The 63492-nt window shown below is 41.4% G+C and overlaps 2 protein-coding genes across 4 annotated transcripts; both read left to right on the forward strand.

The window, feature by feature from the left end:
- The first annotated feature begins 15411 nt into the window (after positions 1 to 15411).
- MMD (monocyte to macrophage differentiation associated) lies at positions 15412 to 41908 on the forward strand. Of its 3 annotated transcripts, none has more exons than XM_012780787.2 (7): positions 15412 to 15704; positions 22941 to 23022; positions 25338 to 25498; positions 28818 to 28892; positions 30682 to 30783; positions 32619 to 32688; positions 40032 to 41908. In XM_012780787.2, the coding sequence occupies exons 1-7, from the start codon at positions 15679 to 15681 to the stop codon at positions 40230 to 40232; spliced, it is 717 nt and encodes a 238-aa protein (XP_012636241.1). In that variant the 5' UTR covers positions 15412 to 15678; the 3' UTR covers positions 40233 to 41908. The 3 variants fall into 3 exon arrangements, with proteins under 3 accessions (XP_012636241.1, XP_012636933.1, XP_075850563.1); XM_012781479.2 differs by lacking the exon at positions 40032 to 41908 and adding an exon at positions 38524 to 40020; XM_075994448.1 differs by lacking the exon at positions 40032 to 41908 and adding an exon at positions 37425 to 38517.
- An 8875-nt stretch (positions 41909 to 50783) lies between these two features.
- LOC142861868 (uncharacterized) lies at positions 50784 to 54988 on the forward strand. The gene is made up of 3 exons (XM_075993946.1): positions 50784 to 51780; positions 51917 to 52133; positions 54742 to 54988. The coding sequence occupies exons 1-3, from the start codon at positions 51529 to 51531 to the stop codon at positions 54885 to 54887; spliced, it is 615 nt and encodes a 204-aa protein (XP_075850061.1). The 5' UTR covers positions 50784 to 51528; the 3' UTR covers positions 54888 to 54988.
- The last annotated feature ends 8504 nt before the right edge of the window (positions 54989 to 63492 follow it).

Here is a 63492-nt window from a genome sequence, read left to right on the forward strand (position 1 = left end):
GAATCTTGCCATGGTGGAAGGTCCTATTAATTTAGCTGTAATCAAATAAGGCCACATTCAAGAAACTTCAATTAGATATTCTTAAAAATGTATATTATTTTGTCAAAATCTAACTACTTATGTACTTAATAATTTCCAAAAATGAAAACTAGTTGTTAATTTTTTTTTTTTTTTTTTTTGGAGACAGAGTCTCAGTCTGTCATCCTGGGTAGAGGGCAGTGGTGTCATCATAGCTCACTGCAGCCTCAAACTCCTGGGCTCAAGAGACCATGCTGTCTCAGCCTCCCCAGTAGCTGGGACTACAGGTGCACACCACAATACTCAGCTAATTTTTCTATTTTTTAGTAGAGATGGGGTCTCCCTCTTGCTCACGTTGGTTTCAAACTCCTGAGCTCAAGCAATCCTACCAACTTGGCCTTCCAGATTGCTAGGATTATAGGCTTGAGCCACTGCACCCAGCCTATTTGTTAATTTTTATAAGTTAACTGACCTTTGTATGACTTTGTTGTGTCTGATTTTTGCTGGAAAGCATTTGAATATTTGGTTGCAGCAAGGTGGTCTGCAGTTTCAGTTGATCCTCTAGATGGGTATCAGTCATCTGTGACCTTAAGGGTTAGGTAGGAGAATGATTTGGGTTAGGTAGGAGAATGTAGATTCACAGCAATAAGTGGTTGAAAAGCAATAAGCATTTTTCAGGCATGTTGCCAAAGGTGTAGGTATTCTACTACATTTTTCCATATTTCAATTGGATCTTTCTTAGCCTCAAGCCATGACTTTAAAATATTATCTACTGAGAGCTCAATCAATTCCATCTGTAGTTCTTTAGATGCCTTGGTGATATCAACTAGGTGAGGCTGAAATGCTAATTTGAGTGTAATGTCACGATTCTCAAAGTCAGTGACACTTACATTGTATTCTTCAATTAAGAGGTCTATGACAGCTGTGTCTTCTTCAAATGATTTGCATATATCATCCTGCTCATCAATGTCCTTTGCTTACTGGGGAAAATGTTCATCTGAAATTTCATTTTGAAGAAGTCTTTTGAAAAAAAGCTATTAATATTAAGCATTTTTTCAAAATGCTTGGACTTGGGGCCACATATCATATATACACTTAGTTTTGCCTTGCAAATAAATATTCAAGTTATTTTTATTTGGCATGCTATCACACTGAAATGCTCCATTCCTACAGAAATCTTCTTTCAATAATTCACATTGCTGATTCTATTCTTCATAAAATTTAACTATCTGTTCTGGCAGAGATAAAATTTTGGCTAACACCTGTCCCTGTGATAGCCAAATGCACTTTAGAATGATACGGCAAATCCACACTGAATACCTCATCCTTCAACTTTAGCATGTTAGGAAACTGACAATGCGGTGTTGCATTTGCATGAACATAGTTAACAATAATTATAACTTGTTGAAAAGTGTCACTTAAAATAGCTTTAGCACGGAGATTTTGCTGATGCAAGATACAATGAAAAGAAATGAGAGCATCTGGATCTGTTAATACTTTTTTTATCTGTGCAATAAACCCTTCATGTTTTCCTGTCCTGGAAGGTGCACCTTCTGTACATACACTCACTGAATTTACCAAATTCAGTCAAACTTCACCATATTTATCTTTGAAGTTGTGGAAGATATTTATTCCCTGTGTTCTGTTCGCAAGAGTGCCCAAAGCAAGTAATCCTTCATAGCAAAAAAAATCTTCTGTTATGAGGGAATGAAGTATAAAACCTGTGCCAACTCAGTAATATCAGTTGATTCATACAAAGTGATTGAATAATATGTCTTTTCCTTTTGAAGTATTGTATGAAGTTGTTCTGTTAAGTTGAAGGCTAATTCATGCTGCTGATCAGTTACAGTTCTTGAAAGAGGCAGTGGTTTGTACTTTGAAACATTATCAGTGTCTAAGCATCCTACAACTTCAACAATGCATCCTTTCACAGTTTCTACATCACTGAATGGCTTCCCTTTTTTCCTAAGTATATTAGCTACTTTATAAGTTGCTTCAGTGGCATTATTTCCAGGTCTTACTTCTGCTTGAAATAATTGTCTTTGCTTTTGCTTTTCATCTTTTAATTTCTGCAATACAACCTTTCATGCCTCAGCCTCTCATTTAAAATATTTGTGGTCTTTATGTGTGCTATAATGCTGGTGAACATAGAATTTCTTTAATGTTGATATTGCAGTATCACAAAGCAAGCAAATCATCTTATCTTTAGCAGAAACAAGATAATATTGCAATTCCCAAACCTCATTAAAAAAATCTGTTTTCTTCCTTCAGCTTGACATGATGTGCTGTCAAGCAGACAGAATTTAAAAATACCATTGAGCTGTGCAACTATTCACCAATTCCACTTCAAACAGAAACATAGTGCACCATTGTCAAAAGCTGATAACAGACTGACTTACTCGACCCCCATAAACTCTCGCCAACCAGCCTCATGCAGTAGTGGTACCAGTGAGGCGGAGGAAGTTAGAACTAAATCATGAGCATAGCAGCCGACAATTTAACCCTTATGACTTACTAATGTTTTAATTCTGCCAGTCAATCTGGGAGGATTATTTTGTGGAAACTTATTTTATTCTTTGGTATTTTAACTACACTTGTTTTAAAACTAAAACAAAAATATAAAAGATGAACAAAATGTATTAATAAAAATAAAATGATTTGTTCTATAAACTTTGGATTCAGTCAAAAGGCCACAAGTAAGGACCTAGAAGGCCATGTGTGCCTTTTAGGCCACAGGTTCCCCACCCTATGTTAGATGAATGAGGGTGGCTCTGTTTCAATAAAACTTTATTTAGTGAAAAGGCCAAGGTCCTGCCCTAGACCCTTGCTATTCAAGCCTAGGGTCCTAGGACAGTCAACATAGTCTGGAACCATGCGAGAAATGCCAGATCTCAGGCCCCATCCCCTAACAACTGAATCAGAATCTGCCATTTAACAAGATCTTCAGGTAATTTCTAGTATGTGTGAGTTTGAGAAGCAACACTATATAGTATCCAATGGGGCATGGTCACAGATCAATATGCCATGAGCTGGTTAGCTTCTCTTTGTTCTGTGATTACAGAGGGAAGATTAGAACCTGGGCTGTGCCAGCTCTCTTGCAAAAGTGTCCCATGTAGAGCAGGTTGGCACCGGGTAACCCATTTACTTGGCAAACCATGTAAGTTCTAAGTTTCTAACTGGGTCCCAAGGTTAATTAATATGAAGGAAACACTTTTTTAAAAAAGATGCAATCAAACTGAGATATAGGGAGAAAAAAAAAATACAGAAAACTTCTTATGTTTGAGGGGAAGTAGGGTGGAAGAGATAATCTTGGTTGCCAGGCACCAAGGCTCATCTTCCTGATTCATGCCATCCTGTTTTTCCAGTACTGACTTTGCAATGTTGCAGTAGTCAAAAGTGATTCTGCAACATCATTTAAATGACATAACATGTCTGCTTGTTTCTGAGCATGATTCTGAGGGTGGACTTGTGCCAGCCCATCTGTTCCTCTGAGAATATATCCAGAATTAATTCTATTAGAAACTCAAAAACAACATGCTCACTTTGGCAGGTCGACCCTGGTAAGTGGTTATTAAAGGACTGTGTGCCAGAATAACCCTCCTCAGAGGAACATCACCAGCATAAGGGCAGGTACATCTTGTCTTCCCCTCCACCCATGACCTAAAAAGATCCCAGAGATGCTTTCTTGGCTAGACCTAACCATTCCATCCTCTAAAGCAGTAGTCAACAAACCTTTTCTGTAAAGGGCCACATAGAAAATGTAGGGAAGGCAAGACTTTACTTCTATCCTCTTAAGACCCCTGGCTGGGCATGGGAATTAAATTGACATGTGATAGATGAATGGGAGAAAAATAGACACATTTAATATAAGTTTTATGCGACACAAGAGCCCTCATAAGGAAATGAAGACCCAAAGAAATGGCAAAACCCATTACGTATTTGTATCAAGTTGAACAAAGAGGCCATTGTGGAAAATAACTAAATTATGTGAGAAAGCGAAGATAAGAATTATTTTAACAGGTCTGTTTGCACTGAATTCTCTTGGCTATGACTCCCCTCCACCGAAGAATGTTCCTTTTCTCTTGGTACAGGGAGGCATCTTTCACATGGGAGTTTTTATCTCAGGAAGAAAAAGGGAAAATTATTAGAGTGCATTTCTTGTATCTGCTGTTTTTCAAATGCCTTTAGCTGGAAGTAATTTGTAAATTGGCATATTTTGGGGTGGCATATTCTGCCACCCTTCATAAATATTTCAGGCTTTGTTAGCTATAAGGTCTCTGTTATAACTACTCAATTCTGCCATTGTAGCGTAAAAGTGGCCATAGACAATATAAGGAATGGGTGTGGCTGTATTCAATAAAACTTTATTTATAAATGCAGGCAGTGAGCTGGATTTGGCCTTTGAATTTTCATTTGCTGACTACTGCTGTAGTGTCTGGTCTAGACCACTGCATTTCAAACCTTAATGTGCTTTGGAATCACCAGGGTATCTTGTTAAAATGTGTAACAGATTCAATAGTTGGAGTTTGAGATTCTACATTTTTAACAAGCTCCTGTATGATGATGACGATGATGATGATGGTTCAAGGACTACACTTTGAGCAGCAAGGATTGAGTTTAGACCAGTAGTTCTCAATCTTGGATGCACCCCTGAATCATCTGGAGAGCTTTAAAAATACCAGTACCTGGTTCCTGGTCCTTCACTGCCTCCCACAGAATGATTATCTCATTATTCTGTGGCCTGACAGTAAGTTTTATAAAAGCTCCCCAGGTAATTATGATATGCAGCTAAAATCAAGAATACTGCACAGCCAATGAATGAAAGATTTAGGAGTTTCTTCGATAGGGATTAAATTCACTACTCGAATTTCTGAAATGGAACATTTTCTCAGAGTGAAGTTATCCTTCGAGGAAAGAAAATATTTCTACCCAAGAGGAGTGACACTATTTCCTATGTGTAAGGTAACCAGGTCCCTTAATTAGCCAAACAAGATTAGATTTAATGTCCAAGTGGATGAATAGCTTTACAGAAGGAACCAGCCCCATCCTGTGGGGTTTGGGCGAGAAGAGAAACATAAGATCTTGTTAGGGACTAGAAGTTGGGGCACTCATGTCATCTGTTTTGCAGAGGAAGAGATATTCAGCTAGCAAATACTTTCTGGGTACTTATCATGTCCCAGGGGAGGTCCCCTGCTGAGTGTGGGAAATGAAAGTGATGTGAAAGTCTTGAAGAGAATTGTGAGAAAATTTAGAATAGGTTCTGTGGACACCAAGAGAACATGCAAAGCAGGGGACACAAGTGTATTTCCCAGTGCTGTTGTGGGCCAGCTGCAGTTAGAAACAATTTTCAGTGGAATAAAAGGAAGAATTTGCTGACAGTAAAAACTGTCTAAAGTCATCATGGGCTTCCATCAGAAATGGGGAACTCCCAGTGGCTGGATCTCAACCACAGAGGAAATCAGCACTTTCCATCCGAAAAATCTATGTATCAGGAAAAGCTGGGGGGAGGAGAGGGGCTTGCTGGTAATTTTGGCTAAGAATGATAAAACTGACAACCTTGGCAAATGCATGACTTTAAAATCACACTTTATAGTACAATCAAGACTGACCCTGTAATAGCATCCTTCTTAATTACTTGCATTATTGATTCACTTTGAGTGGAAGGAAAAGGCATGGTACAAGGCTATTGTGCCAGGAATCGCACATAACCTGCAAACTGTCTTATCGCATCAGCAGAGGTGCTGTAGCTCACGTGGGAATGTCATCCACGGAATGTAGGGGAGGAGTGGAAAGAAATGGCTGAGAACTACAGAGACAGATGACAACGTGGTAGTGGGAGAGCCAAGAATTGAATGTGGAGTGGAGATGTTGAATTGAACAAGCGTTGAAAGTCCTTCCAACTCTGACACTCTGTGATTCTACGAAAATACCTGTGCTTCTGGATGTTCTTTTGGTTTGAAAGTAAAAGCTTCCCATAAGAAGGGAATGAATCACTACATAAATTATTCAGAGCTTGAAGTCCTTTGGAGGATTGCCCTCTGGTCTTTGATTGAGGCAGGGATCTTTTCCCACATCCCTAGTCTGGATCACGGCTGCAATTCTGATCTCCTCAGGTCTAGAAAAAGGATATAGATAATTAACTAGGCCATAGGTAATTAGGCCTCCCTCATATCATACCATTATGGTTATCAAAAGCATCACCTTGTGCATAGCTTGCAATAAATTATTTTGCTGAAAGTCCAGAATTGTTTGAGCTAGATTAGGTGCTGTTGCAAAAGGATTTCATAGCTAGCAGGAAGCAGTATGACATAGCAGTATGCCTGGGTTCAGATATCAGCTTTACCACGTTGCAGGTGGTGACCAAAGACAGGTCGCTTTGTGCTCAGTGCCAGCCTCATCATTGGTCACATGAAGATAATGATGCCTCAGAGGATTACTATGAGGACATAATATACATTGAGTACTTAGAATAGCACCTGGCAGGTATAAAGGTGAGTACTCCAGCCACATCAGTTATATAATTCCTGCCTTCTAGAAGCTGGGAGAGAGGTACACTTAGATGGACAGACTTTTACAACACACATGCAGCCCACAAAATAAGAACATGAAATAAAAACAAAATTAGACAGTGGGTTTTTTTATTACTTTCTTTTATAGGTTGTCCTTTTTATAAAATTAGGCATAAACTCTTTAGCTTGGCGTCAAAGTCCCTCATGACTGAGTGCCAATGTTTCCACACACATAATATACTCTTCCCCATTAAGTAAATAACCTACATTTGAACCGAATCAGACCACTTGCTGTGATGCCAATGAGCACTATACCTTCCCGTCTCTGAAAGCTTACTCACAATATTTATTCAACCTGCATGTAATAGACTTTTCACTCATTTTTGAAGGTCAGTATTTTCCCATCCTTCACCATCCAGGCCAAATAACTTTCTTTATAGAAGACTTTCTTTAAAACCCCAGGAGACAGAATATATCTATCCCTCTCTGTGTTGCCTTGATACTTTATATCTCCCTTACCCTATTTTTCACAGACTCCCTTGGCGTAGAATTATTTTGTGAATTCCACCAGATTCTAAGTGTCTTAAAAGACAAATTGTTCCTTATTCGTCTTCGTGTCTCATCCTCTGACTGGACTCCACCACCACTGCCCCCACAGTATGCATGGCACAGTCCGTGGCGCCTAATACACTTAGGCATGTGATAAATGGAGGCTGGTTATGGGAATCTCTGGGATGTAAGAAAGCACAGAACTGGAATGGAGATTGGGAAGACTTCTCCATCCAGCCCAAGTAGGGCAAGCGAGAGTAGATGGTTGTTACCCAGGGGCTGCAAGCACTTCTTAAAATTAGATATTTAATGTCTGAGAATAAATTATGGCACACACTGAATTGTTAGGCATCTTTTAGTTGCTAGCCACACTACTACCCCCTTCTAAAAGAACTGCCCCCTGCTCACAGTCCCCCATGAGTAGCGAATGAGTCACCTGTGTTTGTTCTACTACAGTCCTCTCTCCAGCTTGAGTTGATTGGACCAGGGCAGCCCATTCACAGAAAGTCCAGCTACCTGTGCCCTCATGAGACAAGACAAGCTCAGACAATGGCTCTCTCCACTGAGAATTTGGAATTGAAACTTAACCAGACTCAACTAGAAGCTATAAACACCAAAGCTGCTACCATAACAACAAGAACAGCTGTGTTTATCAAGCATGTACTATGTACCAGTCATTGTGCTGAGCATTTAAGGACATTATCTTTACTCCTCACAATATTCTATGAGGTTGAAGTTGTTATCAGCCCCATTTTACAGAAGAGAAAACTGGAACACAGAGAAGTGAAGTGTTAAATCAGGAGTCAAACTCCAGCAGTCTGTTTGGAGTCTACGCTCTTAACCACTGTGCTGCAGTGTGTCTCCCCAGGGCAGGGTAGGGCGAGGAGACTCAAAGATGGCACCAAGAAGCCAATGAGTAAGCAAAGGAAGCCAAAGCCAGTCAACAGAGGAAGAAACAACAACCAGGGGGGAGGAGCAAAAGGAAAAACATACATGAAAGATTATGTAAGCACAGAAAGACACAGACCAGTCCCATTTCCCCTCAGCTGTAAAATGCCTGGGGCTTGGCAGTGTCTGTGTTTCCTGCCTTAGGATTTTGTGAGCCCCACTGCTTATGATAAACTGGTCCTTGCATCAGCTAAGTAAGTGGAGCTTCTTTGCAGTGAAAAGAACCTGATGTGCATCTGTTAGACTAGACACAGAAGCCATACTCATTGCATGGTCCTCAGTTTGGGCCAGCTCCCACGACCATCACACTCTGCAAAGAGCCAGAAAACTTTACTGGAGTTCTAGCTCTGCCATGTTATTGAAACTGAGAAACCTTGAACTGGTCCTTAATGTGTTTGGACCTCAGCAGTTTCCTTTATAAAATGGGTATGAGAGGATGGCACAGCCAATAACAAAACATTTCACTTGCCTCCTGTCTCCGGGCAAGAGTAGTGGCTGAGGCTCCTCTAAGACAGAGAAAGTGAACAGGCTATGCAAACATGGAGCTTTTTTTTTTTTAACCTTAGCATTCCTTGGGGCTGGTGTGTAAGCCACAGGCCGGCTGTGATCAGTGGTGCTGGGCCTGCCAGTAAAGAAAAAGGCAATGGCATCTATCACCAAAGTATTTCCCTCTCGTGTCTCTTTACCAAGTTCACAGATATTGCCAGAAAATGCGCACATTCCTCTGTTCTTGCTAATGAGTCAACTCTGGAAGTGCCAGTCCCTTTATCATGAAGATCTATTTTACCACATCTCTGTTTACTCAGCAGCGACAGCATTTGCCCAGGCTGGTTCTCCACAGTCTTGGCCCTGTGTTTGTCTGTGTCTTCCTGCTTTGCCAAAACTCACCCTCTCCACCCACTTGGACCTAGATGGCCTCCCTCCCCTGCCCCAGCTCCAACAATGAGTTGTGATTCCTGCCCAGGAGACTCTTAATTGATTGCTTGGGGGAGAAACTTATGTGGCCACACAGAGATGGGTCCGACGGACAGGAGCTTGAGAGTCCAGCCAACTGTGTGATTCTCGGATCAGTTAAGTATACAAGACACAGAGGTTTTAAATTTAATTGAATTTTTGTGGTGGATTTATTTTGTTAAATAAAATTTACAGGAGGCGGTCGGTTTGGACTGGGCTTCTGCACTAGGCCCAAGAGACCAGACCAGAATGGAGTCACTCATGCTGAAGTTCTATGCTATATGCTACGGAGCCAAAACTAACTTGTTTATCTCACTTACCAAGAAATCAGGAGAGATCATAGCCAAATCCCCCAACAGGCCAGATTTGGGAAGTCCCCTCTGCTTTATCCTTCACAAGAAAAATAACTTTGAAAGTGACCAATCCACTTTTTTCCCTGTTTCTGCTTTCCTCCACCCTTTTCTGTCTATAAAGCCATGCTTCTCTGCTCAGCTCACTCATTCTATTTTATGGAATGAGGTGTTGCCCACTTCCAGAATCGCTATTAAAAGCCAATTAGATCTTTAACCCAAATTTGTTGTGACTTTATCTTCTGACAGTTTGTAAATGAACCATGCTTCCCTCATAAATATTACTTATGTGGGGTTGTCCCCAACTTCAGAAAGGTTTCATGTCTCATCAAAACCACAAAATTCACTAAATCATAGTCTTCCTATCTTGTAACTCATGTAGACATGACCACAATTTCCCACAAATAAATTATGAGATATGTGAGGCTTGCTTTATTAAGTTATAAAGTAGAAGGGACCCTGGGAAGGAGAAGCCCTGGGGTAAGATTGCCAGATGAAATACAGGACAGCTGAGTTAAATTTGAATTTCAGATAAATAATGAATACACAGCCAATATTGCCTGGGGGCAGACTTATACTAAAAAATTACTTTTTGATAACGGAAATTCAAATTTAACTGGGCGACCTATATTTTTTATTTGCAAAATCTGGAAATCTTACCCAGGAGTCCAGTTCTGAATCTTAACAACAGATAAGAGCTGTAATCTTACATTCTCTGATCTTTAGAATCCTCTGGAAAATGAGAAGGCTAAGCAAGATGAATCCTAAGGTTTCTTGCAGCTCAATAATTATGTAATTGTATGACTCAAATATGAATGAGCTACGAAAGTGATATTGGGGCAAGTCATTTAATCTCTTCGTAGATCCATTTCCCCATTTTCAAAATGAGGATGACAAAGCTGGCATCACAGAACTGTTAGATGAATGCACCTGACTGATGCCTCTGTCATAGATAAACAAAGCTGGACTTTAGTTAAAGCGGTGAGAACAGATTTTATTCAGTAACTACTGGCAGTAAGGGAAGAGCTGAGCTCCATTCTGCATTCATTTGTGCAGACTGGGCATTTGAAAGGGGCAATGAGGGAGTAGGGAGAAGGAGCACACAGGACTCGGGCAGTCAGGGAAGTGAACAGTGGCCGATGGTTGGTGAGTGTCACTGTGCCTGCTGGCTGGCAGTGATGGAAGTCTGGATTCTCTCCTCCCACAGAGACTGGCCGCCCAGGCCAGATCCTTCCTGACAGTTACATTTCAAAGGAATAGTTTTGAGAAAGACACTCCTGAGTTATGGGAGATATATATAAACGGAAAAGAGACAAAGAAAGGATTCATAATTGTAAGCCCTTTTTAGTAAATGCTGGAGGAAAGGGAAGTGAGGGGCCTATTGTCAGGTGTGGGGCTAGAACAAACAGTAAATTCTTTTGACAGCCCTGAACTTTTCCTGACAGGAACTCAAAAGGGAGTTGGGTTGTCCCAATGATTCCTGCCTTAGGCTGCTAGAAACCATGCTGGAACTGGTCAAGTCTCAGTGCAGGGGCTCTTCTGTGCCAAGAGTTCTTTGCGGTTCTCACCTTCAAAAGTACCTGGCCTAGTAACTTGTGTTTAATAAAGAGTCATTTGTTTATCCATTCAAAATACTGTAATATCCCTCATGATCAAACTGTACCTGAGGAGAATCTTTTATAATTTAATTCCGTGTGAAGAAAGGGCTTTTGGTGCAAATTTTTAGATGTACAAAAAGGTATAACTTATAGACCAGCAGTTGTTGTTTAAAAAAAAAAAAAAAACAAAAAGGTATAACTTGCTTAATTTGCTTACAATATTATTGAGTCTTTACAAATCATTGGCAAGCAATGGAGGTGCTACAGTTTAAAATACATCTTTTTTTTTTTTTTTTGAGACAGAATCTTGCTCTGTCACCCTGGCTAGAGTGCAGTGGCATCATCATAGCTCACTGCAACGTCAAACTCCTGGGCTCAAGCAATCTTCCTGCCTTAGCATCCCGAGTAGCTGTAACTATAGGCATGCACCACCATGTCTGGCTAATTTTTCTATTTTTAGTAGAGACAGGGTCTTGCTCTTGCTCAGGCTGGTCTCCAACTCATGACCTCAAGCGATCCTCCTGCCTCAGCCTCCCAGAGTGGTAGGATTACAGGCCACAGCCACTGTGTCTGGCCTAGAATCTTATTTTTTCATTAAGGCATCTCTTAAGACATGTCATCCTTTTTGTTGACACAAAGTTAGTGACATACAGCACAATATACACATATTTGAATTATTCTAGAATTTGTATGTTGGCTTTCTAGCCTTCTCTTCAAATAGTCTAAAAGGAGAAGATTTCTCAGTTTCTGAATAGGTCAGGGTTCTATATTGATTTAATGATATCTACATTGCAACAGATCTGAGCTGTGTCCTATTTTGTTTCTCTTTACTCATTAGATTTCTATTTTTAAATGGTACTAAATTGTGCATGTAATGCAATGCACACAGAATCAGTCACGGATGGAATTTTATTCCTCCTTGGCTCTAAAGAGTTCTCACAGATTTAGGTTTTGTATAAAGAACTCCTTCATCTTTCTTAGATTATTCCTTTTTTCTGCACTGCCATTGGTCTTGCCTTCCTTCTGGCCTTCATCACTTCATGTCTGGATTATTGTACTCCTGTTTTAACTAGTTGCTCTGCTTCCCGCTTCGGTTACAGTATTTGTTAGGATAAGCTGTATGTGACAGAAGCCCCAAATAAGACCAGTATAAAGGAAATAGAAATTTTTTTTCTCTCACAGACCTCTGGGAGGTAGAAGGTTTTCCCTACTGGTCTGGAGAAGAAATGTTGGATGGGAAAATGGGGTTATCTGGGAGCAAAGGATATGGCAGCTACCATATCATGTGTCTGGACTCCAAGTTTGGAGCAGAGCTGCTACTTTCTGATTGGATGATTACAGCTAGGAAATCAGATCCCAGATGCTTCCTCGTATGGCCAGCATCCTGTCTGGGAACGTCCTCAGTGAGCAGAGCAGGTGTTTGTGCTCCCAGAAGTTTCTTCTGGCATCTGCTGCATCGCAAATTCCTTCTTATAGGCACAGGTAGTGCCCATGCAAATATATAGCTGCAGTTTTGCAGAAAGAAGAACTATATCTCTGAGCTCAACAAAAATGTCACATCCTGCTAACGCAGAAAAACTTTCCATTGTCTTCAGCCTCCACAACACTAATCTCTAAGTCAAATCTAGTAAGTACCTCTTTTCTGCAAACATACTTGGGATTCCTTCTCAGAAATAGATTAAAAGGGACACTTCATGCAAAAAAAAAAAAAATGTGGCAGGTGTCTATATGATTCATTCAAAACTGTTTCTTGTGTTTTATTTTTATCTTTTGAGGTTTGTTTTTACCTTGGGTAGGTGGGTATCAAGAACAATGAGATTGATTTAAATTTGTGATCATATTTGTTTAAATAAACCACTTTTGGTTAATATTCCTGCGGAAGAGATATTAATATCTCACAGTTAATATTTCTGTGGAAGAGATCACTGTAGGTCAAGGTGTTTTATTCTACCCGATTTAATCTGATTTTTTAACTCATTCATTTTTCTTTTTGCTTGGGTAAATATCATTCCCATTGGTTAAGTCATTGATAGAATGTGATCTGGCACCTGTCAGTTCATTGTGTTGTTCTTTTTGAGTTGTTTTTTAGTTAAATTCATATCAATGACTAGTTATTGAGCACCTACTGTGTGAGAACTTCTGTTAAAAATTTTCAAGAAATACAAACATGAGTAAAATAGCATCTGCATTCCAGATATTTTTAGTCTGTTTTCAATTTTGATCTTTTTACAGAAATTGAAGTTTTCAAAGAAATTTTTAACAACTTTATTAAAGTATAATTCCTATCCTGTACAATTCACCCATTTAACATATACAATTCAATGGCTTCTAGTATAGTCACAGAATTGTACATCCATCACCACAATTTTAAAACATTTTCATTTATTTTTATTTGTTTATTTATTTATTTAGTTTGAGACAAAGTCTCACTCTGTCTCCCCGGGTAATGTGCAGTAGCGTCATTGTAGTTCATTGCAGCCTCAAATTCCTGGGCCCAAGCAATCCTCTTGCCTCAGCCTCCCAAGTAGATGGGACTGCAGGCACGCACCAGAACACCCAGATAATTTTTCTATATTTGGTTAGAGATGGCATCTCGATCTTGCTCAGGCTAGCCTTGAACTCCTGAGCTCAAGTGATCCTCCCGCCTGGGCCTCCCTGAATGCTAGGATTACAGGCTGAGTCCTGGCCTTAGAACATTTTCAAGCCCTCCCAAAGAATTTAGCACCTCTTAGCCATATTTCCCAGCCCCCTCCAACTCCCCTGCCCTAAGCAACCACTAAGCTATTTTCTATCTTTATAGATTTGCCCATTCCAGAGATTTCATATAAATGAAATCTTACAATCTGTGGTCCTTTGTGACTGGCTTCTTTCATTTGACTGTGTTTCCAAGGTTCATCCATGTTGTAGCATGTATCAGTAATGCATTTCTTCCTTTTTTTTTTTAAGACGATTTTTAGAGCAGTTTTAGGTTCGCAGCAAAATTAAGAGGAAAAGTGCAGAGATTTCCCAAATCCCCCCTCCCCCACACGTGGACAGCACACCCCCCCCCCATTATCAGCATCCCCCAGCAGAATGGTACATTTGTTATGACTGAGGTTCAATTGTTTTTTTAACCCTTCTTGTTTTATTTCATATGACTAATTTTCATCTATCTTTATTAGTTATCTCCTTTGTTACCCACTCCCTCACTGATCCTTTAGCCTAGGGGCCCAAGAAAGGTGATTAGTAGTCATTAGCTGATTAGATTTTCAAGCCACATTCATCTTCCTGCCTTAGGGTGGGGGGGTGGATTTTTGTTTTTTTTCCTAAAAAGATAAGTACCTACTTTAAATCAGGGAGAGGCAGACTGGTGTACTAAAAGGATTTGGGTCTTTAATGTTAGAGGAAGCTAGATATGAACCCTAGTTTTGCCTTTGGCAATTTTTTTTTTTTTATCTTCTAAAAGCCTCTGCCTCCTTATCTGTGAAATGAGCAAGATAATGCTTATCTCTAGCAGTTATTGGCAAGATTCGTGCAATAAGCATGGAAAGCACCCTTCTGGATCCCGGCACTTGGAAGGTTAAAGGAAAGGAAACTAGAATTATGGGTGAAAAAAATCCCCTAGCTTTCCAATGCCTCACTGCCACGGAGTAAGCACTCCTAACAGGCTGTCCTAGTGTCCCCTTGACAGCCTCAAGTTTGGTGGTGGGGCATGGGTTTGGACAGGATACCTAGAGGGGAGCACACCTAACTTCCAGGAGTGATCCTGGAAAGGCTAAATAAATCACACATTCATTAATTTTTTCATTGAACGTCTCTTCCAGGAAGCCCTCCGAGTTTAGAAGGTTTAGCAACAGGACTCTGATTCAAGTCTACTTTTTGGTTTATTTGGAAGCTGCCTGGATAAAAAATTTAAAAAAATATATACTGAAAGATACATAAAAAGATCCTGGTAGAGGATTCTTTCGTCTGCAGATCTCACTGACTCTCAGATTAGACGATAGCTTATCAATCTCAACCCCTTCCTATGACAGGCAGACAAGGAAAGGCTTTCGTGCTGCCCTGGGTCCTCTCACAGTAGCCTAGCGGGAGCTGGCCCTCGAAATGATGGAGGAACAAATGAATGGAAGGATGGAGAAATAAATGATGAAGGATGAATGAATGAGACGAGGTGCTGGCTTGCTGCTGTTTCCTTCACAACTGCCTTTAAGATTCTTAGCCCATCTCCTCCTTTACCACTTCTCTCCCTCTCCCCTCCGTCTCCCCTTTCTGCTCAGCAAGTAGACCCTTTATGGAAGCGCACCGCTCTCCCAGGGCTCTGCCCCTTCCCCTCGCCCCGCCCCCCCACCGCGATGCTCCGCCCCTCCGCCCTGGGCTGAATGGCAGCGAGGCCGCTGCGCCGCTCCGGGCGCTGATTGGTCGCTCGCGCGCTGACGCGCTGGCGGCCGCGGGTGCACGCAGGCGGGCGGAGCGGGCAGGGGTGGAGCCGGGCTCCGGGGCGGGGCGCGGGTGCCCGGGGGCGGAGGAGCCAGGGAGGCGGGAGGCGGGAGGCGCCGGGGCCGTTTAAGCGGCCTCCCTCCCGCCCCCAGCCGCCTGGTCTGGCCCCGGCCCTGTCCCGACCCCCGGCCTGGCCCACTCCGGCCCACCCGGCCGAGCGGCTCTGAGGGGCACGCAGGCGGGCTCCCGAGCAGCCCAAGCCCATGAGGGCCTCGCGCCCGGCCGCCGGTGCTGACGAGACGGAGCTCCCGGCCCCCGAGGAGAAGCGGAGGATCAATGCGGTTCAAGAATCGATTCCAGCGGTGAGAGGGATGGCGCCCCCGCCCCGCAGCCCGTGCCCGGAGCGGTCCCCGGATCCCGCCTCTACGCGCGTGGGTCCCGGCTCCTCACCTGGATCCATCCCCGGTGGATCCCGCGCCTTGGCCGGGGACCAGCTCCCGGGAGGTTCCCTGCCCTGCTGGCCCCGGGCGAACCCCTGTCTCCCAGGACGGGAGCTCGTGCCTGACTCGGGTCTCCCTTCGTGATCTGTGGACCGCGGATGGATTCCCAGACCCGGCGCCCCGAGCCTGCCCTCCTTCCCGAGGATCCCTTTGCTCACGGGGCTTCACCCTCCCGACTGCCATCCAGGCTGGGCTCTTGCTAGCTGTGGGGACCCGAATCCAGCCTCAGGGGCCGCCCCCGAGTCCTCCGACCTGGCTTTGGCCTCTATCCCTTGAGGTCCAGGGTGGGGGTCTCCCGGGGCTCGGAACTGGGGGGTAGCTGCTTCACCCTGCGGAGAGGTAATTGTCGTAAAGCGGGGGTGCTGGGCGTTTTAGATGCTTTGTTTGTGAACGGCTCTAGCAACAGGGAAACTGAGGCACGCCCCGCTGGCTGAACCTTGCCTGGACATGTCAGGGCCTTGCTGGTTCTCAGGCTTCGCGTCCCAGGGAGGTGCTATTTTGGGGATCCGCGGAGGGGCAAGTTGGCTTTTGGGTGGTGAGACCTGCTGTGGAGGCGCCTGTGTTAGGAAACGAGGAGGAGGAACCCAGGAGGCGCCACCGGAAGGCTGGCTGGCTGCCCGTTCACCGAACTGGTGGGAACACCAGGCTGGGGGGCACAGTGGCCTTCCCCCACTCTGGGTTTCTGCCGTCTAGCAGTGGATGGAGGCTAGCCCATGGTTCTGAGAAGAACTCTGAGCCTTTCTTTTTCGTTTAAGTGGGTGAAAGTTCACCTCTCTTGTGTTTGTGGTAACTCTCCATCCTTTTGTCTGATCCAGCAGCCGTCCCCAGTCCCAGACCTTCACCTCCAGCAGGCTAGCTTAGTATGCAGTGACAAGGGGAATTGGAAAGAAGAGATGCATGAAATCATCCAAGGCGGCTATTGTTACTGAGTTTTTAAACACTGCCTTTTATTTCAGAATTTTAAAATGCATTTTTTTCTTTCCAATCTCTATTCCCTCACTGCCCACTCACCCATTATGCTTATCTCATTCCTCTCCCAGTCCCAAAGGGTAAAGAAGCCAAAAAATGCAAAGGAAGAGTTGTGGTGGCTTATGCCATCAGGAGGGGATCAGCTTGAAGACTTGAGTTGACTTCTGAATGTTGTTTGTCACTCAGGATATGGAATGCCTGGCATTATGGGGAATTCCCATTCCCCAGTGGGAAATTCGTATCAGTGCTTCTAAGGGCAAAAAGGAACCTTAGTGTTCTGGCTCTAGAACTTGATGTCAGGAATGAAAACTGGAGGGGCCTTAGGGGAGGCTGTAACATATGTTCAGGCATGATCAGTGAAGCCCTGGTGTGGTTTGTTTGATTTGGTTTTAACTTCTCTGCACATCTATGTTCTTCCTGTTTTCAGAGAACAGTGGCGATATTTTGTGAAATTACCCCTTCCCTATTTGATTAAGAGTTTGTATTTCTGTATTTCTTTCCTGTCCTTTTGAATTCTTCTCTAGAAAGAAAAAAAAGAGCATGTTTCATTATTTGTTGCACAAACATTAAAAGTGTTAAAAGAAATGAAAAAAAAAAAACACTTAGGATGCTACCATCTCAGCTAATTAAACTGCCTTTTTTTTTTTTTGATGGACACTTGTCTCTCCAGTCCTTATTAGCACAGTTATAATTGATTTTGCACTCTGTATTTTTATTTAAAAATACTAGCATTTTCTTTTGGTGTGGCATAGACTGTAATTTTCTGAGTGCACAGCATTGTACTCAATGGATATTTAACAGTTTCTTCCTTGATAACATCTAGACCTAGAATTTTCTTTGAAGATTCAAATGATCTCATAATTTCCTGTTTCTCTATTATAGGGTAGATTGGAAAGATATTTCTGAGCATCAATTTGAACTTGGAAATAAAGCCTGCAAAAATATATATGTGATAAGAAGGTCCTTATTTTTGTGGTTCACACGTTAAAATGTTGAGAATACTATTCTGCACCTTTTAAGGCTGTGTTCACTATATGTCTTTCTGAGCATTCACAAAATTACAAAGGAACTGGAAGAGGGGCACACTGTCTTTGAAGCAGGATGTGCTCTTTCCAATGATGGGTTTATTGGGAATGGATGAGGAACATGAGGGCTTATGCAATTATGGCCTCTCAAAAAGCCTGAGATGCAAAAAATTCCACTGGGACACAGAGACATATTTTATCTTCCTTGCTTTATCCCTTTCACACTTGAGTCTCCCTAAGACTCGCACATACAGACAGACACACACACAAAATCCCTTCTCTCCCCTTCACAGCATCTCTGACTGATGATTACTGCTAACATTTATTGAGTGCCTTTCTGTGCTAACCACTGGCTGGGTACTTGTATATTACTCATCTCATCTTCAACTATGACTCTGGAAAATGTAAATTTTATACCCATTTAATAGAAAAGCAAATAGATTTAGAAAAGAATAAAAGAGAACTTGCCCATAGTCACACAGCTAGGAAAGGGAAGACCCGAGAGATCGATTTCTTGTCTCTCTCCCCCCACCACCCATGCTGCTAGCTCACCTCTTTCTATCACCCTGCCCACACCATAACACCTATGTGTTTTGCTTAGAGGCTTGGGACCCACAGAGCTTCTACTGTATCTTCTTGGTGCATACTAATTTCTTCAGCCTTGCATCCAAAAATCCAAGAAAAAGGATCCTTTTTTTTTCATCCCCAGTCTCCTGACCAATGGTTAGCTTCAACATTAAATGTGGAAAAGCATCTTATTCTAAAGCATTAGGGAGTCTTCCAGGCTTGCCTGTTGTCTATTTTGCATGTCCTTAGCGCATTGAATGATAGGTATGGGGTAGTCTTTGTTAAGTCAAGAGTACCACTATTGGCAACTCAGTGGACACTGTTCTGAACAAATATCACGGTCAGTCATAAAGGGAGCTAGTAGTAAGGTGCCTTGTACAGGGGTTGACTTATGTTGCAACATCAAGCGATGTTGAAGGGGCCCTTGGAATATCGATTGTCTTTACCTGTAAGAGTTTTCTTTTCATGAGATTCAGGGTTCTTTTAGCTCCAGGACTGGCTGTTTCTCTTACAGAACCTGTTGAGTCACCAGTAAAACTAATTGACTATGTGATATCTCTCTGTTAATACAGATTAGTTCAGCAGTAGCTAGGATGTCTGTCTTTGTATTCATTCATTGAACAATCATTTATTAAGCTCCAGCAATAAGCTAGGCCTTGTGCTTGAGATTGGAAATGGGATGGTGAACAAGACAGCCTTCATGGAATTCACATTATTTGGGGAAAGATCAAATAAACAAGTTTTTAAAAAAACATATTCTTACCAATTGTTATAAGGACTCTGGTTGCGTGGGGAGGGCCGAAGTGGTGCTTTAGGTAGGATGATCTGGAAAACCTCTTTCCTGAGGAGGTCACATCTGACACTTCCTCTCACATGACATTGTTTTCTGACATGACATTCTCTACATGAGCTGAGCTCAAAGGATGAGGAGAGGGGAGCATTTTGGAGAAGAATATCCTAAGCAGAAATAAATAGCACACGCAAATGTCCTGAGGCAGAATGAGACCTTGATGTGTTTAAAGAACAGAAGGAGGTAGTGTAGCTAGAAGGTGAAGTGAGAGGAAGGAGGCACCTTGAGGCTGGAGAGGTAGTGGGGCCAGACCTGTCAAGACTCTGGGCCTCTGACATGTTGCAATACTGTCCTAAGCACTTTGGAAAGCCAAAGGCAGGCCTTAAGCTGGGTTTCAGGTGTGTGATATGACCTAGTTTTAATAGAAAATTGCAGCTCTGTATAAGAAGAGAGTCTATGTGGGGACTCATATTGCAACATCCAGTGATGTTGAAGGGACTCTTGCAATAGCCATGTCTTGGTCTTTTTGAGGCCTGCTTCCTTTCAGCAGGAAGACCAGTTAAGAGACTTCATATTTTTACACACCTGGAATGTTGGTGTCTTGATTTAAGGTAGGAATTGTGAGAGTTGTGGACTGACTGGAATACATTTTGAGGATGGTGTTGACAGTACTTGCACTTGAAGAATGAGGAACACATGGGAATCAAGGACAGCTTGTGGGATTTGATTTTAGGCCTCTGAGATCTGCAGATCTACTTTCAGTGGGGAAGGGCTTTGGGCTGAATTTAAAGTGTGCTAAGGAGTGTCCCCAGCTCCCTATATGTTCTTTCCCTTTATATTAATAGTTTTGAAATTCTGTCGTGGCTGGGTGGGGGCAGGTAAGGATATCAGACAAGAAGGGAAGTGAGAGAGAGTGTTGAAAGAGAAAATGAGGGGATAAGTGAGCTAACCCTGCTTAACTAATAGTTTTCTTAAGCATGCTTCCCATTCCCACGACTACATCACCTTCCCTCCAACCCTCTAGTGTCTGCTAGTTACTCTGGGGTGACCATTACAGTCAGTCTGCGTTAGATAGAGATATTATCCATAAATGTGTGCTGTTTTCTGTAATACTTGCACCTTTCCCATTCTTTTGGGGGGAAGAGATTAGGCCCAGTGTATGGGAGTTTGTATGCATATTACATCTGATTTTCCATTTAGGTCTTAGGAGTGGTTTCTTCAGGAGGCTGTGGAGGAAGCTTGATTTCTCTCCGACAGATCAGAGAGACATGGAAAAATTGTGTTGTAATTTCCCAGCAGAACAATTATGCTGTCTGTCCCCTTGAGCTCCAGACAGTGAATTGCTCCCAGGATTGTTGCCCTTACCTTTCCTTATTGCCCAAATCTTGCTCTGTCCATTAGGAGAGACTGCCTTAAGTCTCCATGGGTAAGACATTTTTCTCTACAACCTCCTACTTTATTTTTAACCTGAATTATTCCAGGTGGGCAGGGACTAAGCTGTCACAAACATGGCCATCCAGTTTATTTGCTTTTAGGAGAAAATGTGAAAGTCTATCCCTGTTGCTGGGTAATGGCTTAACTATTTTTAGATTGGGCTGCCAGAGATATAAATTGCTATTTTAGTCTGCAGCCTGGTGGTGGGTAGACAAATCCTATTCACTGCACCCTGCACAGAGCACTTTCAGTTTAATCAAACTTGGGGCCTTGCTCTTTACCCTTGAAAACTCCTAATAGGGTATGCTACTTATAGCTATGTTGTTATATCTCAGGGTAATGATGCGGTACATCCTTCAATGCTTGGGACACTTTTAAAGCATTCTTCCCAAGAATGTAATTATTTTCCTTTTTGCTAATAAGAGCTGTATAGCAACACAGCACTCTTGTCCCTTAGGAAATTAGTAAATTATTTAAAGGATTATCAGGGGAGAAAAGATGATGCTTGAAGTTACTTATCTATGTTTGAGAATAGTTTGTATAAATTTTGAAGCTGCTAGTTGTGTTATTTCTCTTAAACAGTTAGTTTTCAGACCATCTGGTGGATCATACCCAGTAAGTACATATTTTGCACACTAGTCAAATAACCCATCAGTGGGCCAAATGCAATATCTTCATTGTCTCAGACATATTCCCCAGTGGATTTTCTACCTGAACTGTCTGTTTTGAGTTAACAGGGACACCATCTTATTTTTATTTATTTGATCTAAGGATAACACACCCATCTTAATTCAGGGAAGAAGTATGGCCTATGCTTTTGTTCATAAACTGGGCACTCTTTAGAATGGCCTGGTCATGTATTTTAGCTAATTTCTGGCAGCCTGCCTTTACCGTTTGGTTTAGCCTTGTACCATTTTTCATTGTGTGGATGAATAAGGTGTGACTAGTCAGAACTCATTAGTGGCAAAATATACCCCTCCCTCCACTTAAACTAGGTCCAGCAAAAGGATAATTTATTGTACAAAGCCTTTTGACTTCTAGCAAACTCCAAGCACAAGAATGCAGGGGGCCTCTGAAATCTGAACACTTTCAAGGCCCTTTTACCTCCATTTGTTTCTCTACAGCTGTTTCTTTCCTCTTTTATTTGGAATGGTTAGACTAATCCAGAATCTCTATGGTCCCCACCCCTCGGGCTGCAGACCTGTACCAGTCTGTGGCCTGTTAGGAACCAGGCCCCACAGTAGGAGGTGAATGGGCAGGAAAGCAAGGGAAGCTTCATCTGTGTTTACAACTGTTCCCCATTGCTTGCCATCTCCCGGTTCCAGTCTGGAAAAATTGTCTTCCATGAAACCGGTCCCTGGTGCCAAAAAGGTTGGGGACTACTACAGAATCCTTCTTGAAACTTGGAATGGGTACGGGTTGGGTTTAGGTTGGCGGGATCCTCACCCATACAACTGAAATGGAAGGATGCTGTCGTCTTTTTAGGTCTTGTGGTATTCATGTTTCTCACTCTTGCTCACGGTCACAAAGTTAGCCCAAAGGGGAATATGAGACATGCGCATATGTCTGTATGTGAACAGATTTTAATATTTAGATATATAAATACATTTGTGTGTATGTATGAATTTTATAGCCAGCGTATCAGGTAGTAGTCATGTGTTTGGTTTTTGAAGCAAACTCTTTTGATTCAGGAAGAAGGAAGGTAAAAATATACCTCCTGTTTTAGGTGGCCTAGAGGTAGTCAGGTAGCATTATCTAAGCTGCTTGATGCTGGAATAGGTAATGCGATACAGGGAAACTAATGGGACAGGCCTGTTAATCATGTGCTGTAGGATTTAAAGATCTGCATATATAAAGTTTTATAAATTTTGAGAGAGAAAATAGAAACCGTTCAAATATAGTCTATCCCTTTTCATTTAATGACAGTAACTAAAGTTTAGAAAAAATTCCCTTGAATTTTTTTTCTGTTAAGATTTTGTTATGCCTTTTTTTTTCTTTTTTTTCTTTTTTTTTTAGTGCAGGGGAGTTCCAATTGAAGGAGTAGATATGGTTTCTGTTTGCTTTCGGTTGGTAGAAGGTTGTTCTTTTGAATAAACTGAAAGAATGCTTAATCCAATAAACTAGGACATTTGCTTTAGGATCAGGGTTGTTGATTTAGTTTACATCTCTTTGGTAGCTTTTGTTTTGTTACCTTAACTAGGTATTTCCACCTGTCTCCTCCTCATTTAGAATAGACCAAACACCATCTGGCAGGTTTCCCTATTGTTCTTCACATACTTTTTCTCACGTGATGATGTCTTTTTGCTTTTACAGGTTCATGAACCATCGGGCCCCAGCCAATGGCCGCTACAAACCAACTTGCTACGAACATGCTGCTAACTGTTACACACATGCAGTGAGTATGAGTTTTCTGCCACTGCCATCCTTCCCAGAGGGCTGTGGTGGGAGGAAGGGTAATTCTCTCTAGTAACCTCAGCACAATTAGTTGGATTTACCCATCTCTGTGACCTTATCTACCAGGATATCAGTGCTGGGTCATGTTACTAGAAACTGTGTGAGCGTGTAGAACGCTTTGTGTGTTCTAACCTACTGTCTACTCTGTCCTGGACTTGCTTTCTCCAACAAGATCTTCTTTAAAAGAATAATAGTAAGTACCCTAGTTATAGAAAAACCAAAGAAACCTATTTACGAAGGCTGCCACCCCAGGAATCAAATGAATTGCCTTTTCAAGACAATAAACCTGTGTTTGTTTGGCAAGGAGAATTCACAATTTGTTGAAAAAGATGCTATTTTTTTTTGTTTAGTAAGTGATCCTATGAAATGGGGGGCGGGAAGCGACATCCTGCCACCTCCATAGTGGCCATTGCTTCTCAGAAAAGACATGACTCTGTATTACTGAAGAAAAAGCTGGTGTGATCCCTAAAATTTTGTTAATTTTTTTTTCTTCCTTATAAAAGCAAAACATGCTCACTGTAAAAAAATTTTAAAATACTGGAAAATATATGAGAAAAACAAAACTACCCAGAAATAAACTGTTAACAGTTTGGTGCATTTCTTCTTTGTGTGTGTGGTGTTTATGAATATGTATTTTCATAGGTTTTCTATTAATGTCATATTATTGGCATTTTCTTGTGTCATTATAAATTTCACTTTATCTGTGGTTTCATTATTTACTTAGAAAGTTGAATTTAGTGTTACTTAAAAATGGTGGTTGGGATATAGTCTGAAAATCAGAAATAGAGAAAAAGATCAATTTACTTCTTTAATTGTTTACAATAATGTTTACAACAGACTAGTTTAATTATTATAGGCACAGTTGGTATGATATAATGGTCTCCTTTAGGAATAATATTTGCTTAGGATAGACCTGAATAATCCTTAACTTACCTCTTCTGAATATGTCACAGGTTAAGGAACACTTATAAAAACTGTAGTTGGGGAAAAACTGACAAAGCCTCCATGTTAATTTTTTAGAACAGAAAATGTAATTTTATTAAACTGTGTCCTGGATTTGTGAATTTCAAAGACCAGTAAGATTTCTAAAACAGGCAAAACACTTCTATTGTCATCATTTCATTAAAGAGAAGACATGAAAACAAGTAGTAAGGAAATAATATCAAAATAAAGGATATTCCTTTAAATCAAATAAATTTTATATTATGAAAAATTTACTTTATTATTTTTGCTGTTCTCATTATTTTTACTGTTGCTCTGGGCCAATGAAAACTTCAGCATCTGAAGATTCACGCTGATCTCATCTGAGGGATTTAATATTCTATTGCAAGAGGGCAAAATTAGGTGTTGGGGGAAGAAAAGATAGGCAAATTGCTGAAGTTTACATTCTTTGTCAGGTATGCTTATTCTAATATCTAATAAAGTCATTTATTCTCCTTGGAATTTCTGTTATGATAAAGTGTTTACTAGTTATAATCATACTTATATGACTAGACTTTAAAATTTTGTGCCCATATGGACTATGAAATATGGTGCAGAAATCAAAATTCTCTCCAAGATTCCATCTTTTAAAAATTTTTGAATAGGGGTCCTTAGGAGTAGATTACTCTTGCTTACTTAAAAGTTGTTATTAAAAATGAAATGACCCCCAAAATCCCTTCACTCTGCAGTTGCTCCCAAATTGGTGGAATGTACAGATCCAAACTGAAAATCAGGACATACGATTTGCACAATTGACTTTGTGTGTGTGCATTGTGGTATTGTATACATTATAATACTATTGACTTGATTCTTCAGTTGCCCTTTGCTGAAATATTGGGATTTTAGTAGCTTATGGAGGCAACAGGATAGAATATTTTAAAATGAGGACCTCTCTGTAAATTTTGGGTCTATGCACTTGGTATTTGAATATATTAAGTGCCTGCTCTAAATCAGATTATAGGAACATGTCCCTATTTAATAAAATTAGGATAAAGTACATCTCTTTTGCAACAGTTGAGTAATGTTGCATCCTTGACTGCTTATCTGTGTACCCATTGGTTGGCACAATACTGGGTCCCTGAACAGCAGTACTGTTTCTAGTGTAGCAACTAATAACTTCATCTGGTTCTCATTTTGATTATCCAAGAGAGGCAAACATTTGTTTTAAAATTACTTTTCTAAAATAGTCCCTGGTAAACCTCTGTATTTTTAGAGAAAGTCTCAATTCTGTAAAAGCCAAGATATTCTATTCACTTCTCTTTACCTTCCCCACAGTTCCTCATTGTTCCGGCCATTGTGGGCAGTGCCCTCCTCCATCGGCTGTCTGATGACTGCTGGGAAAAGATAACAGCATGGATTTATGGAATGGGCCTCTGTGCCCTCTTCATCGTTTCCACAGTATTTCACATTGTATCATGGAAAAAGAGCCACTTAAGGTACAGTGGAGGCACGCTCTTTCAACAGATCCAAATAGTTGACTCAGCATGTTTGGTAGCCTCCCACACTGGCATGATTTAGACAGGTGGGGCAAAGAGCAAACATTTTCTTGCTTTGTAGATTATAATGCTGTCCTATTATTTAAGACATTTTTTTGGATTGGACAGAGTTCGAGGACCCTGGCATCTAAGAAAGCAGGCTTTTGCCCGGTAACCACAAATAAAACCCCATTGGTTCCTCAGGATTTACAGCTTACAATCCTGAGAGCTATTTTCTAGTGCTGTCAAGTGCACTCAGTGTACAGTGAGAGCAGCAGCTGTGGCAGAATGGCAAAGCGCACTGAATGGGGGGTCAGCAGGTGGGCCTTGACTTCCAGGTCTGCTTCTTAACCTTGAGTAGGTCACTTGACCTGTGGAGCTTTCAGTATCTTTATCACTAAAATAAGAATGATAATGCCTGACTCACATGGTTACTGTGATAGGTAAATGAGAGGTAATATATGTGAAAATGATTTGAAAATTACAAGAGACTATAGGACTATGTGATACAAGATGGTAGGTATATTACAGTTTGAGTTCACTGTTTTGCAAAGTTCAGCTTTCAGAATAAGTCTTGTGTATATTATTCAAAATTCACATATTTTGCTATTAGTAACTGTCAGACACTTTCCAAACAATACTCTGGCTCTTGGCCTACCAATGAGAAGGACACAAAAGCTTTCCTCCTCTGAGTGAAGGATCAATTTGGAAAAGGCACACCATTTAGGTAGGAGTGGGTTGCTTGTGAAACGGATTCTGTACAACCCAAAAGGGCAAAATTTCTTCTCAAAAATTTGAGATTCAGAGCAGATTAAGACTGATTTGAAGTAATACCCAAGTTTACCTTTTGGTTTTACAGAATGTCCCCAAAACTCAAAACTGTTTGAACACTCTAATATTAAAAAGCTATGCTTCATTTATGAGCAGAAGTTGGGATTTATGAGATGATTACTAGTTTTCTCATATATAGTATCCTAGAGTTTTAGTGCTGGAAAGGTCCTTAGAAATCACCTAATCCAAATCCCTTAATTTTTACTTGGAGAAACTGAGGCTCAGAGAAGTGGCCTGACTTGCCTGAGTCAGCGAAAGCAGAATTGGATCATCCCAGGGCCTCTGACTCCCAGTCCTGTGTTTCCTCACCATATCGTTCACAATATTGCATGTAGTTTGCAGTCTGCTACCTTTATATATAAGGTGACAGTTCCCTGGGCTCAAAATAAAGCCACAGCATTGAATCACAAGGACACTCTGGGACACAGAGGAGAGCCACAAAAGTGCCTGTCCTGTCACCTCAAGCCACACTTGCAGCACCCAGAGGCCAGTCTAAAAGGAGAGCTCTTCATTATCTTTTTGGCTCAATCCAATACTTGTGGTTGCCTCAGCAAACTTGGCTTTGATGTCTAGATTTCTGAATCAATAAAAAGTTGTAGATACCTACTTCAGTATTCAGGGCCTCCCTGCCAGAGGCTGGAAAAGAAGGTGTGATAGAAACAAGACTCTTAAACCCTGAAATAGCACTGCTAGAATCATAAGCCATGTGTAGAATTTTGCTCTGTGTTAAATTTTTTTTAATATTAAAAAAAGCCTTAATTTAAGTAAAAGAGAGAAGGGAATAAGCATATGTTACATGCTAGGAACTGTGCTAAATACATGGCCTACATTATTTCATTTAATGCTCACATGTACTTCGTGAGAGAGATCGTCTTTCCATTTTACCTGTAAGGAAAGTGACAGAGAGGTGATTAGCAGATCCTGAATAAGATTCTAGGTCTGGCTGGGCATAGTGGCTCACGTCTCTAATCTTAGCACTAGGAGGCTGAGGTAGGAGGATCACTTTGTGGCCTGGAGTTTGAGACCAGCTTGGGTAACATAGCAAGACCCCATCTCCACAAAAAATTAAAAATTAGCCAGGTGTGATAACATATACCCATAGTCCCAGCTACTCAGGAGGCTGAGGCAGGAGGATCACTTGAACCCAGGAGTGGAGTTCAAGGCTGCAGTTAGCTATGATAATTCTACTCACTCTAGCCTAGGTGACAGAGTGAGACTCCTCAAAAAAAGAAAAAAAGATTCCAGGTCTGACTACGTACTCTAACAGTGTATAACAATCTAGAAAGCAAAATTAGAAAGTCTTCAAACCTTGCTAGGAATCACAGTCATTTAAGGAGTTTAAAAAAAATAAAGAGTTACCCCTTCCTTCCACCTTGTCTCCCATCTTCTAGCCCTTTTAGAGTCTTCAGAACTGGAGTCCATGACTATATTATAAGCTCCTAGGTGATTTTACTATGTAGTCAAGTTTGAGAAGCATTGATCTAGTGTTAAATTATCTGGGAGTAAGCTATAGCTTTTAGTAACTAGTAGACTGAAAACCATTCTTTCTCACAAATATATTTCTCACTTCACTAACAAGTCCTCATCAATGCTCTTTGGTCAACATTGTGTGATGAGGCAAAGTCTAATTCTAGTGCTCCATCAAATTATAGCTATCATATAACTTGAACAGTGAACATAGATTCAAGACGATGCCATGCATTTGTACTTTTAAATCACCTCAGTAAAGGGCAGATTTTATCTAATCTATTTTATGAATGGACCTCAGTGAGCCAAGGACTTTGAACATGCACTTCTGATTTTCAGTTTTGGAAGGAAGAACTTAGAAATCCAGATGGCCATGCTCTTTCAGCAAATGCACCTTTTTGTTATTGCTATTCCTATATTAGTTTGGATTTCATTAGTTTGCATTCATTATATGGATTTCATTTATTACACTTTATTGTCTATACTAGGATATTTGAAGTAGAAACTTCTTTAAAGACATTCTAAATCACACACAGAGTGTGATTTCAGTTCAGGGAGTGTTCACTGAGGAATAGGACTGTGTACTGCACTGTGATAGGAGTCAGGGGTGGTCTACTCTCCAGGAATTTCATTTTTCTGCCCCACAGGATCCAAAAGAAATGGAAAACATCAGAAAAGATAGATTTTGTTTGTTTTAACCACTTTAGTCTTCCTAACTATCATGGGGCTCTCTCCCTGTGTCTCATTCATGGTGAGAATATCTGTTATATGTACAACTTAAGAATGATGTGAAGCTTTTACTTGCGGCTTTGTATCATTAACAACAGCAACAAAAAGCTATGTGACTTTGAAGACCAAGTTATAAATGCCATGAGAAACTAGAACAAGAAAGGAAATTGCAACATAATAGAGTGATAGCCCATACTTTCATTCTGAAAATTTTCTGAAAAATTTGTCTAACTTGTTTTTCTCTACTTACTAGGACAGTGGAGCATTGTTTTCACATGTGTGATAGAATGGTAATCTATTTCTTCATTGCTGCTTCTTATGCTCCATGGTAAGATATAATCTTTCTATTTTTGAAGGTAGTGTTTTTATGATTAGAATTCCTCACTTCCCCTTTCCTCTCTTCCTCTTGTTCCTGCCCTCAGCCCTCAGGTATATACCCAACTTTGCTCCCCCAAACACATACATACATGCATTTCTTTTTCCAATTTGATTTATTTGGATCAGATTGCATATTTAAAGAGGAGAATATTGCTACTATTCAGAATGCTGTTTAGAATATCTAGGCATTGGACTGTTCAAGAGGAAGTGCTATGAACTTGTGCGTAGGTAGCTGGCTCACTTTTGAAATCAATAACCTTTGCCCTCCATATTCTTTTCATATACTTCTGCTGTTCAGAATACTTGGAAATTGAATTAAGTGGAAATTCTGTAAATATGTATAAGGAAAGCAAGCTTACTTTTGAAATTTATACCATTTGTCTTCAGTTCACATCACATCACAGTAGTTACTCTATACAGGGTACATTTCTCATTTCTTTTGCTATCTGAGCAAGAGAACTAGCCAAATTAGTTAACTATTTAGAATACCTAGTGTTCTGTTCAGTTTCCTTGATCTTACTGCCTTTTTAGGACAGATCAAGTAGAATTTTCGTTGCACTGAAATCCTTAATTAAAGAATCATTAGCTTTCCTCTGTCAACAGACAGAGGAAATGGTCCATTTTTAAATACTCAGAAGTTCATATTATGCCATCAACTGCTGTAGTCATTAGAAACAGTATGCCTCTAGATTCAGGCTAATGCAGCATCAATCATTCAAAAGAAACCAATTATCTGATGGAGTAAGAAGTAAGTGCTATCTCTCCCAGCACCTCTTACTAAATTGTAGGTCTGCTTCATATTGAAGCAAGAACACTAAAAGGCTTTTGTGAATAGATATTAAGTGCCCAGTACAACACTTATCCTAATAGGACCCTAGAGGGTGTTCCAAATAGGATCCCTTACTCTACTTATTTTAAACTCAAGAATTTAAAATGAAATACAATTCTTTATTTGAAATAGGTAAATACATTTTTAATAATTTAAATGTGACCTGAGGAACCAAATATCAAAGGAGGCAATTTGTTTACATTTAGTGTTAGATATATAGGTGGCACTTTTTCCATTTAGAAATATGAATTTTGTAATTATAGACCCCAAAAATCAACATTTTTTTCCTCATAGTTATTCTTAGTATGAAATTAGCACACATGAATTTGCAGTATTTTAAAATTCAGACCTCACAACAGTCCACGGTTAAGTTCTAACAGAGTATCTTCTATAACACGTGTTGGGAATAGTTCTTCTCATGTTCTCTCTTGGCAGACAGATCGATAATGGAGACACTTGGTTTGTGTATTAGGTATCTGCTGTGGGTATGTGATCCCAGGTCAGGATTTTGTTCCGGATTCTCATTAAGCTTTGCAAACCATCTGCTCCCAAGTACATGGTCAGAAATAAAAAGGCCAAGCAGCATTTACCTCAGTCTGCCTAAGGGAAGGTCAGGCGTCACAGGTGTGCTGGGACTCACTTCTTTCTACATGTCTGCTTTTAGCTGATTCTATTTTTAAACCATGTTGGAACTAATTCTAAGTCTTAAAGGTTGGCTGACAATTTTATCTTTGAGTTATTTAATTTTACTTAAATTGCCCAAAAGCTTCCTTGATGTGTTGAGTGCCTTTTCCTCCTGCTCTTATTCTAGTACTTTCTCTCAGTTTTCAGTGCTTAGAGGAAAACACAGGTTGTGTGAATTCCTTTCATTTATCACTTCTGTTCTTTGTTGTCACGTTTACATTTTTAGGTTAAATCTCCGTGAACTTGGACCCCTGGCATCTCATATGCGTTGGTTCATCTGGCTCATGGCAGCTGGAGGAACCATTTATGTATTTCTCTACCATGAAAAGTAAGAGAAAATAATTTACATTTGATAGTTGTAAAATTAACTGCTGAAATTTTACCTGCATTGCAATACTATTAGTCCTTCAGAATAGTAGAAATACATAAATAGAGTATATATTATTTTTTAATAAATCTTCAAAGCCATTTGGTATTTGTTATTGGTGGGCAGATTGCTGCGGAAAGACAAGGATGGCACATGTGTGGTATGATGTAGTTGAGGGACAGTGTGGTCAGTCATTTTGGAGACCTCATTTCTTATGAGGCAAACTGGCCTGATCCTCTGTGATTCACAGTCATCACGTGAGAAAAATAGCCACTTTCCAAGGTTCCTATGTAGATTGAAGATAATAGATAATAAGTGTCTAGCACAGTATTTACCTAAAGAGGAACCTAGCAGATACTCGAGATGGGATTCCTTGAGAAAAGGGATGTTTAGAAGGACATCTGAGCTCTTAATATCCTAGCCCTGGGGCACAGTTTTTTAACTCATTATTCATCCGTCATAGTCATAGGTATTGAGCAATATAAAATGAAAGGTTTATTGAAATTTAGCATCTTTTTTCTGGAAAAAACCTTCAACGTCATCTATTCTAGCTTCATGCTTAAAAAACGAGACCATTTAGGACATGCATTAAATTAGTGACTCATCTGGAAGTTAGGACCCAAGTGTCCTAGTTCTTATTCCATTGCCCTTCTCATTACCCTATATGCTTGAATTTGAGAAACACAATCATGAAATCATTATCATTGGATTAACTAATTTACGGTTCATTAAATTTGTTATCTATTGTAGTTAGCTGAATGGCTCTCAGAATTGAACATAATTTGTGTTTATCAGAAAGTATTAAATTGTTTTCCTCTTTCAGAATAAAATAGTAGTTTTCATTAACTTGGAGTTATTTAATTTCACTTTGAAATTCACCTTTTTGACCATAATTAGCAAAACAGAGAGGTATTATACAGTATATATAAATCCATGGAAACAGTTTGCTTCTTGGGCCCAAACCCTTAATTTATATTCTTGGATAGAATGGGAAGTAAAGTAAGGCAGCTATCTTTTCTCCTATTCTAGGGCTTCTGGTATAAATCAAACCCATAAACCCATTCTTCCCCTGTACGATTATTTCACACTAGGCTTTCAGTATAAAACATGAGGAATGAGGTGTGAGTTACCCTTGGCCATTGAGTTTGGCAGACATTAGGGAGTACCTTAGTCATGTCAGGTACTGTTCTAGGCCCTGCAGATGCAAACATAAATAAAACTTGGTCCTTGCGTTTGAGGAGGTTATAGACTAATTTGAGTAGGCAGAAATGTTAAGTTGAATTTCAGTACAATGTGTTTCTTAGGGGCTTCAGATATTCTGTAGCCTATTGTGATGAGCCTTACAAATTAGAGTTTGCACATATACAAAATAAAGAGACAAAAATATATGCCCTCTCCTTAGGGGTACCATTTCTTTGTCACTGATGAACTAGGTCCCAAGCTGTATCCCCGTGCACCTTCAGAATTTTATTTATAGCTCTAGATTGAAATGGTAATAAGGCAAAAATTCTAGGACTGAAAGGGGAAAAAAATGCAAATGATAACTACTTTTGGCAACAAACATTTTCTGGGTAGCATGTGGGGTTTGATGGCTTTTCAGTTCTGCATTACATGTTAGTTCATTGTTATTTAACTACTGTATTTTAGTTAGAGGCCTAGTGGTTTCCTACTGGGAAATACATTTTATTTGAATAGTTAAGAGTTTACATTTCTTTTTCAAAAGAAAAGCTGATATATAAATGATTAAGTGTTATAGAAATATATAAATTAAATTAACTATACTTCTGTTCCTGCAGGTATAAAGTGGTTGAACTCTTTTTCTATCTCACAATGGGATTTTCTCCAGCCTTGGTAGTGACATCGATGGTAAGATATAGCTTCATAATTTTAGCTGTTTTCTTTTAAATTGCTGGGACTCAATATGATATGTAGCTCTTCTTTCCAAAGTTATGACATGTCCATTAACTAGAGATTCAACAGAAAACAGAAAAATATATATATAAATAACGAAGTGTGTCAGCAGCTTGTACCAGGTACTTTGAACAGTTTAGAAAAGCTATAAATGTTTCTCTATTTATGATGCTTTTTTGTATTTATTTGTTTCTCTTGGATGCCCTTTCTGTTTTTCATCCCACGTCACCCCGACCCTTTCTCCCGAATAGGTATGTGATTATATGAAGGCCGGTGTTTCTGATTGAATTACTTAGCTACATAACCCTGAATCTGTGGGGGAGGGTAAATTTTAAAATTTCCTATAATGAAGAAAATACAAACTACCAACTTCTCAACTCTCAACAATTAGAAGGACCTTAAAAGGTCATTTGCTTCAACATTCTGTTGGTTATTTTTCAAATCGCTTCACTTTTTTCCTTTCACTTGCTTTTAAGTCATACTATTTCTCTTCTAGGAAAAGCCCCCTCCCCTTTTTTTTACTTTGCTTGAAAATGTCTTTTGGTGACTTCTGTGGATAAAAGTGTAACATTAACAATAAGAGGCAATTGCATGTATGTTTTGAGTTCCTTTTCAAATTGAATTACTATTGAGAAATCTATGTGTATCAGTCACTTTGAAACAAAAACATGTTATTACAACCTCATGGTCCCATCTACTTGGTTACTCTACCTTTAGCTTATGCACTCCAGTGTCTTATGTTCCACATTTTTTGGTCCTAGCCACTGTATTAATTAAGGAGGTCTCAGTGTGTTGAGTTTAAACTCTTCCTAGCCTGCAGTGGTCAGAAGAACCGTATCTAGAATTTCATTCCTGAGCTCATAGGCACATTATAAAAACAGAATTCTATGATACAATTTTTGCCTTGGTCACAAAAACACCTGTAAAAGGTTTAGGAGTTACAACTCTGGTTCTGTTTTTTTCAGGGGATATGTCTTATGAGAATGTAACAGAATATGTTTCTTTGACATATGGGGTTTATGATGGCTTTAATAATTACCTAGCATCAAACATGCATACAGTCTAGTTGATAAAGGCAGCAGGGAATGGTGAGAAGAGGGAGGTGAAGGACTGAAGTGAGAAAACCAGCCTTGAAGGTCACATAGTTAGAGGGCATTTTAGGACACCCAAAGCAAGATAAGCAAGGTCTATGTAGATAGGTTACTAATTATTAGAATAGAATTTCAAGTAAATTTCCTCTGGGTATCACAAGAGCAGGTTTATCCAGTATTTTTACTGGCCTAAATCTTTAGTTGGCATTTCCATAAGTGGTACAATAGCAAGTGACTAATGTTTATGATAATCAAGCAGGGTAATCCCCACACTGCCCTCACAGAACTTAGAATCAAGCAGGCACATACAAGGCGTATTAAATAAGAAGGTATAATGAAATATTATAATGTCTTTTACTGGGGAAAGTTCCAGCCACCATGGCAGCACATGGCAGAAGTACCAGAGGAAGTGATATTTAAGTTGATTCAGAAAGACTGGGAAAAGCTGAGAGCTGGTAGAGGTGAGGCAGGTGTTGCAGGTATAGAACACAGCATGAAGGAAGCAGAGAGTGGGGAAACACCAGCTACTTTGAAGAATTGAAAATAGTTCAGTTTGGAACATAGTGCACGTACCTGCTTGAGGTACATATGCACGGTGGGGATAGGTGATAAAGCTGGACAGCTAGACAGAGTCCAGATCAGAAAGGACCTCATAAGCCACCTGAACTAACAAAGTGACGATATGAATGAAGACAGAGCTGTGGTTCTGGCCAGAATCGGGGGTATCAAACTTATTTTTCTACCATGAAAAACTGTAAAACTGGAAGAAGAATGGAAAAGCAAGTGACTTTTGGCATTGAACACAGACAGTACAGGATTGGATTGTGATCCTTGAGGTAAGAGAAACCAAAAATTGAGCTTCAAATTCATCTGAGTTGTTTCCCTAAAGACATTTTCCAAACAACAAAGAAGGAAGAGGAGCCCAGAGGGCAGCAGTCTGGGTGGAAGAAACAGAAATTGGCACTTCAGGCCACTGAGACAGTTGCAGTTCGTGGGGCTTCAAAAGTCTGCAAAGGCCTTTCCTTGAGTGTTAGCCCAAATATCAAGCTGAATTTTCTGCTGGGCAAAACTCTGCAAGCCCTGGCCAAGAATAACTATTTGAAAGCTGGGAGATCAGTGGAGAAACATTGGATTTCCAACCAGCCAGAGTAAAGAGACATTGCTGGACAGCCCAGGCATTCATTTGACCCTACCAAGGCCACATCTTAGGAGTAAAGCTACTCTAACCCTAGAGTGAGGGCTACTCTAGAACTGCCGTAACAAAGTCCAAAACAAACCTTAATAGGATAAAATTGTTCTTCCAGTAGATAAACTGCCTACCAGAACAAAACTCAACAGCCTTTAAGGGAAAACAACAAAATCTATACTCTAACAACTTGGCATCCACCATCTAGATAAATATTGCCAAATAGGCAAGAAGCAAGAAAATGATGCACTCCTGAGGAAAAACAGGTTCATAGAAACAGACCAAAGGTGATAGAGATCTTGAAATTTGCAAAAAGGACTTTAATGAGTAAACAGATGAGGAATCTCATTTTTATAGTCTCTATGAATGAAGTCTATAAAGAAGAATCCAAATGGAAATTCTAGATCCAAAAACTGTGATGTCTTTTTTTTTTAATTATTATGGGTACATAACAGTTGTATATCTTTACAGGGTACGTGCGATGTTTTTAAACAGGTATATGGTATGAATTAATCAAATTAGGGTAATTGAGGTATTCATCACCTCAGGCATTTATCATTTCTTTGTGTTAGGAACATTTCAATTCCACTTTTTTAGTTATTTTAAAGAATACCCCGACATATTGTTGATTACAGTCACTTTGTTGTGCTATCAAATACTATTCATTCTATCTATTAATAACTATATTTTTGTACCCATTAACCATCCCTACATTATCCCCCGTTTCCTGTTACCCTTCCCAATCTCTGGTAACCATCATTCTGCTGTCTGTCTCCATGAAATCAATTATTTTAATATTTAGCTCCCACATGAGTGAGAACATGTGAGATTTGTCTTTCAGTACTTGGCTTATTTCATTTAATGTAATGTTCTTCAGTCAATCCATGCTTTTGCAAATGGCAGGATTTTATTATTTTTGTGGCTATATAATACTCCGTTGTGCATATGTACCACAATTTCTTTATCCATTCATCCATTGATGGACACTTAGGTTGATTCCAAATCTTGGCTATTGTGAATAGTGCTACAGTAAACGTGGGAGTGCAAATACCTTTTTCAATATACTGAATTTCCCTCCTTTGGATGTATACCCAGCAGTGGGATTGCTAAGTCATATGGTAGTTCTATTTTTAGTTTTTGAGGAACCTCCATACAGTTCTCCATAGTGGTTGCACTAATTTACATTCCCACCAACAATGTACAAGGATTCCCCTTCTCAACATCCTTGCTAGCATTCATTATTGCCTATCTTTTTAATAAAAGCCATTTTAACTGGGGTGCAATGATATCTCATTGTAGTTTTGATTTGCATTTCTCTGGTGACTAATGATGTTAAACATTTTTCATATACCTGTTGGCCATTTGTACATCTTCTTTTGAGAAATGTCTATTGTGACCCTTCATCCATTTTTTAATCAGATTATTTGATTTTTTCCTATTGAGTTGTTTGAGCTCCTTAAATATTCTAGTTATTAATCCCTTGTCAGATGGGTAGTTGGCAAATACTTTCTCCTATTCTGTGGGTTGTCTCTTGATTTTGTTGATTGTTTCCTTTGCTATACAGAAGCTTTTTAGCTTGATGTGATCCCATTTATTTAATTTTGCTTTGGTTGCCTGTGCTTTAGGGGTATAACTCAAGAAGTCCTTGCCCAGACCAGTGTCCTAAAGCATTTACCCAATGTTGTCTTTTAGTAGTTTCACAGTTTCAGGTCTTAGATGTAAGTCTTTAATCCATTTTGATTTGATTTTTTTTGTATATAGTGAGAGATCAGGGTCTAGTTTCATTATTCTGCATATGGATATCCAGTTTTTCCAGCACCACTTATTGAAAAGACTGTCCTTTCCTCTTTGTATGTTCTTGGCACCTTTGTTGAAGATAAGTTCATAATAGATGTGTGGATTTATTTCTGGATTCTGTATTTATTCCACTGGTCTATGTGTCTTTTTTATGCCAATACCATATCATTTTGGTTACTGCAGCTCTGTAGTATAATTTGAAGTCAGGTACTGTAATTCGTCCAGTTTTATTCTTTTTGCTCAGGATAGCTTTGGGTCTTCTGGGTCTTTTGTGGTTCCTTATAAATGTTAGGACTATTTTTTCTATTTCTGTGAAGAATGCCATTTATATTTTGATGGGGATTGCATTGAATTTGTATATTGTTTGGGGGAGTATAGTCATTGAAAACTGTGATATCTTGAGAAAAAAAATTATTTGAGAAGTTTAACACATACAAAATACTGCAGAAGAAAAGGTCAGTGAACTTGAAGCCAGTTCAGTAGAAACTATATAAATGGAAACATAAGAGAAAAATGAGAATTTAACAAAAGAAGAGAGAGAGAGGTTGGTGCAGTTTTTTAAAAAAGAATTAATAGTTACAACTTTTCCATGTTTGATGAAAAATATCAACCCACAGATCCAAAAAGCAAAATGGAGCCTGAGCAGGATAAAGAAAACTACACTTGGCTCATCATAGTCCAATTACTAAACAAAGAAGAAAAAAATCTTTAAATCAGCCAGACAGAGGGAAAAAAAACAAACAAACAAAGAGAGAAGAATGACTACTGACAGCTCATCAGAATCAGTGGGAGCAGGAATACAGTGTAATAGCACCTTTAAAATGCTAAAAAGAAAAACAAAAACCTGTCAAATTCAAGCTGAGGCTAGCCCAGCTTAGTGATGCTAATGTCAAAAATAAACTGAGTTCCGGAAATGCTGTATTTGTGAGTTAATACTGAAGACTTTCATTTCTTAATTTCTTCAAAAGATAATGTAGGGGTTTATAACTTGTAGAAGTAAAGGATATGATAACAAAGGCTGGGGGTGGGGAAGTGGAAGTACACTGTTGTAAGGGTCTTAACCTCCTGTAGGGAGATATAATAATAAAGATATATTGTGATAAGTTAAGGATGCATTTTGCAATCCATAGAATAATCACTCCCAACAACAAGAACGACAACAAACAAAACCCAAAATAAATGGTATAGTTAATTAGCCAAGAGAAAAGATAAAATGGAATACCAAAGTTACACAGTTTAATCTAAAAGAAGGCAGAAGAAAAATAGGAAAAAGGCCACAAAGAATAATGAAACCACATAGAAAACAATTGTCAAGATGAGAAGCTTGAATACAACAATAATTATGTATGTGATATATAATAACAATTGAAATGGACTGAATACTCCAATTAAAAAGTGGAGATTTTCAGACTCGATTTAAAAAGTTTTCTCATCTGTAAAATTGGGATAATAATAGTACCTAACCTAAGGTTGTGTGAAGACTAAATGAGTAAATACATGAAAGTGCTTCAAACAGTGCCTGGTACATAGTAACAATAACGGTAGTGATAATGAAAAAATAAAAACATTGTTTATTTGTTTTAGAAGTAACTATTAATGTATTCTACTTCTTTGAAAGTCGATAAGGTAAATATGTTGTCTTGAGGAACTAGCTATTCACAGAATGTGTCAACACCAGCCTGTGTACTTAGTTTGGTCTCTTGCTTGTTTTGGCAGAAAGGAAAAAAGAATGGTATCTTTTGGGATGGTGAACAGCTATGAGACTTTGTTCAGGCCACTTCACTTCTCTGCCTTAGTGTCTTCTCCTCCAAAATGAGATTGTATTAAATGGGTGACTTTTACCATTTGGGAGTCCTGCGCCTCTTTGAAAATCTGACTGTCTTAACCCTCTTTTGGAAAAATGCTCCTAATGCACACACACAGAGAATGTTGTTAACGGGGTATTAATTGCTCTGTAACCTTGAAGAAGTAATAAATGTGTGTGGTATTTTGTTTTTGTTTTTATTTTTTAAATAAAAATAAATCTAGCTGAAGTCTCTTCTTACTAAGGCTAGGGAGAAATTTCCTATCAGTCCATTTGGGTTGGCTCCTTCCCCATCTTTGATCCTACAAAAGCCATGGGGGCTTACATGAACTTCGAAAATAGATGCTCACACGTGGTCCTTAGCTCATGATGGTCTATTGTTGCCCCTGTTTTTAGTGTAGGCCCATGGGACCCATTCAAAGTAGGTGACTGAATTAGAGCTTCCCTTTGCTCTTGCTGGGCTTGGCCACAGAGACATGCTCCAAGGCTCACAAGGCTGCTGCCATCAGTGCCCAGGCCTCTGGGATAGCCGCACACCTGTCCCCTTTCAGGCCCCTTCCATGATCTGGCTTAGGTTTCCACCCACCCTGCAGAACCTGTCTCCTTTCTATTCCTAGTACTCAGGAATCCAGAGAACGGACTTCATCCGCTTCTAAGCACTGCCTCTATCTCTCCCTTCTCATTCACACAAACCAGTTTAATCTTGTAGATGGGTCTACGTCTTAAAAAACTAAGAACAGCCTAAAAAAATTCTCCCTCTTGTCCTAAAACACACAAGACTAGTTAACTTCTCAATTAGCTAAGAAATGCCCAGGCTCAAAGACCAAAGGACCTAGAGACATCTAGAAGGTTAGGTAATACCTTGTACTTTATGATCTATGATCTCAGAGGTCACTTCTAGCTATGATTTTCCTGTGTCAGCCTTAAGGAAGCTGTAAGTTCATTCACACAAGCAGGGGAAATAAAAAGAAAAAAAAAAAAAGTGTAGAACAATGTTTGAGAAGGACAAAAGGAAGTGAAAACCTTGGCTGAGATGTAAATTATAAATAGAGTGGTGTGGGTCTGCCTTTTAAAGACAAAGATGAGAAGTGAAGATTGTACTTTATTAAAATGAACTTCCGTGTTTTGCTATGATTACAGTCTGTTTAAATGTGCTGTAAATGAGCAGAACATGCTTTTTTGTGTGGGCCCTGTAATGTGACTGCTTGGTCACATCGAGAATGTCAATCCAAAGGGTAATTAAGGTCGACATGTGAGGGACTTTTTTTCTTGTTGTTTGGTTCATGTTTACACATCAGGATTCTGTTCACACAGCTTCTTATCTAGAAAATCAAGAGCTTTAGGGGACATTACGTTATCTCTGTAGCTTGTCACATCAGAGTAACATCAAACCCTTATTATTTTTTTCCTCTGTTAACAGAATAACACTGACGGACTTCATGAACTTGCCTGTGGGGGCTTAATTTATTGCTTAGGAGTTGTGTTCTTCAAGAGTGACGGCATCATTCCATTTGCTCACGCCATCTGGCACCTGTTTGTGGCCACGGCAGCTGCAGTGCATTACTACGCCATTTGGAAATACCTTTACCGAAGTCCTACAGACTTTATGCGACATTTATGACCAGTCTGTACTAGGTCTCCAAACCAGTATTATTTCAGTTATAGCACTTGGGAGTGGGGTAAGAGCTGAAAATTGCACAGGGAAAGGAAAAAAAAAGAAGACAGCTGCACTGACTTCCTTTATATCTTTTGACTATAATTACTGTGAAAGTATAAAAGCTGTGTTCTGGAATTTTCCCCCTCACAGCAAATAAAGCAGTGAATTAATTTTCATTCCATTCCACTATCATGAAGGACTCTGGATAGGCTTGGCCAACTGATGTTTACAAACCAGAATTTTGTATTTTAATTTTACAGATTTTACTACATGATTTTTCTAAATTACTAGGTCAGGTTGTAAAAGTCAGTGCAATAACAAAGCTTCCTTTTTAAGAAAAAACTTGTTTCACTTTCCCATTCGCTGTGTAAAGAATCATGGACAGAACTTACACTACTTTTTACCATGTTTCATCTTGGCATAACATGGTTATTTTTTAAATAGAAACTTTAGTTTTTTGTAAATTTTTACAAAATCTTTCATTGAAATGCATCTCTGCAGTTCCTCATTCATGTTGTGAATTTTTGCAGCAAGCAGTCAACATTCCACAAATGAACAAACATTATACCTCTTCCGATAGTTTTATTAAGCATGGAGAAATTGCCAATTTTTAAAAACTGCAGTTTTCCAAACTTTTCTGCCAACCTCTAACTCTGAATTCAGTGCTGCTTTGGGATATATACTTGACCTAGCTTGGTTTACCAGTGATGGAAAAGTATTTTGATATCATTAACTTTTTCAAAAGATCCAACTTTTTCTCTATGCCTTTGCCATGTTTTCTTCAGGGTCTCGGCAACAGTGGATGAGTGTGCTGTCATATTATGGTAGGATTGTTGGGTGGGCCCTCTGCTGAAAACCCCTGAAGAGCAGCATGAATTACAGTGAAAGTTGTATTGCCTGTTTGGTGCCCAATGGCTAAGTCATTGTCACTTAGCTTTATATATCAGTTTGATATTTATTTTAAATTGTGGAATTAGATACATAAATTCACATTTCTACCTTTCCTCTGTATCTCCCAATATACTATTTTTTTTAATAGAGAAAAATATTTAATGTATTGTTTGACAGGTAGAGACTCATGTGTCTGTAGTCCATGAGTTATATCCTGGCTCAATGGAGTGGTATTTATGCATTATTTTTGGTTTTCCTTCAGTGTCTTATATTAAGATTAATGTATTAGTTGCTTTGTTGGTTAATCTCACTTGTTGGTGTTTTAATAAATGAAATAGGCTTGTCTTTTGATCAGGTGCTGATATTGTTTGTTTTCAATTGATTGTCAGTTTGACGAAGAGTTATCAATTGAAATTTTGTACTGATATGGCTTTATAAAAGGATTTATTTTGTGTGCATGTTTAGAACTCTGATTTTGGTGAGTCATATGGGAATGAGGAACAGAAGAACTGGTATTTGCTGGGTGAGTTCTGAAATAGGCAAGGTACCCAGTGACAACACCAACCAGCTCACCCCTATCTGCATGATTCTGAACATCTGGATGCTTGTTGTGTTACTGTGTATATTTTATTTTTAATATATTAACTTTTTGTGGATTCATTTAAAGTCTGCTCAAAAGTAACACTGTCAAAACCACTAAAATATATGTAAAAATTGTGCTGTAAACTACAATAAAGTTGTTACTTGGATTTGTTCCACTGTCTCTATATTAGACCACTGTGAAAATAATACTACAAATTTGAGAGCTTGAGCTCATCTAGCATTTGTACTTTGTGTATGAGCCCATTTTTTTTAATCAAAATGGAAAGAAAAACAAATATACCCTGTCACTTAGAACTTTCTAGTCTGCTTTTTAATAATTGAAATGCCAGAGCCAGCTACAACATTAATCAGTATACATTTCCAGTTTAAAATATGTTAGTCAGGGACTAAAGATTGTAAAAGTTTTGTAGATGATGTGTGTTTATCAAGAGAAGCCTTTTGGTTTAGCCTATATATCTAGGACTCAGGTTACAGGCTTCTATATTACCAACCAGACATATGCCAGATTATAAACGGAACAACTCTGAGTGTCATGTCATTTTCTGTCTTCTATAGTGCAGGAAACCAGGGTCAGGTTTAATTGCTTCATCCCAAATCAGGGAGCTGGCACAGGAACCCATCTCTTTCCAACTCCAAAGCCTTCCGTTCACCACATACCACGGCATTTCCAAAGTCAGCAAAAACAAATAAAAAATCTTGAACTGAAAATTCAGCAGTCATGGATATGGAAAGGAAAACACTGTTCATGCATTTTAGAATCTCAGTAAACCCTCAGCCCTCTGTCAAATCTAATTTTGAGGATTGAGTATCTTGAAGAGTTATTATTCCCAAGAATTCTGTCCTCTAATTCACCAGGGTGACCTCATCCATTTCTAGGGTGTCTACACACTACTGTGCTGTCACTTCCTGATCAATATCTCCAGCCTAAAACAATTTTCAGGCTTGGTGGCTTTCCTAGCACCCTGTGAGGCTGAGACAGGAGGATCGCTTGAGGTCAGGAGTTCAAGACCAGCCTCATCAAGAGTGAGACCCCCGTCTCTACTAAAAGTAGAAATTAGCCAGACAACTAAAATAGAAAAAATTAGCTGGGCATGGTGTCACACACCTGTAGTCCCAGCTACTTGGGAGGCTGAGGCAGGAGGATCACTTGAGCCCAAGAGTTTGAGGTTGCTGTGAACTAGGCTGATGCCACAGCACTCTAGCCCAGGCAACAGAGTGAGACTGTCTCAAAAAAAAAAAAAAAAAAATTCTAAGTACCACACCTCTCTCATCAACTGCCTACATACCCCCAGTCATATTTACTCAGCCTATCCCAAACTGAGTTCATTATCTTTCCTCCTACCACCAGAACCATTTCTCTGAAATTGCCTATCTTAGTTAAATGCCATGGCCACAGCTATCCGGCCACCCTCAATTTCTCGCCACACCCCCCACCCTACCCTTCATCCAACAAGTCAACCAGAGCTGTCACCTCCGCTTTAGGCACAACCCCCTGATCTGGTTCCTCACCTCTCTTCCCACTGTGAGGCCCTAAAAAGACCTAGTTAGCAGTCATCAGACTACTGCAGCCACCTCCTCGTTTGGATCCTTGCCACCGCTTACACCCCTCAAGTGAGCTGATCCACCACACTGCTACCAACAGTATCTTCCTAAAATAAAACCTGAGCATGTGTCTCTCCTGCTTCAAAACTTCCACTGACTATTACCCTGTAAGACTCATGCCAAACGCCTTAGCATGGACTCTTCACATGGGGATGCCTGCTGATCTGCCCTCTCCCCAGCTGAACCTTGCTGGAAATCAGTCCCACTAGTGATTGTCACAGCCTTCCCCCACAACGCACATGCCCTCATGGTGCTTTTGCAACTGCTTTTTCTGTACCTGCTGTTCCTCGCCCTGGGATGCCAGCCCCTCTCCTGGCTGGCAAACAGTTGCTCATGCCAGACCTGCATCAGGTGCCACCCAGGCTTGTGGCGTGGACCCAGGCCCCATGCATGGGTAGCAGTGCCCTCCTCTTTAACTGCACATCACTGAGACTGGGACTACACGGTTTTAAGGCAGAGACTGAGTCGCATCTACTTCTGTTTTCAGCTTCTAGCATAGCCTGGGCCCCACAGTAGGAGTTAAGAAGGTTTGTTGAATGAATTAAGAGAGAGTGGGGTGTGTTTGGAGGATGGTGTTGTGGAGGAGAAATACTAAGAATAAAGCATGTTTTAGGACATACTTGGGCTTTTAGCAAGTTTATCTTGTGCATCCTGAGTACTGAGCCCAACTCTTACTGGGTAGAACCTTTCAGCTTCTTTGACCTTGGTGGCTTCCCTGACCAAGGGTCAGCAACCTTCATAGCAACCACAGGAAAGTTGATGAGAAACTGGAGTGTAAATATTAGACAATGTGTCCTAAATAAGGAAAAGTCAAGCTTGTTTATTGATGTTTCCATACAACCATGAACAATTTACAGAGTTATTTGGGAAAAAATAATTACTTGGCCTGCTCTATTTCCCTCTGGTCCTCTTTTCTGAACATAATAATAAAATAAACCAAAACAATGTTCTGTAATGCTTGAGTGTTAATGTAGATTATATTCAGAAAACAACTTTAAGAAATTTTAAAATATTTCTTATATCTTTACTCCAGAAATCATGCAACTATATAAAACACTTTGGAAAATTTAAAAAAAGCTAAAAATTAACTAGCGTTCACTCATCATAATACATTTTAATATACTTTCTGTCAATCTTTTTTGCCTATATTTATTATAAGATTTTGTTTTTGTCTTATACAGGTATAAATATACCATTTGCTTATTATATCATAATCATTTGAAAATATTAGTTTCATCTTTTAGAACTAGATATACAGCTTATTTTGCTTATTCATTCATCTAATTTTTGATAGATAGCTTATTTTGCTTACTCATTCATCTCATTTTTGGTTTTGGGTTCTTTTAAATTTTTATTCTAACCAATGCTTCAGTGAGCATAAGGCTTTATCCATATTATGACTGGGTTTTAAAGTAATAATATAAACAATTGTTTCTTGTATATCAGGTACTGTGCTAGTTTACACGGGTTACCTCATTTCATCTTTATAAAAAACCTTAGGTAGATAATTTTCTTATCCCCATTTTACAGATGAAGAAACAAGCACAGGGGAATGAGTTTCCTTGCCCGAGGGAAGTGGCAGAGCCCAAGCAAACCCAGGAAACCTAGAATCTATTTTCATTCTCAAGAGTGCAATTCCTGGGTCAAAGGTTTATTAATATGTTTACCCAAAAGAAGACCTTTTACAAAATAAAGCTCATGCCAATCCTCCACATTTTTACTTGGTGTCTTCAGTTTACGTCTGCTCTTCTCGTGTGCCAAGTAGATGGAGAATGGAATAGGAAAATCTCCAAATGAAACTGACCTCGAAGAAGCTGGTTCACCTCCCTCCTTGTGAAGCAGATTAAAGTTTCCCAAGAGGACCTGTGGAATGGTTTTAGTTTAACAAGGTTAGAATTACTGCATTCATGTCTTTCCGCTGCTTTTGCTATTTTAAATAGACAGTGCCAATATGCTCTCACATTCTGTGCCATTCCCACCTACATCCCTGCAATGCATCAGTCAGTGGTGTTATTTTTCCAAGAAACGGTGCCACTGTGCACTCCAGCCGCTTTGCAAGGGACATTAGGCTATTCTCCTCGGAGTCCTGTTCAACACAACAGAACACTTTCTCATTCTGCTGCACAGCTCATTATCACTCAGACTGTCGGCGCTGCACAGTCGTTAAGTCAAAATAGACTGGCAAGGCCTGGGGGTGGGGGGTAGTTTGGGAAAATATGCTTTGGGGCCTTGCCCTATCTCCTGGGAGAGGTCACAGGTCCTTTGCTGTCCTGTGCCAGGCCACACTGAACACACCTGATCCACCGTGTCAGTCACTGCAAAGGTCAAGAAAACGTTTTGATCACAAGGATTTGGTTCTCTTAAAGCGGCATCAGTGTTTCCTGAATTTCATCTGTGAGCTGTGCTGTGTTGAGTCAGTGTGGAATCAGACAACCTGCGACAAATTGGTCGGGTGGGCTCAGGCAAGTTAGGTGTTACCTTTGGGCCTCTGTTCCTGTCTGCGAAAGGGGTACACCACCTCCCTCCCAGTGCAGCCGTAGATATTAAATAATAAATGCAAAGTGTCTAGTTTATGCATTCTGGCATATAATTCCTGCTGGGTAAATATTCTAGTGCTTTCTTTCCATATGGACAAGCTTTTAAAAATTATGGTTATAGCCCATCTGGGGAGATTTTTTTCATGTAGAAACAACCTGAAGGAACAGTTCAGTATGCCTCTTAAAATTGTTTTCTGCGTTTTCTAGCTCTTACAAATGGTCCTGGATCCAACGATGGCCAAGGCTAAACTGAGACATGTCATCGCAGGCTTCATAATAACTTTGCATCCTTTTTAACGAATATTCTTTAAATAGTAAACATTTCTTTAGACAAGACCCTGAGTATTCCTGGAGAAAGGGTAGAAAAGGAGGAGGCCGGAGCAGTTCTCCTCCTGTGCCCAGATGGCAGCTATTAATACATCCTCCACTTAGCAAAACAAAAGGCCTTCAGTTAACTGGACCCACGCTCTGTCACACTGGACAGCAATTTGGTCATCATCTGCTGTGACCTGAGCATGCCTCCTGGGAGACTCATACCCACCAGACTGACCGTGAGTGGCTTATTGAAGAATTCCTTCTAACTGCAGCCCTAGAATGTCTTCTCCACTTTGTTTCTTTCCCAGCAATTGTTGTAGTATCCCTTATTCACATATTCCTTCAACACATGTTTATTGGGTATCAGTCATGTGCCAGGGACTGGTGTAGGCTCTGGGGATACTATAGTGAAATTAAAAAAAAAAAAAAAAGATCATACTCTTGCCTGTTGCTCAATCTAGATGATTCTCTGTCCCCTACTCGCTTAATCTGGATTTGATGCTTTGTCGAGCTTTTGTTGATCAGTTTTTTGACACCATCCAGACAGGTGCCTGTGGCCAGCTTTCCCACAAGGGTGCCTGACTCGGTGTAACCCATTTGTGCATCTGTTACGCTGTGTCTCCCAATGACCTGTTTGAAAATTGGCCCTTATTTCTGAGAGCACCAAAGCAGCTTATTATTTAAAGGAACCTGTGGGGAACTCTGCTTTCTAATGAATAACCCTCTATGGAAGTAAAACTCAACAGTAATCAAGCAGGGGCAGGAGGGAGGAGGGGATAGGTGAAATCACTCCTAACGAGTACAGTGTACACTACGTAGGTGATGGGTACACTTTAAGACTTTGATTTGAACTATACAAAAGCAATTCATGTAACCAAAACATTTGTACCCCTGTAATATTCTGAAATTAAAAATTATGATTACAACTTGTAAAATGTAAATGTGTCTAGTGAACATGGAAAAATAAATACTGTGTTAGATGGTGGGGGGTGGGGAAGAACAACCTTCATGTGTGAATGAATCACCCTCTGCTTTAGCTGCACGTTTGTTTCAGTGTGTCAGGTGCATCTGAAGCAGGACTTACCTATCCTCCCAGGGAAGGGATGATGAATGAAAGGCGCCCACCAGGGCCATTTCTTTCCTTGTTCGCAGTGTCTGGGATGCTTCACTTCATCATTCACCCCAGCCCTGAGGTGTGTCGTTCTTGTGTTAGTGGCGGAGGATACAGTATCCAACAAGGTAAGTCTCTGCCTCCAGGCTCCTACCGTCTGCAGGGGAGAAGGATGTGGGAGCGGATTAACAACTATAAAGCAACACAATCTCCGCGTTTGTATCGGATGGAATTGGTGGAGAAGGGCATGATTAACTCCCCCCTCCTGGGGGAGTTAGAAGTCCTCCCTGCAGAAACCGTATTTTATCCGATACTTGAAGGGTGAGTGAGGAATTGCCAAGAAGACAAGAAGTGAAGGATGGCGGGTAGAGACAGAATAGGGGAAAGACACATTCCAGGTATAGGAAACAGGATTCGGGAACAGCAGGGGGTGCACTTGGGAGAATGTCGCCTGGCCTGGGATGTCTGGAAGGGGAGAGAATAACAACAGCTAATATTGATCAGTTCCGACTGAGAGCCCGGTTGGTTCCTGGTGTTTTTCACACATATTGATGCATCTATTATTTGGGGGAGTGAGGAAGATGATCTTACATACATCTGCAGCAAACTGAATCTTAGACGGGTTTCTTTGTCTTCATAGTTCAGCCTCCTTTTCCTTTTTTACAACCCCTTACAAACCACGTGCTGCCATAGGATTCTTACGGAAGGTAAAGGTTTTCTGGCTCATCTGAGCTGATTTCCTGTGTTCCCGTATTAAAATTGAAAGAAAGCATGATCAAGTGCATTATGCATTGTTTGCACAGGCCATCGCCATTGGGGATCCTTATCCTTTGCTGCTGGCGTAGATGATGAAGCTCTGAGGGTATGTACAGAGACACTCCTGCAGGCGTCCGGTTCATCTGACAGAGGCTGACCCCGCCTATGTGCCAGATGCCACCCCTGGTGTTGGGGATAAAGCCATGAACCAAACAGACAAGTTCCTGCCTTTGTGGGACTGATATTGTAGTGGGGGAAGGGGGCGATAGGCAATAAACAAATACATAAGGAGAATATATAGTGTGAGGTGGCGGTAAGTGCTAGCGAGAAGAATCAGGACGGGAAATGTGGAGGGCAGGGTGGGTGTGCCCGCCCTTGTAAATACTGCAGTTAGGGAAGGTCTCACTGAGCAGCGGGTACTTAAGTCAAGACCCTAAAGGCCAAGGGCCCAGGGCCTCCGGGAAAGGCCTCCAGGCAGAGGCAACAGGGAGTGCAAAGGCAGGAGCTGGAAGGAGCCCAGTGCAGGAGGGGCGGGTGGAGTGAGGGTTTGAGCCAGGGCAGGGCAGTCTCGGCAATGAGGTCAGGCGGGCGACGGAGACCCTCTCCTTTGACCAGACTTGCGTCAGGCTCCTCTGAGTCCTCTTTCTGACTCATCCCTGACCTTGGGATCTGCTGTCCCATTTAGTCCAGCTTTAGCAATCATCCCGCTGAGTCCTGTTAGTGAAAGCTCCCTACCCTTGATATCTGATCAAATTCCTCATCCCTCACCCTCCATATCTTATCTCCGTGGCCTGCCTTCTGCAAGAATCTTCCTAGCCTTGAAGTTTCCACTCAGTAGTTTTCCAACCACTGCCCCCCGGCCTGCCCTCTGGCTAAAAATCTCCACGTGTCCTTGTTTTCAGAGTTGAGCCCTATCTCTCTCTCCTATTACAAAACCCCGTGTTGTCGTTCCCCTGTGTAAAGTCTGCTATGAATTATTTTTTGTTTTGTTTTGTTTTAGAGACAGGGTCTCACTGTTGCCCAGGCTGGAGTGCAGTGGCTTGATCACAGCTCACTGTAGCCACAAACCCCTGGGCTCAAGCGATCCTCCTGCCTCAGCCTCCTGAGTGGCTGAGATTCCAGGCAGGAGCCACCACACTTGGCTAATTAATTTTGACTTTAACAGGGGTACTGAATGTAAGGGTACATGGGGCCTCGTAAGCCAGAGTAAGGCCCACGGGCACATGAGTGGGGTGATTATTAGTGGTGGATCATCCATGCTCAGGTATTAGAAAGATCCCAGTGTCTAGATTCATAATATTCAGTTGAGTTTTGGCTCCTAAACAGCCACAAGGACATGGTCAAGTCCCTGAGCCTCAGCTTGTTTAACTTGAAAATGCAGATTACAGTAATAAGACTGTCAACCTCACAGGGTAGGAAAACTGAAAATGTTAGTTAAAAATGATCACCAATCTTAAAGATAAGAAGTAAACCAGGGCATTTCCTAGTATTCTTAAATTGTCTAATTGTTTGGTGTGGGGGGATATTTTGCTGCTTAGTACTTTGGGGGTGGGTGCTGAGGTCATCCCAGCTGACCTTCCTCCCCTGCTCCACCCCACACCCTACCGCCATGTCCTTTGCTCCTTTGAAAGACGACATTTTTGTGCAGCATCTTCTCTGTCTTCCACTCAGTTGGCCTAACTGTGTTCCCGTGGCCTGTGCATGGTGTAATAGAAATAGCATCCTACATCTGGCCCAAGTCTCTTTGTTTTTACTTATCAGGAGCTTGAGCCAGTGAGAGATAAAAGACCCCTCTTGGATCTGGTTTGGGGATCGTGACCTGGTGACCAGTAGAGAGGAAAGAAACAAGCAAGTGACTTGAGCAGGCTCAGCCTTGATTTCCTCATTCCAAAAGGGAGGATTATGTATGCTCTCAGCCTCAAAGTGCTGCCAGGGGATTATTTACCTAAAGTATCTAGCACAGGGCCTGACATCAACACTTGCTGAATTCCACCCCCAGCTATTCTTGGTCACAGGTGCTCTGATGAATGTGAAATAGCCCTTGACTTTAGGCAAAGGGGCACAGGCAGATGGCTCTCCTGTTTATCTCCTTCCTCTCCTATTAGTGAGATGTGGCCCTACTCCTACCCAAGGCTCTTACCCAAGCCCATCAGCAGCTTGGGTTCTACTCTCCCAACGTCTCTGTCCTTACCCCCAGTTCTGGCCTTCATCGTACTCACCCTCCCTAAGGAACGTGATAGCCTTGAGCACTTTCCCTCAGCCCTGGCCTCCTCGACCTTGCTGCCTCCTGGTCTCCCCTATGCACTTCTGGCCTCTCTTTCTTGGTCTTCTGACCTGGTTCTTCCTGCTCTACTTACTTAAATCTTGCTGTGTGCTGGGCTCCTCCTCAGCTCCCTTATTTTCGCTCTCTACTTGCTCTCCCTTTGTGATCTCACTGGTGTCTGTGGTGAGAGCCTCTTAACCCCAAGCTCTCCCCTGACTTCCAAATCCTCAAATGCATTTGTCTACTGGCAATTTCCACATAGATGTCCCACCACACCCACCCACCTCAAAGTCAGAATTTTCAAAGCTAAACAAATCATCTTTTCCTCTAATCCTGATTTTTCATCCAATATTCTCTGTGTAAGTTCACAGTACAATTGTCTACACAATCACCTGAGCCAAAAACCTGGGAGTTATTCCAGACGTCTCTCTCTCTCACATCTATCCTCCACATCCCATGGTCCGCAAGTCCCTTGTACTCTCTGCCCAAATCTCCCTCTCTGGCCCCTCGCCCTCTCCACCGGCACTGCCTTAGGTGAGGTCCTCTCCATTCCCAGTTGCTCTGCTGTGAAAGCTCCCAACAGCCCCCTCTGCCAGCCTCCCTGCCCCTTCAGTCTCACACACCTCCCATCTGTCCTCTGCATTTCTGCCTGCACGCTCTTTCTAAAGTGAGAATCGGATTCAATTCTCTGAAGTGGTTCCCCTTCTCCTTCAGGATACTCCCAGCACTGGATCTGGCACCAACTTACCTGTCTGGACTCACCACTTGTCACTCACTCCACAGTCAGTTAAACTGCTTGCTGTTCCTCCAGTATACCACTGCTTTGTCACGCCTCCATGCCTGTGCACATGCTGTGCCCCCTTCCTGGAATGCCTTCCCTGTCCCACTTTCACCTTCATCCCTCCATGCTGAAAACTCCTACTTATCCTTCAAGTCCAGGTTCAAGTGTTACCTCCTCCTAAAAGTCTTTTCTGACCCCTCTGGGCTTAGAAAGGGCTCCTCCTTCCCATTCCCCTAGGGCATTCCATTATGATAGTCATTAATCACACTGTGTCTTATTCATCTGTTTCCCACAGTAGACCTCAAGGTAAAGGAAGGTTTCTAATCTTTGTGCCCTCGATCCTTAAGAAGTTCTTGACATGTAGGAGCCACTTGGAACTTGCTTATTAAATGAGTAAGTGAATGAATGATTGCCACTTGATGGTCAGTGGCATTGAAAGGGGCATTTGTTGGAAGAACATCAGTGGCATTGTGAAGACAAGAAAGTGGGAGACCACGCTGTCAGGTGTGCCATCAGCATGTGGCAGTAAAGAGTGGAAAAGCTTGAGCCAGGCTTTACTCCAGACAACCGTCTTCCCACCACCCAGCACCTGTCAGGACCTCCTCTCCCTCCCATCTCGCAAAGCTCGGCCTGAGCAAAATAAAATTAGAAAGGTAAAACTTACTGGTGTTATTATTATTTCAATGCTGAATTAAAATGATTCACATTTCTTGAGATTTTTCTGCTCCTCGAGATGATCCCCTGCCCCTTATCGAGGATGATTAAAGACTGACTGCTTTTCTTTCTCAGAACATGCTGTTTCCTAACGCATCAGAGCAAGTCGATAACACCTTACAAACTGCAAACTGTCAAATCAACCGGGAGACATCATGGAGGACCAGAAAGAGCATGGGATTCAGAAGAATCAGTCCCTTCCCAGCCACGGGCATTACCAAGGCCCTGTCACCTTTCATGCCAGGGCAGTACAGTAAGGTGGAGGTCAAGCCAGAATTACCCACAACCCCAGGTAATTCTGAGAAATGCTCTAATGATAACATCTCCTGACCTAAGACATCCTTCCTTTAGAGATTTTCCAGGTGTTTTTGTGGCTATCTGCCTTCTTTTCAGTCCTCTCGGGAGGCCATTTGGTGGCATTTGTTCTAAGTCCTGTGTCACCGTTGGAGAGACTGCACCTCCCAGGGAGTGAATAACAACCTGGGGTCAACAGTGAGGTGGAGATCAAGCCAGAACCTGCGCTGGGGCAGAAATAACTCATGAAAGGCTATTTTACCAAGCCTTCTAAGAAGCATCATCTGTTCTTTATTTAAGTCTGGGGGAAAATTAAATTTGGGAAAAAAGAATAGAAGCATAATTAAAGGATCTGGCAAGAGAATATAAAACCCGGAGGGAACAAATCATTCCTTTGTGCCTCTTTTTTTTCTTTTTTAGCTGCTGGAGCACGCATATGATTTTCCTTATTCCTTATTCCCAAATGTTCCTTCTTCTTTTTTAAAGAAAAATCTTAAAGTGCTGAAGCCCAAACCCTTCAGTTCCCGACTTTCTTGGGGCCTGATCATCCTTTGATTTACTCTGCCAGGGGCTGACGGAGCAACTCAATGCTATTCAATTTTTAAAAACTTTTGATTATGGAAAATTTCATATGTACACAAAAAAGTACACAGCAGCTCAACTCTAAACAGAAAAACAATAATAAAAAAAAAAAAGACCTAGCCCTAAGGGGTGTTCGATAGATTTCCAACTCAGGACATTACTGGCCCATTTTCCAACAGCATCGAGCTCCCAGGCTCTCGAGACGGGAAGGAGAATGTCCGCATCCGGCCTTGCCTTGCCTTAACCACGTGGCATGTGGAAAGTTGCTCTGAGGCTCTGTTTTTTTTCACTTTCAGAACAGGAATAATCAAACCAGCCTCACAGAATGGCTGAGACAATGATGTGAGATAATGTCTAGGAGCATGTTTCTTAAGTTATAAAATGTGAAGAACTATTATTAATATTTCACGGGGGCCTTAGAGCATTGCCATGCAAAAGTGTGGTTCATGTGCTTGGGAGTGTAGACAGAAGGCTTGGATGCCAGGCTGTGCCCACCCTCTGCTCAGACTCGGCCCTGAACCTTTCGCTTCCTGTTTTCCAGGCACTTTACTACCAACTTTGCTATCACAACTCCTTTCCCTCCTACTCCAAGGACAATTTCTCTCATCAATCTTGTCTTCCCAACCTTACCTAGGCTCCTCGGGTCACCCCCAGCCCTGTTTTTCCACCCAGACTGTACCAGCTCGGGCTGTCTTCATTTAGAAAGCCCCCCTCCAATGGGGGACCTGTGATCTTCTTATTCCAGCAAAATCCTAACTGGTAGCACCCTACCCAGTGTTAGGACCCAGGCAGGAAGCAACATGGGCATAGAAAGGAGAGTGTAGAAGGAAGACCCCTTGTGACAGACTCAGCCTCTCTCGTGAGGGTTAAGGAAGAACCCACTCCTCCTAGAAGGTAGTTCAGGGACCAGTGCTGAACAAGATGAAATCCACAACGTCCCCAGAGGGGGAGCTGACTATAAACATGGAATCATACAAATAAATAATAAGTAAAAAATAAATAATATTTCAAATTGCGAAAAATAATGCAGAATTAAGGACTAGCAAGAGACTAGAGCCCTATTAAGAGCCCTACTTGCTGCTGGTAGCCATCCCAATACCCTGGAGGGAGCTAGTTTCAGGATGAAGCTACCACTGTAGATAACAGAACAGAAAAAGGAGAACTGGAGTCTTCGATGCTGCAGTTAAGCCACTGTTTTGTTGTTGTTGTTTGTTTTTTCCTTGTGAAACAGGGTCTCCCCTGTTGCCCAGGCAAGAGTGCAGTGGTGTGATCATAGCTCATTGCAACCTCCTACTCCTGGGCTCAAGTGCTAGGATTACAGGCGTAAGCCACTGTGCCTGGCCTGCCACCATATCACTGAACCCTGATACAACCAGAATTGGCCCACCAACTCTGGGCCTTCCAGTTAGGTGAGCTAATGACTTGTTCGGGCCACTTTTTTTTAGATTTTCAATTCCCAACATCCAAATGCATGGTAACTGATGCATGCCTCTAGTGGGTTACCATCCCCAGCCCAGGCAGTTTGTCTGTCTAACCAGACACTAGCACTTCCCATGCTAATTCTGACAATCTCAAGCTTCTCCATCTTCCTGCATTTCCATGCCATTACCAGGCTGAGTCACTTCTTCCTGTGCCTAACATATTAACGATACTTGACAAATGTCCGTTGAGCTGAATTGAGGGAATAAGCCAGAGGGCTGCTTGCAAGTAGAAAAGATGCAAGAATTCTAGTCTCCCCAAAGACAGGGACATTCCAAAATAAAACTTTGCACAGAAAGCTTTCACATACATTATGCCATTTAATATTGTACTAGCCCAGGGACCATTGTTATCTTCATTTTGTGGAGAATGAGAAAGGTTAAGTCAGGGCCATGGCAATGGGGGGGTGCTCAAAGGTATTCTGACTCCCAATTGCCCACTATTTTCTGGACTCTGAAAATAAACTAGATGGTGCAGTAGATGATTCAAGTTCCAGGGCAGCCAGAAGAATCATCAACATGGTGTCCATACGCATATTGACCTAGGAGAACAAAGCCTCTGGAGATGGCGACCTGGAGAACATGTTTGGGATCGTCCAGGCACTGGAGGGGCTGAATGTTTGTGTCAACAACACAAGAGCCCTTCTATGCTGCTTCAACCAGAGCCGGCCGTAAACCCCACCAACTCCTGAGAAGGCAGGACAGAGGCTTGTGTAGCACCTTCCTCCCAGCTCTCAAACACTCACTCCCCTAATAATGCCAGCAATAAATTGATTGCACTTTTTTTCATCTCATGCAAGTCATCTTGAAAATTTATTTTATTTTCAATAAACTTTTTATTTTAGAATTACAAAAAAGTTGTGACATTATTGCAGAGTTCCCATATACTCCCATTCCCAGTTTCCCCTGTTATTGACATCTTACATTAGGGTGGTATATTAGTCACAATTCATGGGCCAAAATTGGTAATTATTATTAACTAAAGTCCATACTTTGTTCATATTCATTAGTTTTTACCTACTGTTCTCTGTGTGTGTTTATATATGTGTGTGTGTATATATATATATTTTGTTGTTGTTATTGTTATTTTTTTTTGTTTGTTTTTTAGAGACAGGGTCTCACTGTGTTGCTTAGGCTGGTCTTGAACTCCTGCCCTCAAGCAATCCTCCCACCCCAGCCTCCCAGAGTGTCAATATTACAGGTGTAAGCCACTGAACCTGGCCCTTACCTACTGTTTTATCTGTTCCAGGGTCCCATCCAGGAGACCACATTACATGGAGTCATCATGCCTCCTTAGGGTTCTCTGGGCTAGGATAGTTTCTCAGACGTACTTTGTTTTTTATGACATTGACAGTTTTGAGGAGTACTGTTCAGGTATTCAGTATAATGTCTCTTAATTGGGATTTGGCTGACATTTTTTTAATGATTAGAATGGGGTTATAAGTTTTTGAGAGGGAGACCATAAGGATAACATGCCCTTCTCATCACATCCTATCAAGAGTACATACATACTATCAACATGACTGATCAAGGATGATGCTGACCTTGATCACCTGGCTGACGTGGTGTCTGGTTGCTCTGCTGTAAATTTACTCTTTTTTCCCTTTTTCCACACTGTACTCTTAGGAAGGAAGTCACTGTGCACAGTCCACATTTGAGTAGTGAGGACTTAAGCTCCAGCCCCTGGAGCATGGAGTATTTACATAAATGATTTGGAATTCTTCTGCAGGGAGATTTGCTCCCTCATTTACTTATTTATTTGATCATTTATTTATATCAGTATAGACTCATGGATATTTATTTAACGCTTTGGGGTATAATCCAATACTACTTTATGTATTTGGTTGCTCAAATTGCTCTAGCTTTGGCCATTGGGAGCTGTTTCCATTGGCTGTTTGCACTTGTAACCCAAACATATATTCTGATGTCTTTTTTCCCAAAAAGCATAAAGCCAAGAGTCAGAAGAACTGAGGGCTGTTTTCTGCCCCACCTCTACCACAGATTTTTATGTCACTTTGGTCAAATCTCACAACTTGTCTCTCCTCTTCTTCACCTGTGCAGTGAAATTAACACCATCTGCTTCCCCTCACCTCTGCCATGGCTGTGAAACTGAAGTGAGATGATAGGCAGGAAAGGACTCTAGAAAATTAAAAACCAAAACCAAGAAAACTGCAAATCCAAAACCTTGTTTTAAATATCCACTTCTCCCCACTCACCTTTGTAGAGCTTCACAGTTCAAGCTTGAATAAATATTTTCATATTTTTTGAGTGAGTGAATGAATGAGCAAATGAAAGAATGCACGCATGCTTCTGAGCTTCGACGGCCGGCGAGCAATGCAGAAGAGGGGACACAGCCCAGTGTTCCAGAACATACTGTCTCCAACTCAGTTCATTGCAGAGCGATTTCACACAATTCGCAGGTGGGTGTGTGATGGGCAAGCCCTGGGCTTGGGGTTTGCAAGGATGCATGAAATACACAACGTGCCATCAGGAATTTACAATCTAGCAGGGATCCACACACACAAACAACTACTCACGGAGAGTGTGATGTATCTCATGGATACCAGAAATTCATCTCTACTTTGTTATTTTTTTCTGTAACTTGACCTAATGTCTATAAAAGTCTCCATCCCACCTCCTGACCGAACACTTGGTCAAGCCAATTCCAGACTGTTTCAGTCATGCTTCCTTCTCCAGTTCAGGTCTTTCTCCCTCCCAATCCCTTCCTTCCTAGGGCTGCATCTAAACATCACGCACTGAGTAGGTGTTGGAGGTGAGGGAGGCATCTGATGACCTGGGTGTCATCTGTCACCATTGTGCTGGCCTCTACCTGATCCTCAGCTGTGGTTACCTGTCCATCTGCTTCATCATGGTGCAGATGGCATCAGGACCCACCGGCTGGCTGGCTTTCATTGTTTTTCCTAGAGATACAGGGATTTTGGAATTCATTCACACTGCTTTGTCGCCACTGCCAGACTCTCACGTGACAGTCTTGGCCTTCTGCTCTCAGGCCACAGGGGCATAAGGAACACCTGCATGATGGCCAGGTCCCAGACAAGAATCGGGACAGTGTTCCTCTGCTTTTGGATACCCACAGTTACCAGGGACATTGTCATCACACCCCCTTTGAAGGTGACTCTGGGGAGGAGGACCCTTCTCAGGTACACTCCCCCTCTGCTGTCCTGCTTTCACTCTGGCCCTCTCATCTTCCTCCCCTTGGGAAATGGAGGGGGCAGAGGGGAGCTAGCTCAGCAAAGAGTCTGTTAAATCATTGTAGCTTACACCTGGACTGTGATGTTTCTCTTAAGACCCAATCATTTGACAATGTTGTGCCTGCTTTTCAGTCCCACCTGGGGCTCCAGAGGCCTTTTATCTAGCCGGCCTGTATGCAGAAAGATCTCAAGAGGATAAAAGAGCCAGATGCAGTAATTGAGTGGCACACCAGAACCAATGAGCATCAAAGAAGCATCTTCTCCCTTTATGACCACAGTGCAATGAGGACAACAGCACAGAGAGGCAGTCGATGTCTATCAGGGACCTCATCCACGCACCTAGTTCAATATGCCTCCTTAGGCAGTGCAGACCCTTGCATAAAAGTGCTGATCCCTCTCTTCTAGGCTGTGTTGGTTACCTTCTGACAGACATTAAATAATAATAAGACTTTAGGTTTGCCTGACTCTTCAGTTTACCAAGCATTTTAGATCCCATAGTGCATTTGATTACCACATCCCCATAGGAAGGCAGGTCTAATGATTCTCATTTTACAGATGTGGAAACCAAGGTTCAGAGAGCTTAAGGGATTCTGCCCAGGAAAACCAGAGAAGGACAACAATCACCAGAACGTAACCTCACTTAAAGTCTAAACCCTTTGGGTGGGTGGGGGTTTGCACGCAAAGGTGTATTCATCACCTTTGGAGTAAGAAATGGAAAGGCAGAAAGCCTGTCTCAATGCTGGGGCTTTGGGGAAATTGCCATGTTGTGACAATGAAGACAAGAGCACCTAATTCTCAGCGTTAGTAAACTGCTGTCCTTCAAGTCTGTGACAGGGAGTGTGTGTGTCATAGTAAAAAGGGTGCAAGTTTGGGTATTAATTATTTATTCACTCAACAAACATTTATTAACTGTCTGCTGTTCTAGGTGCTGGGGATAGAAAGGATGAGTCCGTAAGATTTTAGAAGTTCACTCTCTAGTAAGGGGAGAGATGGGAATAAGTAAATGAAATATAATCTGCCGTTAGTCTTAGAGGCGGACACAGTTCCATGTGGCTCAAAGGGGACGTTGGTCAGTCCCGGAAGGTGTAATAGAAGAGGTGCCTCGTGGGCTGAGCCAGGTGGACAGGAAAATGAGGGGAAGGGCAATTGAGGGACAGGAGGTGTCATGGGGAAAGGTCCTCAGGCAGGAAACAGTACTGAATCCTTATGCACTGGGAGGGATGAAAAGGAAGGTGAGACGGAAGAACTTGGAGAGCAGCTGCACCCTGGAGGGCCTTGTAAGCCATGCTGATGGGTTAGAATTTTCCCTCTAGGCCCATACACTGGCCAGTATGGTAGCTACAAGCCACATGTGACTACATTAGAGACCATTAGAAATGTGGTTAGCGTGAGTAAGGAGTTTAATTTTTAACTTTAAGTAATTTTTTTTTTTTTTGAGACAGAGTCTCTGTTACCCAGACTAGAGTGCCTTGCTGTTGGCCTAGCTCACAGCAACCTCAAACTCCTGGGCTTAAGTGATCCTTCTACCTCAGCCTCCCGAGTAGCTGTGACTATGGGCATGCGCCACCATGCCTGGCTGATTTTTTTCTATATATATTTTTAGTTGTCCAGCTAATTTTCTTTCTGTTTTTAGTAGAGACGGGGTCTTGCTCTTGCTCAGGCTGGTCTCGAACCCCTGGCCTCAAGCAAGCCTCCCGCCGCCTTGGCCTCCCAAAGTGCTAGGATTATAGGTATGAGCCACCACGCCCGGCCTAAACATTTTTATTTCTAACTAGTTTCCAGCTGGTGGTGGTGCTCTGGAGACTTCAACCTGAGAACCTCTCCTGACAAGACTTGGTGACTAGTAGGACATATCAAGAGAGAAAGAAGGAGATGTCTATGAAGATTTCCAGGATCCCACTATGACTATCTGGGTAGGCAGGGACTATAAGAGGAGCTTATTTGGCACAGAACAGGGTGGGTTTAGTTTGGAATATATTGAGTTTAGGGTCCCTTTGGGACCCCCAAGAGGAGATATCTAAAGGGTAGTTGGATAATATGGGTCCTGAACTCAGGAAAGAAATTGAACTACAGTTAAAGATTTGAAAGTGATCAGAATGTAGTTGGCAGTTAAAGCCCTAAGCATGAGTGAGATTGCCCAGAGAGACAGTAGGGAATGGGAAAGAAAGAAACCCAAGGACAGATTCCTGTAGTGGAAGCTCTGTTTTGATCAAAATCATCACTGTCCAAGAAAACTAAGATAGGTATGAATTTCCACGTGTTTTTAACCATATGCCTCTTGTATTTGATCACAGTGACCCAGGTTTAGGTAACAGTTTCACAGGCTTCAAAATCCTTAAGATTCTAATCAATGGGTAGCTCTGCTCCACCAGTGACATGGCCGAAGTTAAGCAAAGCCTTTATTTGTTCATTTGATCATTAATAAAATAGACTTGGCCAAGTAGCAGAAACTCCCAGAGCTTCGGTTTCTTCATCTATAAAACTGGGATGCTGACACCTCTCTTACAGAGTTGCTGAGACAATGGGATCGTGTCTATCAGCCATGGCACCTGACGGACCCACAGCAGCATCTCAATAAAGGTAAGTCTCATTATTGTGGCGAGACCCCCTTCCAGGTGAGTCTACTTCCCTAAGTAAACCTGTTGACTAGGAGCCAAGGAAAGACTCCATTCACGTGGAAATCCACCCTGTGCAAAGAGAGCGATTTAAAGAATCGAAAATAGCAATAATAATTTCAGTATCGTAATAATTGTAATTTTAGAATTCAAAGGGAAAAAGCAACCCCAATGACTTAGAGCAATGCCTGCTGTCCATTGTTTCATCGTGTTTTTGTAACAATTGAAGTGGAAGGGACTGTGTGTTAGCCTGTGTGCCAGGCAGCCTGGATATATTATTTCATTTAATTTATCAATGTACTATCTTTAAATAAGGCCCCAGTGAACGGCTCTAAGTGTTTCTTGGGATGAACTGTGTACCTCTGATCCCAGCAAATGCCATTGCTAAGATGGTCAAAAGCTGGGTCATTGCCAGTGGCGTGTCACGTGCTGAGAGAGGCAGATGGCTGGCCACAGCACCCCCTGGATTGATGGGCCTGGCCAGACCTGTGCAGAGAAGCACAGTCGTTCTTTTGTTCATTTAAGCCATTTTCCCTCACACCTTCTCCTGTTCTCATTTTCTCTGGGAGCCTCAGTACTTTCTTTGGTTCACCTGCTTTTTTTTCCCCCAAACAAAACCCTTCCTCCACCTGAGAGAGAAAGTCCTCCTCACGTTACCTTTAATCTGAATATCGATTTCAGCATCTTAACCAGACAGCCTTATCTAGTCCAGCTGCTTTGATTTAGGTGCTGTCTGGAGAGTAAAATTGAATTTGTGGGGCTTGGCTGACCTCTCTCCTAGTCCTCTTGCACTTTTCTTTCCAGAGAATTCTCCCACCTCTTTTCGGGTCCTGTTGTGCTAATGAGAAAGATATTCTTTGTTTCCGCTAGGCACAGAGTAAAGCCCAAGTGCATTTCCTAATGGTTTGTTTTCCAGGTGGGCTGCACAGAATCAAAGCCACAAACCACCAACGAGGGCTGGAGGCATGTAAAAGAACAAAGGAAGCCCTTTAAAATGCCAAAAATAAAATCAAATCAGAGGCCAGTGAGATTCTCTGTAGTTATTTTATTACGGAGTGGGAGAAGATTGTTTTATAGGCATATAAATGTATGTCATTAACAAATTTTTTATATTAAGTTATTTACCAAACAACTAGACATGCTGCACTGTTTGTTGTTGTTGTTGTTGTTGTTTTGTTTTGTTTTTGAGACAGAGTCTCATTCTGTTGCCTGGGCTAGAGTGCCGTGGCATCAGCCTAGCCCATAGCAACCTCAGCCTAGCTCACAGCAACCTCAAACTCTTGGGCTCAAGCAATCCTCCTGCCTCAGCCTCCCGAGTAGCTGGGACTACAGGCATGTACCACCATGCCCGGCTAATTTTTATATACATATAAATATATATATGTATATATACATATATATATTTAGTAGTCCAGCTAATTTCTTTCCATTTTTTTAGTAAAGATGGGGGTCTCCCTCTTGCTCAGGCTGGTCTCGAACACCTGAGCTCAAATGATCCACCTGCCTCCACCTCCCAGAGTGCTAGGATTGCCACCTAGCATGAGCCACCACGCCCGGCCACTGTTTTTGTGTGTGTGTGTGTGTGTGTGTGTGTGTGTGTTTAGCATATCTATGCATCCCCTGATCTAACGCACTGGTTATTCCTTCCCTTCCTTCCAACCTCTACCACTCTGCCATGAAGAACCCACTAAGTGATCAGCACACTCACCTATGTCCTCAAACACTTCTGTGAGTATTTCCTGCACCTCCAGGCCTTCGTTGAAATCCAAGGTAACTATGTACCTTCTGTTATGGTCTGAATATTTGTGTATCCCCAAATTCATGTGCTGAAATCCTACCCCCTAATGTGATAGTATTAAGAGGTGGAGTCTCTGGAAGGTGATTAGATCACAGAGCAGCATAATCAGTGATCCCTCATGAATGGGATTAGGGCACTTACAAAAGAGACCTGAGGGAGCTCATCTGACCCTTCCGCCACGTGAGGACACAGGAACAGGCCCTCAACAGACACCAAATCTGCCAGCACCTTGATCTTGGACTTCCCAGATTCTAGAACTGTGGGAAATAAATGTCTGTTGTGTATTAGCAGGTGTTTCATGGTGTTTTGTTACAGCAGCTGAACCACGGAAGGCTCTCTTGGTTCTCTTTCTCTCCCAGAGCTCAGACTGAGGTGGGAAGAGAGGGGCTCTTCTTGTTTGCTTTGCTACTTCCAGACCATTGTTCTTCCACCCTCTTAATAGAACAAAACTAAAACCAAAATACACACCAGCAACAATAAACCCAGCTCCTTCAAAGCTCATGCTGTTCTATGTCACCTTTCTCTCTCCTTCTTCCTTTGTTGCTTTCCCTCACTCACTGAAGAAATTAGGACCTGGTTCATGGTCTTTGTCTCTTGCAATCCATACCATCAATTGCGATAACTTTCGCATGCAGGTAATGTGTCTTGCTCAACACCTTGCATCAACTCATTGACCTCAACTAGACCTCTCCATTTCCCACCCATCCCACCCTGGATGTTGTGGTCTCCACGTACCTGCACCCCTTTCAAAATTATGATTTTGCAGATCCTATTTATTTATTTACTTATTTATTGAGGAAGAGTCTTGCTCTGTCACACCAGCTAGAGTGCAGTGGCATCATCATAGCTTACAGCAACCTCAAATGTTTGGGCTCTAACAATCCTCCTGCCTCAGCCTCCCAAGTAGCAGGGACTATAGGCGCTCGCCACAACGCCCAGCTAATTTTTTTTTTTCTATTTTTTGTAGAGATGGGGTCTCGCTCTTGCTCAGGCTGGTCTCGTCCTCCTGACCTCAAGTGATCCTCCCGCCTTGGTTTCCCAGAGTGCCAGGATGACAGGCGTGAGCCACCACACCCGACCCAGATCCAATTTTTAGACCACATCTTTCTATCTTGCCAGGACTTCTTCAGCCTCCTGAAGGCCTCCAATCTAGTCATCTCACTGCTTATTTTTTTCTTTTGTCCATTTGCCCTCTCTTGACAATCACTTACACCCCTACGATTTGTATGTCACGCCTTATCAGGATCACCGTTCCCCTGACACCGCCGTGGACTCTTGCCTGCTCTCCTTTCATCACATTGCCTCCCCAACTGAGCAGTGTCCATATCAGCACCTCTGGGAATGGCTGTAGAAAACCACAAAATGGGGCAAATTACTGTCACTTTAAATTAAAGATAACTCGCTTCAAATGTGTGTGCCATGAAGCCTAGGATTTCCGCTATAACTCTCTACTAAGCTTGATCTCTGTAATGGTTAATTTTACGTGTCAACCCGACTGGGTTAAGTGATGCCCAAATTGCTGGTAAAACATTATTTCTGGGTGTGTCCATCGGGGTGTTTCTGGAAGAGATTAGCATTGAGTCAGTAGCCCAAGTAAAGAAGTTCTGCCCTCACTAATGTGAACCAAGATCATCCAACCCACTGAGGGCCCAAACGGAACAAAAAGGCAGAG

This window comes from Microcebus murinus, chromosome 18, assembly GCF_040939455.1.
Source record: "Microcebus murinus isolate Inina chromosome 18, M.murinus_Inina_mat1.0, whole genome shotgun sequence".
NCBI classification, from domain to species: Eukaryota; Metazoa; Chordata; class Mammalia; order Primates; family Cheirogaleidae; genus Microcebus; species Microcebus murinus.

Coding starts and splice junctions, on each gene's coding strand:
- LOC142861868 (XM_075993946.1), top strand. CDS start 51,529: ATGAATGATTGCCACTTGATGGTCAGTGGCATTGAAAGGGGCATTTGT. Junction 51,781..51,916: donor AGCAAAATAAAATTAGAAAG/GTAAAACTTACT, acceptor TTTCTTTCTCAG/AACATGCTGTTTCCTAACGC. Junction 52,134..54,741: donor AGAATTACCCACAACCCCAG/GTAATTCTGAGA, acceptor ATATTGACCTAG/GAGAACAAAGCCTCTGGAGA.
- MMD (XM_012780787.2), top strand. CDS start 15,679: ATGCGGTTCAAGAATCGATTCCAGCG. Junction 15,705..22,940: donor TTCAAGAATCGATTCCAGCG/GTGAGAGGGATG, acceptor TTGCTTTTACAG/GTTCATGAACCATCGGGCCC. Junction 23,023..25,337: donor CTAACTGTTACACACATGCA/GTGAGTATGAGT, acceptor CCTTCCCCACAG/TTCCTCATTGTTCCGGCCAT.